The sequence below is a fragment of the Oncorhynchus keta genome, unplaced genomic scaffold (genome assembly GCF_023373465.1).
Source record: "Oncorhynchus keta strain PuntledgeMale-10-30-2019 unplaced genomic scaffold, Oket_V2 Un_contig_13078_pilon_pilon, whole genome shotgun sequence".
Classification (NCBI taxonomy): domain Eukaryota; kingdom Metazoa; phylum Chordata; class Actinopteri; order Salmoniformes; family Salmonidae; genus Oncorhynchus; species Oncorhynchus keta.
In genome coordinates, this window is record NW_026278113.1 from 28305 (window position 1) to 100393 (window position 72089).

A 72089-nucleotide genomic window follows, 5' to 3' on the forward strand; every position below is an offset into this window, starting at 1 on the left:
TGGAGTGGCCCAGTCAGAGTCCTGACCTTCTGGAGTGGCCCACTCAGAGTCCTGACCTTCTGGAGTGGCCCAGTCAGAGTCCTGACCTTCTGGAGTGGCCCAGTCAGAGTCCTGACCTTCTGGAGTGGCCCAGTCAGAGTCCTGACCTTCTGGAGTGGCCCAGTCAGAGTCCTGACCTTCTGGAGTGGCCCAGTCAGAGTCCTGACCTTCTGGAGTGGCCCAGTCAGAGTCCTGACCTTCTGGAGTGGCCCAGTCAGAGTCCTGACCTTCTGGAGTGGCCCAGTCAGAGTCCTGACCTTCTGGAGTGGCCCAGTCAGAGTCCTGACCTTCTGGAGTGGCCCAGTCAGAGTCCTGACCTTCTGGAGTGGCCCAGTCAGAGTCCTGACCTTCTGGAGTGGCCCAGTCAGAGTCCTGACCTTCTGGAGTGGCCCAGTCAGAGTCCTGACCTTCTGGAGTGGCCCAGTCAGAGTCCTGACCTTCTGGAGTGGCCCAGTCAGAGTCCTGACCTTCTGGAGTGGCCCAGTCAGAGTCCTGACCTTCTGGAGTGGCCCAGTCAGAGATTCCTGACCTTCTGGAGTGGCCCAGTCAGAGTCCTGACCTTCTGGAGTGGCCCAGTCAGAGTCCTGACCTTCTGGAGTGGCCCAGTCAGAGTCCTGACCTTCTGGAGTGGCCCAGTCAGAGTCCTGACCTTCTGGAGTGGCCCAGTCAGAGTCCTGACCTTCTTCTCAGAGTCCTGACCTTCTGGCCCACTCAGAGTCCTGACCTTCTGGAGTGGCCCAGTCAGAGTCCTGACCTTCTGGAGTGGCCCAGTCAGAGTCCTGACCTTCTGGAGTGGCCCCTGACCTGACCTTCTGGAGTGGCCCAGTCAGAGTCCTGACCTTCTGGAGTCCTGACCTTCTGGCCCAGTCAGAGTCCTGACCTTCTGGAGTGGCCCAGTCAGAGTCCTGACCTTCTGGAGTGGCCCAGTCAGAGTCCTGACCTTCTGGAGTGGCCCAGTCAGAGTCCTGACCTTCTGGAGTGGCCCAGTCAGAGTCCTGACCTTCTGGAGTGGCCCAGTCAGAGTCCTGACCTTCTGGAGTGGCCCAGTCAGAGTCCTGACCTTCTGGAGTGGCCCAGTCAGAGTCCTGACCTTCTGGAGTGGCCCAGTCAGAGTCCTGACCTTCTGGAGTGGCCCTGTCAGAGTCCTGACCTTCTGGAGTGGCCCAGTCAGAGTCCTGACCTTCTGGAGTGGCCCTGTCAGAGTCCTGACCTTCTGGAGTGGCCCAGTCAGAGTCCTGACCTTCTGGAGTGGCCCAGTCAGAGTCCTGACCTTCACTACTACCACCTACTACCACCTACTACTACTGGTAGTAGGTGGTAGTAGGTAGTAGTAGGTGGTAGTAGGTGGTAGTAGGTGGTAGTAGGTGGTAGTAGGTGGTAGTAGGTGGTAGTAGGTGGCAGTAGGTGGTAGTAGGTGGTAGTAGGTGGTAGTAGGTACCTGGCGCACCAGTTTGAGTGTCCCAAGAACTGCAAAGCTGCTGGGTTTTTCCACGATCAACAGTTTTTGGTGTGTATCAAGAATGGTCCACACCCCAAAGGGCATCCAGCCAACTTGACACATCTGTGGGAAGCATTGGAGTCAACATGGGCCAGCATCCCTGTGGAACGCTTTCAACACCTTGTAGAGTTCATGCCCCAACGAATTGAGGCTGTTCTAAGGGCAAAGGGGGGTGCAACTCAGTATAAGACATGTGTTGCTAATGTTTTGTACACTCAGTGTATGTTTCCCATGCCAATAAAGCCCTTCAAATTGAATTGAGAGAGACAGAGGGAGAGGTGTGAAACAGGGAAGGGACTCAGGGGCTATGCTAATTTGGTATAGAGCAGACCTAACTCACTCCATTAAATTAATCAATATAGAAACATTTTACATTTGGCTAGAAATTCTAAAGGAAATGATCTTAACATAAACCAATGTCCTCCTGTGTGCCACCTATATCCCTCCACTAGAATCCCCATACTTTAATGAAGACAGCTTCTCCATCCTAGAGGGGGAAATCAATCATTTCCAGGCCCAGGGACATGTACTAGTCTGTGGTGACCTAAATGCCAGAACCGGACAAAAACCTGACACCCTCAGCACACAGGGGGACAAACACCTACCTGGAGGTGACAGCATTCCTTCCCCCATATGCCCCTCTAGGCACAACTACAACAACATAACTAACAAAAACGAGTCACAACTCCTGCAGCTCTGTCGCACGCTGGGTATGTACATAGTCAACGGTAGGCTTCGAGGGGACTCCTATGGTAGGTACACCTATAGCTCATCTCTTGGCAGTAGTACTGTAGACTACTTTATCACTGACCTCAACCCAGAGTCTCTCAGAGAGTTCACAGTCAGCCCACGGACACCCCTATCAGACCACAGCAAAATCACAGTGTACTTGAACAATGCAATAATACTTCATCATGAGGCATCAAAGCCCAAGGAACTAAGTAATATTAAGAAATGCTATAGATGGAAGGAATGTAGTTTGGAAACCTACCAAAAAAACAATTAGGCAACAACAAATTCAATCCCTTTTAGACAACTTCCTGGACAAATCGTTCCACTGTCATTTCTATTTATTTATTTTATTTCACCTTTATTTAACCAGGTAGACCAGATCACCTTTATTTAACCAGGTAGACCAGATCACCTTTATTTAACCCAGGTAGACCAGATCACCTTTATTTAACCAGGTAGACCAGATCACCTTTATTTAACCAGGTAGACCAGATCACCTTTATTTAACCAGGTAGACCAGATCATCTTTATTTAACCAGGTAGGCCAGATCACCTTTATTTAACCAGGTAGACCAGATCACCTTTATTTAACCAGGTAGACCAGATCACCTTTATTTAACCAGGTAGGCCAGATCACCTTTATTTAACCAGGTAGACCAGATCACCTTTATTTAACCAGGTAGACCAGATCACCTTTATTTAACCAGGTAGACCAGATCACCTTTATTTAACCAGGTAGACCAGATCACCTTTATTTAACCAGGTAGGCCAGATCACCTTTATTTAACCAGGTAGACCAGATCACCTTTATTTAACCAGGTAGACCAGATCACCTTTATTTAACCAGGTAGACCAGATCACCTTTATTTAACCAGGTAGACCAGATCACCTTTATTTAACCAGATAGACCAGATCACCTTTATTTAACCAGGTAGACCAGATCACCTTTATTTAACCAGGTAGACCAGATCACCTTTATTTAACCAGGTAGACCAGATCACCTTTATTTAACCAGGTAGACCAGATCACCTTTATTTAACCAGGTAGACCAGATCACCTTTATTTAACCAGGTAGACCAGATCACCTTTATTTAACCAGGTAGACCAGATCACCTTTATTTAACCAGGTAGACCAGATCACCTTTATTTAACCAGGTAGACCAGATCACCTTTATTTAACCTTTATTTAACCAGGTAGACCAGATCACCTTTATTTAACCAGGTAGACCAGATCACCTTTATTTAACCAGGTAGACCAGATCACCTTTATTTAACCAGGTAGACCAGATCACCTTTATTTAACCAGGTAGACCAGATCACCTTTATTTAACCAGGTAGACCAGATCACCTTTATTTAACCAGGTAGACCAGATCACCTTTATTTAACCAGGTAGACCAGATCACCTTTATTTAACCAGGTAGACCAGATCACCTTTATTTAACCAGGTTAGGCCAGGTGAGAACAAGTTCTCATTTACAACTGTGACCTGGCCAAGATAAAGCAAAGCAGTGTGACACAAACAACAACAACAGAGTTACACATGGAAAAAACAAACGTACAGTCAATAATACAGTAGAAAAAGTATATATACAGTTTGTGCAAACGAGGTGAGATAAGGGAGGTAAGGCAATAAATAGGCCATAGTGGCGAAGTAAATACAATATAGCAATTAAACACTGGAGTGATAGAAGGTTATTATTATTATATTATTATATTATTATTATTATTATTATTATAAGGTGAATGTGCAAGTAGAAATACTGGGGTGCAAAGGAGCAAAATAAATAAATAACGGTATGGGGATGAGGTAGTTGGATGGGCTGTTTACAGATGGGCTATGTACAGGTGCAGTGGTCTGTGAGCTGCTCTGACAGCTGGAGCTTAAAGTTAGTGAGGGAGATATGATCCTCCGGCTTCAGTGATTTTTGTAGTTTGTTCCAGTCATTAGCAGCAGAGAACTGGAAGGAAAGACGACCAAAAAGGAATTTGCTTTGGGGGTGACCAGTGAAATATACCTGCTGGAGTGCGTGCTACGAGTGGGTGCTGCTATGGTGACCAGTGAGCTGAGATAAGGCAGGGCTTTACCTAGCAAAGACTTGTAGATGACCTGGAGCCAGTGGGTTTGGCGACAAGTATGAAGCGAGGACCAGCCAACAAGAGCGTACAGCGTAATAGCGAAGGTGTGAACTTGGCAGTAGAAAATCTTAACAGTATATTTGACCTCTCAGCTTCCCTATCAAATCTAAAAATCTCAAATAGAAAACCGAAGAAAATTAACAACAATGGACTAATGGTTTGATGAAGAATGCGAAAACCTAAGAAAGATATTGAGAAACCTGTCCAACCAAAAATATAGAGACCCGGAAACACTGAGTCAACGCCTTCACAATGGTGAATCACTAAAACAATACAGAAATACACTACGGAAAAAGAAGGAACAGCATGTCAGAAATTAGCTCAATGTAATTGAAGAATCGATAGACTCTAACCACTTCTGGGGAAAATTGGAAAACACTAAACAAACAACAACACAAAGAATTATCTATCCAAAATGGAGATGTCTGGGTAAACCACTTCTCCAATCTTTTTGGCTCTATAACAAAGAACAAACAGCAAAAACATATACATGATCAAATACAAAATTTAGAATCAACTATTAAAGACTCCCAGAACCCACTGGATTCCAGAACCCGCTGGATTCCAGAACCCGCTGGATTCCAGAACCCACTGGATTCTCCAATTACCTTGAATGAGCTACAGAACAAAATAATAACCCTCCAACCCAAAAAGGCCTGTGGTGTTGATGGTATCTTCAATGAAATGATCAAATATACAGACAACAAATTCCAATTGGCTATATTAAAACTCTTTAACATCATCCTTAGCTCTGGCATCTTCCCCAATATTTGGAACCAAGGACTGATCACCCCAATCCACAAAAGTGGTGACAAATTTGACCCCAATAACTACCGTGGGATTTGAGTCAACAGCAGCCTTGGGAAAATCCTCTGCATTATCATTAACAGCAGACCTGTACATTTCCTCAATGAAAGCAATGTACTGAGCAAATGTCAAATTGTTTTTTTAAACCAAATTACCGTACAACAGACCATGTATTCACCCTGCTCACCCTAATTGACAAACAAACCAAAACAAAGGCAAAGTCTTCTCATGCTTTGTTGATTTCAAAAATGCTTCGACTCAATTTGGCATGACGTTCTGTTATACAAACTGATGGAAAGTGGTGTTGGGGGAAAAACATACGACATTATAAAATCCATTTACACAAACAACAAGTGTGCGGTTAAAATAGGCAAAAAAAACAAATAAAATCCCACGGGGCCGTGGGGTGAGACAGGAATGCAGCTTAAGCCCCACCCTCTTCAACATATATATCAACGAATTGGCGAGGGCACTAGAACAGTCTGCAGCACCCGGCCTCACCCTACTAGAATCTGAAGTCAAATGTCTACTGTTTGTTGATGATCTGGTGCTTCTGTCCCCAACTAAGGAGGGCCTACAGCAGCACCTAGATCTTCTGTACAGATTCTATCAGACCTGGATAAGACCAAAATAACGGTGTTCCAAAAAAGGTCCAGTCGCCAGGACCACAAATATAAATTCCATCTAGACACCGTTGCCCTAAAGCACACAAAAAACGACAGGTAACTTCCACAAAGCTGTGAACGATCTGAGAGACAAGGCAAGAAGGGCATTCTATGCCATCAAAAGGAACATAAAATTCAACATACCAATTAGGATCTGGCTAAAAAAAGAGAGAGAGAGAGAGAGAGAGAGAGCACACGCTGCTCTTCCCTGTCCCTGTATCCCTGTCTCTTTAAGAGCCTGCAGGAGGAGGAGAGAGAGAGAGAACACACGCTGCTCTTCCCCTGTCCCTGTATCAGTGTCTCTTTAAGAGCCTGCAGGAGGAGGGAGGAGAGAGAGAGAACACACGCTGCTCTTCCCCTGTCCCTGTATCCCTGTGTCTTTAAGAGCCTGCAGGAGGAGGGAGGAGAGAGAGAGAGAGAGAACACACGCTGCTCTTCCCCTGTCCCTGTATCCCTGTCTCTTTAAGAGCCTGCAGGAGGAGGGAGAGAGAGAGAACACACGCTGCTCTTCCCCTGTCCCTGTATCCCTGTGTCTTTAAGAGCCTGCAGGAGGAGGGAGGGAGAGAGAGAGAACACACGCTGCTCTTCCCCTGTCCCTGTATCCCTGTCTCTTTAAGAGCCTGCAGGAGGAGAGAGAGAGAGAGAGAGAACACACGCTGCTCTTCCCCTGTCCCTGTATCAGTGTCTCTTTAAGAGCCTGCAGGAGGAGGGAGGAGGGAGAGAGAACACACGCTGCTCTTCCCCTGTCCCTGTATCACTGTCTCTTTAAGAGCCTGCAGGAGGAGGGAGGGAGAGAGAGAGAACACACGCTGCTCTTCCCTGTCCCTGTATCCCTGTCTCTTTAAGAGCCTGCAGGAGGAGGGGAGAGAGAGAGAGAACACACGCTGCTCTTCCCCTGTCCCTGTATCCCTGTCTCTTTAAGAGCCTGCAGGAGGAGGGAGAGGAGAGAGAGAGAGAACACACGCTGCTCTTCCCTGTCCCTGTATCCCTGTCTCTTTAAGAGCCTGCAGGAGGAGGGAGGAGAGAGAGAGAGAGAGAGAGAGAACACACGCTGCTCTTCCCTGTCCCTGTATCCCTGTCTCTTTAAGAGCCTGCAGGAGGAGGGAGGGAGAGAGAGAGAACACACGCTGCTCTTCCCCTGTCCCTGTATCAGTGTCTCTTTAAGAGCCTGCAGGAGGAGGAGGAGAGAGAGAGAGAGAGAGAGAACACACGCTGCTCTTCCCCTGTCCCTGTATCAGTGTCTCTTTAAGAGCCTGCAGGAGGAGGGAGGGAGAGAGAGAGAGAGAACACACGCTGCTCTTCCCCTGTCCCTGTATCCCTGTCTCTTTAAGAGCCTGCAGGAGGAGGGAGAGAGAGAGAGAGAGAACACACGCTGCTCTTCCCTGTCCCTGTATCCCTGTCTCTTTAAGAGCCTGCAGGAGGAGGGAGAGACAGAGAGAGAACACACGCTGCTCTTCCCCTGTCCCTGTATCCCTGTCTCTTTAAGAGCCTGCAGGAGGAGGGAGGGAGAGAGAGAGAACACGCTGCTCTTCCCTGTCCCTGTATCCCTGTCTCTTTAAGAGCCTGCAGGAGGAGGGAGGGAGAGAGAGAGAGAACACACGCTGCTCTTCCCCTGTCCCTGTATCCCTGTCTCTTTAAGAGCCTGCAGGAGGAGGGAGGGAGAGAGAGAGAGAGAGAACACACGCTGCTCTTCCCCTGTCCCTGTATCCCTGTCTCTTTAAGAGCCTGCAGGAGGAGGGAGGGAGAGAGAGAGAACACACGCTGCTCTTCCCCTGTCCCTGTATCCCTGTCTCTTTAAGAGCCTGCAGGAGGAGGGAGGGAGAGAGGGAGCATGTGGGGGAGGGGTATTGGATGGGGTGGACCAGTCCTTCAGTAATGAGCAGATTTTAGAGCGAGAGAGAGAGAGAGAAAGCAAGGGAGAGAAGAGATCGAGAGACCAACATCATATGACTTGTGGGAAACTGGATATATTAACGACCCAGACATAAGGGGGTTGAGCACCAAATACAGAAGATTAAGAGGAAAGGAAGACAATCATTATATATATATATTTTGTTGTTGCATCAACCCTCCTCCCATGTTGTTCAGGAGAGACTTCAGCTCCATCGCTACAGCGCTGCAGGAGCACAGTGAGGAGGAGGAGGAGGAGGAAGGAGAGAACAAGACAGAAGAAGAGGGGAGCAAAGGGGAAATACACAGTCGGTTAGGTCGTCTGAGGTGTGTGTGTGTTCAGTGTGTGTGTGTGTGTGTTTACGGATGTGTGTGTTCGGATGTTTCCAGCCCATTCTATAGCTATAGCCCATCTCTGTTTATTTCTGGGGCGTACTAGTGAGGTACGATCTCTCTCCCGTCACTATCCTCTCTCCCTCTCCCGTCTCTATCCTCTCTCCCTCTCCCGTCTCTATCCTCTCTCCCTCTCCCGTCTCTATCCTCTCTCCCTCTCCCCGTCTCTATCCTCTCTCCCTCTCCCCGTCTCTATCCTCTCTCTCTCTCCCGTCTCTATCCTCTCTCCCTCTCCCGTCTCTATCCTCTCTCCATTTCTGTGTGCCAGTACGGCACAGCTAGACGGGTGGTGGTAGTATGTCTGATTGAGCTCATCAGGCTGTGGCGCTGCTGCCGTCAGGGCCTCTGGGACTATTAGAAAAGCCTGGGCCTAGCCTGTCTGGAGTGCCCCAGCCAACGGAGAGGTGAGTGGGTTAGTGCCATCCCAGCCGGCGAGGAGGGTGGAGGAGGAGGAGGGTGGAGGAGGAGGAGGAGAGGAGGAGGAGGAGGAGAGGAGGAGGAGGAGCGCATACAGCCGTGGGAAGCAGAATGCTCGGCCGGCAGTAGCATCTAGCATCCTTAACACCGCGCCAGGCCCAGACCGAGATCCAGACCCTGCCACCTCCATTGACAGACAGATGAAACCTCTCTCTCCGTCCCAGGTGATGTTCTCTGGACCAAGCCCTGCTTTGTACAAGACGGGGAACCTGTTTTTGATTCCATTATCATAAAAAAAAACAACAACAAGGTAAAGGGAAATACTAGGAGATCTAAACCTCCATGATTCTATCTCCATCTTCGCCTCCCGGCCCTGATCTTTCTGTGTAAACCTGATTTACTCTTCTTGACGTTCTGAGGATTTTGCCTAAACCTGTTTCATGCATGTCCACTGGAGGCAGGTTTGACTTTGATGACGGGGGGTCGTACTGTGGAGGGTGGGAGCAGGGCAAGGCCCATGGCCGGGGGGTCTGCACAGGGCCACAGGGTCAGGGGGAGTACGCCGGGGCCTGGAGCCACGGCTTCGAGGTCCTGGGTGTCTACACCTGGCCCAGCGGGAATAGTTACCAGGGCACGTGGGCGCAGGGGAAACGCCACGGCGTCGGCGTGGAGAGCAAGGGCCGCTGGGACTACAGGGGGGAGTGGACGCAGGGCTTCAAGGGACGCTACGGCCAACTGGAGAGCACGGTTAGCGGGGCCCGTTACGAAGGGACCTGGAGCAACGGCCTGCAGGATGGATACGGGACTGAGACGTACTCTGATGGAGGTAAGGAAGGGACACACCAAGCCATCACGCTGAGGTTGCTCCTACTATGCAGCACACTTGTATTCATTCTATTTTGGTGTTAACCCACTATAAAACAGGTGCTATAAGGGTCACTCTACCCTCTCCTTATCCTGTACCTCTCATCCTCCTTTCAACCCTCATCCCATTACAGTATCTCTACCTGCCTCCCCTTGTATCTGAAATGGTTATCCCATATCTGAGAACTATTTCAGCTGGGATTGATAACAATATACAGGTCACCTCCCTAGTCGGCAGGAATAAAAAACATGCAGAGAATCAGAGAGGAGCCCCTGCAGACTGGCACTAGATCCTAGAGAACATTCAGGACTCTGTCTGGATCTGAGCTAGCTGAATCAGAGAGGAGTCCCTGTAGACTGGCACTAGATCCTAGAGAACATTCAGGACTCTGTCTGGATCTGGGCTAGCTGAATCAGAGTGGAATCCCTGCAGACTGGCACTAGATCCTAGAGAACATTCAGGACTCTGTCTGGATCTGAGCTAGCTGAATCTGAGAGCGAGCCCTGTAGACTGGCACTAGATCCTAGAGAACATTCAGGACTCTGTCTGGATCTGGGCTAGCTGAATCAGAGAGGAATCCCTGCAGACTGGCACTAGATCCTAGAGAACATTCAGGACTCTGTCTGGATCTGAGCTAGCTGAATCAGAGATGAACCCCTGTAGACTGGCACTAGATCCTAGAGAACATTCAGGACTCTGTCTGGATCTGAGCTAGCTGAATCTGAGAGGAACCCCTGTAGACTGGCACTAGATCCTAGAGAACATTCAGGACTCTGTCTGGATCTGAGCTAGCTGAATCAGAGAGGAACCCCTGTAGACTGGCACTAGATCCTAGAGAACATTCAGGACTCTGTCTGGATCTGAGCTAGCTGAATCAGAGAGGAACCCCTGTAGACTGGCACTAGATCCTAGAGAACATTCAGGACTCTGTCTGGATCTGAGCTAGCTGAATCAGAGAGGAACCCCTGTAGACTGGCACTAGATCCTAGAGAACATTCAGGACTCTGTCTGGATCTGGGATAGCTGAATCAGAGAGGAGTCCCTGCAGACTGGCACTAGATCCTAGAGAACATTCAGGACTCTATCTGGATCTGAGCTAGCTGAATCAGAGAGGAACCCCTGCAGACTGGCACTAGATCCTAGAGAACATTCAGGACTCTGTCTGGATCTGAGCTAGCTGAATCAGAGAGGAGTCCCTGTAGACTGGCACTAGATCCTAGAGAACATTCCGGACTAGGTCTGGATCTGAGCTAGCTGAATCAGAGAGGAACCCCTGTAGACTGGCACTAGATCCTAGAGAACATTCAGGACTCTGTCTGGATCTGGGCTAGCTGAATCAGAGAGGAGCCCCTGTAGACTGGCACTAGATCCTAGAGAACATTCAGGACTCTGTCTGGATCTGAGCTAGCTGAATCAGAGAGGAGTCCCTGTAGACTGGCACTAGATCCTAGAGAACATTCAGGACTCTGTCTGGATCTGGGCTAGCTGAATCAGAGTGGAATCCCTGCAGACTGGCACTAGATCCTAGAGAACATTCAGGACTCTGTCTGGATCTGAGCTAGCTGAATCTGAGAGCGAGCCCTGTAGACTGGCACTAGATCCTAGAGAACATTCAGGACTCTGTCTGGATCTGAGCTAGCTGAATCAGAGATGAACCCCTGTAGACTGGCACTAGATCCTAGAGAACATTCAGGACTCTGTCTGGATCTGAGCTAGCTGAATCAGAGAGGAACCCCTGTAGACTGGCACTAGATCCTAGAGAACATTCAGGACTCTGTCTGGATCTGGGCTAGCTGAATCAGAGAGGAATCCCTGCAGACTGGCACTAGATCCTAGAGAACATTCAGGACTCTGTCTGGATCTGAGCTAGCTGAATCAGAGAGGAACCCCTGTAGACTGGCACTAGATCCTAGAGAACATTCAGGACTCTGTCTGGATCTGAGCTAGCTGAATCAGAGAGGAACCCCTGTAGACTGGCACTAGATCCTAGAGAACATTCAGGACTCTGTCTGGATCTGGGCTAGCTGAATCAGAGAGGAATCCCTGTAGACTGGCACTAGATCCTAGAGAACATTCAGGACTCTGTCTGGATCTGGGCTAGCTGAATCAGAGAGGAGTCCCTGCAGACTGGCACTAGATCCTAGAGAACATTCCGGACTAGGTCTGGATCTGAGCTAGCTGAATCAGAGAGGAGCCCTTGTAGACTGGCACTAGATCCTGGAGAACATTCAGGACTCTGTCTGGATCTGAGCTAGCTGAATCAAAGAGGAGCCCTGTAGACTGGCACTAGATCCTAGAGAACATTCAGGACTCTGTCTGGATCTGAGCTAGCTGAATCAGAGAGGAACCCCTGTAGACTGGCACTAGATCCTAGAGAACATTCAGGACTCTGTCTGGATCTGGGCTAGCTGAATCAGAGAGGAGTCCCTGCAGACTGGCACTAGATCCTATAGAACATTCAGGACTCTGTCTGGATCTGAGCTAGCTGAATCAGAGAGGAGCCCTTGTAGACTGGCACTAGATCCTGGAGAACATTCAGGACTCTGTCTGGATCTGAGCTAGCTGAATCAGAGAGGAACCCCTGTAGACTGGCACTAGATCCTGGAGAACATTCAGGACTCTGTCTGGATCTGGGCTAGCTGAATCAGAGAGGAACCCCTGCAGACTGGCACTAGATCCTAGAGAACATTCTGGACTCTGTCTGGATCTGGGCTCGGCCCTATGTGTGTGTGCAAGCTTTACAAAGACAGAGTATGTAGGCTATATTGTTATTTCCAGTTCTGTAATAAAGTGGTGTGAGAGCAGAACACTTCATGTGGACTAGCAGTATAGTACATGTTACCACGCAAAGACAAACAATGATGCTGCCAGTAATGTCAGCTAACTGAAATGCATCAGTGTTTTTACATGTATATAGCATCTGACTGACTGCCACCATCTTATCTGAAACCTGTTGAATCATTATATCCTCTCAGCATCTCTATTCCCCAAACCTCTATTCCTCCTCCTCTATTACTCCTCCTCTATTCCTCCCTCCTCTATTCCTCCCTCCTCTATTCCCCCTCCTCTATTCCTCCTCCTCTATTCCTCCTCCTCTATTCCTCCTCCTCTATTCTCCCCCTCCTCTATTCCTCCCTCCTCTATTCCCCCTCCTCTATTCCTCCTCCTCTATTCCTCCTCCTCTATTCTCCCTCCTCTATTCCCCCTCCTCTATTCCTCCCTCCTCTATTTCTCCCTCCTCTATTTCCCCTCCTCTATTCCTCAACCCTCTATTCCCCCTCCTCTATTCCTCCTCCTCTATTCCCCCTCCTCTATTCCTCCTCTTCTATTCCTTCCTTCCCTATTCCCCCTCCTCTATTCCTCCCTCCTCTTTTCTTTCTCTTCTATTCCTCCCTCCTCTATTCCCCCTCCTCTATTCCTCCCTCCTCTTTTTCCCCTCCTCTATTCCTCCTCCTCTATTCCCCCTACTCTATTCCTCCTCCTCTATTTCCCCTCCTCTATTCCTTCTCCTCTATTCCCCCTCCTCTATTCCTCCTCTTCTATTCCTCCTCCCTATTCCTCCCTCCTCTATTCCTCCCTCCTCTTCCCTCCTCCTCTATTCCTCCCTCCTCTATTCTCCCTCCTCTATTCCCCCTCCTCTATTCCTCCCTCCTCTATTTCTCCCTCCTCTATTTCCCCTCCTCTATTCCTCAACCCTCTATTCCCCCTCCTCTATTCCTCCTCCTCTATTCCCCCTCCTCTATTCCTCCTCTTCTATTCCTTCCTTCCCTATTCCCCCTCCTCTATTCCTCCCTCCTCTTTTCTTTCTCTTCTATTCCTCCCTCCTCTATTCCCCCTCCTCTATTCCTCCCTCCTCTTTTTCCCCTCCTCTATTCCTCCTCCTCTATTCCCCCTACTATATTCCTCCTCCTCTATTCCCCCTCCTCTATTCCCCCTTCTCTATTCCTCCTCATCTGTTCCCCGTCCTCTATTCACCCTCCTCTATTCCCCCTCCTCTCTTCCCCCTCCTATATTCCCCCTCCTCTATTCCTCCTCCTCTATTCCTCCTCCTCTATTTGCCCTCCTCTATCCCCCCTCTATTCCTCCTCCGATACCCCCCTCTATTCCTCCTCCTCTATTTCTCCTCCTCTATTCCCCCTCCTCTACCCCCCTCTATTCCTCCTCGTCTATTCCCCCTCCTCTATTCCCCCTCCTCTTTGCCTTCTCCTCTATTCCCCCTCCTCTATTCCTCCTCCTCTATTCCCCCTCCTCTATTCCTCCTCCTCCATTCCCCCTCCTCTTTGCCTTCTCCTCTATTCCCCCTCCTCTATTCCCCTCCTCTATTCACCCTCCTCTATTCCTCCTCCTCTATCCCCCCTCTATTCCCCCTCCTCTATTCCCCCTCCTCTTTGCCTTCTCCTCTATTCCCCTCCTCTTTGCCTTCTCCTCTATTCCCCCTCCTTTATTCCTCCTCCTCTATTGCCCCCTCCTCTATTCCCCCTCCTCTATTCCTCCTCCTCTATTCCCCCTCCTCTTTGCCTTCTCCTCTATTCCCCCTCCTCTATTCCCCCTCCTCTTTGCCTTCTCCTCTATTCCCCCTCCTCTTTGCCTTCTCCTCTATTCCCCCTCCTCTATTCCCCCTCCTCTATTCCCCTCCTCTTTCCTTCTCCTCTTTGCCTCCTCCTCTATTCCCCCTCCTCTATTCCCCTCCTCTATTCCCTCTCCTCTTTGCCTTCTCCTCTATTCCCCCTCCTCTATTCCCCCTCGTTTTTGCCTTCTCCCTATTCCCCTCCTCTATTCTTCCTCCTCTATTCCCCTCTCCTCTCCCCTATTTCCCCTCCTCCCTCTATTCTTCCTCCTCTATTCCCCTCCTCTATTCTTCCTCCTCTATTCCCCTCCTCTATTCTTCCTCCTCTATTCCCCCTCCTCTATTCTTCCTCCTCTATTCCCCTCTCCTCTATTCCCCCTCCTCTATTCTTCCTCCTCTATTCCCCCTCCTCTATTCTTCCCTCTCTATTCCCCTCCTCTATTCCCTCTCCTCTATCCCCCTCTATTCCCCTCCTCTTTGCCTTCTCCTCTATTCCCCCTCCTCTATTCCTCCTCCTCTATTCCCTCTCCCCTATTCCCCACCTCTATTCTTCCCCCTCTATTCCCCCTCCTCTATTTCCCCTCCTCTATTCCCCCTCCTCTATTCCCTCTCCTCTATCCCCCTCTATTCCTCCTCCTCTATTCCCCCTCCTCTTTGCCTTCTCCTCTATTCCCCCTCTATTCCTCCTCCTCTATTCTTCCTCCTCTATTCCCCCTCCTCCATTCCCCTCCTCTATTCTTCCCTACTATATACACATCCATTCTCTTTCTCTCCCCATCCCTCTCTCGCTCTCTGCATTATACCAGATGCATCTGTACTGTAAATCGCCATGGTAACGCCGAGACAGCAGGTCAGCCTGTCACTGGAGACTCTGTGTTCTGCGCCCTGATTGGTGCTTTGGCATTGTCACTGGGGTTTTCTGACTTGGGCGCAAAGGGACAGTTTGAAATTGACTGAGGTGGGCCGGTCCAAAATAAGGGAGGTTTATCTAGCGTTTTGTTTTACTTTGGGGAGGGATGGGGGATTTGTATTTATTTTTATTATTAGGCACAGGGGAGGGTAGTGCATTTTCCCTTGGTTTACATTCCCCATTTTGCAGGTTTGACAAAATAATTTCTTCAATATAGCCACATTTCCTCATCTGCCTGCACGCTCCTCCCCTACCAAGGTGTTGTGGTATTTCCCTGATGCTCTACACTTTTCTACACGTTTAGTATACAGTCAACTCTATCCTGCCCTCTGTACATAGTGACAATAGTGGTAGGTGGATCGTTTGTCCAGATCTGCAATAGGTTAACTAGCAATCATGCCACACATAAAATCATTCAAATCTGCATCAATTTTCTATATAAATCCACAAGAACGTAGAGGAATAACTGATTGGCAGAGGAGAGGCCAGGTGCAGAGGAGAGGCCAGGTGCAGAGGAGAGGCCCAGGGTGTAGAGGAGAGACCAGGTGTAGAGGAGAGGCCAGGTGTAGAGGAGAGGCCAGGTACAGAGAGAGGCCAGGTATAGAGGAAAGGCCAGGTATAGAGGAGAGGCCAGGTGTAGAGGAGAGGCCAGGTACAGAGGAGAGGCCAGGTATAGAGGAGAGGCCAGGTATAGAGGAGAGGCCAGGTATAGAGGAGAGGCCAGGTATAGAGGAGAGGCCAGGTATAGAGGAGAGGCCAGGTATAGAGGAGAGGCCAGGTATAGAGGAGAGGCCAGGTATAGAGGAGAGGCCAGGTGTAGAGGAGAGGCCAGGTACAGAGGAGAGGCCAGGTACAGAGGAGAGGCCAGGTGTAGAGGAGAGGCCAGGTGTAGAGGAGAGGCCAGGTGTAGAGGAGAGGCCAGGTGTAGAGGAGAGGCCAGGTGTAGAGGAGAGGCCAGGTGTAGAGGAGAGGCCAGGTGTAGAGGAGAGGCCAGGTGTAGAGGAGAGGCCAGGTGCAGAGGAGAGGCCAGGTGGAGAGGAGAGGCCAGGTGTAGAGGAGAGGCCAGGTGTAGAGGAGAGGCCAGGTGTAGAGGAGAGGCCAGGTGCAGAGGAGAGGCCAGGTGCAGAGGAGAGGCCAGGTGCAGAGGAGAGGCCAGGTGCAGAGGAGAGGCCATCCTAGACTAGCTTTACACATAAAAGAAGAGTGAAGACACGCAGCTCAAACAAATGTAATTTACTATATATAAGGATTCCCTCATATAGAGAGTGGGTTCACCCTATTGGCACGATGCATTATGGGGGTTTTCCTTTCACGCCAATGACCCAGGTTCAGTCCCTTGTCCTGCCGTTCGGTGCGTTGGTGTCAGAAGTGGGAATACCAAAAGGCTCAAATATATCGGTGAGGTACTATAAACTGAAGTGAAAATGCCATTGAATAATGACGCAAAAGCCCCGATATTTGAATGTTTCATTCCGTCTGGATGAATTGTGGGTCTCCTCTTGATCTAGATGAGGCACCGTACAGGACAGTCTGGCTGTGTTTCTCCTTCTGCCCGTCCTCATTCTCCCAAGTCGTCCTACATTGTGTAGCCACACAGTCTCATGCGCCCAGCAGGCCCAGTTATTCAGGAAAGATTAACGCGCGTTCTGCCTCCTTAACAATCAGAGTAGCTATTCCTTGACCTCAAACGCTTCAATATTGTCTAAATATTGGTCACTTAACTTTACTTTTAAAATGTATTCATTTAACTAGACTACTTAAAAAGGTGTCCTGTAGGCTACCTGCACATGTTCATCCTCTCCACTGTAATATAAAGAAATAAAGAAATAACACACACACACACACACACACACACACACACACACACACACACACACACACACACACACACACAGTAAATGTCAAACTGTCCCTAATCTAGGCCGTTTGATAACCAAAGCAACTCCATTGCACTAAACCGGGATGAGCCGAGAGAGGCAGGGAGGGGTGCCGGGGGAGGAAGAGAGGGAGGTAGAGTGAGTGAGGGAGGAAGGAAGAGAGGTAGGTAGAGTGAGGGAGGAAGAGAGGTAGAGATAGGGAAAGATAGAGAGGGAGGTAGAGTGAGGGAGGAAAAGAGGAAGGTAGAGTGAGGGAGGAAGAGAGGTAGGTAGAGTGAGGGAGGAAGAGAGGGAGGTAAAGTGAGGGAGGAAGAGAGGGAGGTAGAGTGAGGGAGGAAGAGAGGGGGGTAGAGTGAGGGAGGAAGAGAGGGAGGTAGAGTGAGGGAGGAAGAGAGGTAGGTAGAGTGAGGGAGGAAGAGAGAGAGGTAGAGTGAGGGAGGAAGAGAGGTATAGATAGGGAAAGGTAGAGGTAGAGTGAGGAAGGAAGAGAGGGAGGTAGAGTGAGGGAGGAAGAGAGGGAGGTAGAGTCAGGGAGGAAGAGAGGTAGGTAGAGTGAGGGAGGAAGAGAGGGAGGTAGAGTGAGGGAGGAAGAGAGGGAGGTAGAGTGAGGGAGGAAGAGAGGGAGGTAGAGTGAGGGAGGAAGAGAGGTAGGTAGAGTGAGGGAGGAAGAGAGGGAGGTAAAGTGAGGGAGGAAGAGAGGGAGGTAGAGTGAGGGAGGAAGAGAGGAAGGTGGAGTGAGGGAGGAAGTGAGGTAGAGATAGGGAAAGGTAGAGAGATAAAGAGAGGGGGTAGAGTGAGGGAGGAAGAGAGGGAGGTAGAGTGAGGGAGGAAGAGAGGGAGGTAGAGTGAGGGAGGAAGAGAGGTATAGATAGGGAAAAGTAGAGAGAGAGGGGTCAATAAGTGATGCAGAGGGGACCATGGAAACCAGATCCGTGGCTGCTGTATCCGTGTAGTTAGAGGTTGTTTACCAGCGTAGCCTGTAGTCTAATATCAGATGTACCGCAATGGTTTACATACCAGCAGATAACCTTGGTGTTATTTGGTTTATGAAGTAGCGGAGGCGACCGTAATAACACTCCAGAATTAGATAAAAAATAAATCAAAATAAAGACTGCGTCACGAGAGAGAGCACCTCTCTCTCTTCGGTCTCTCACCTGGGAGATTAATATAGCACGCACGAGCTGACACATTTTCCACTACCCAATAAACGTGCTATTGTCGCTATACCAACAGCTACACATGTAATATTGTGTGTAGTGTAGGCTAATAACATGAATCGCTATTTACATGGGGTCGGCGCAGCATAGCTTTGTCTATTGCAATCTGCATTTCAGCACCATGGACAGGTCCCGATCTCTGACACTTTGACAGACAGACCACAGCGAAGGTTCACGAGACGTCATTCCTCTGTTTTTAGATGATTGAAATGGAGGTGAAATGCCGTTTATTAGGCCTCTATCCTCCCGGCCACTAAAACGTGTTTATGTTCGCGTTAAAAGCCTCACTACTGAAATGAGATGGAAACGCTCTTTAAATAATCTACTGTATAAAACATGAGATAAAACGGATCATTATTTGCGGTCGGGCTTCAGCCAAGTTGTGAAATAAAACCGAACATCTTAGTTTTAATAAATGGAAAATGAAAAAAGATGATTTTGCCTGAGGTAGAGAGCATTGCGGTCCGTGATATTTAACCTGTTGTCATGACGTGATGTGCGGTCCGTGATATTTAAACTGTTGTCATGACGTGATGTGCGGTCCGTGATATTTAAGCGGTTGTCATGACGTGATGTGCGGTCCATGATATTTAACCTGTTGTCATGACGTGATGTGCGGTCCGTGATATTTAAACTGTTGTCATGACGTGATGTGCGGTCCGTGATATTTAAGCGGTTGTCATGACGTGATGTGCGGTCCATGATATTTAACCTGTTGTCATGACGTGATGTGCGGTCCGTGATATTTAAACTGTTGTCATGACGTGATGTGCCGTGATATTTAAACTGTTGTCATGATGTGATGTGCGGTCAGTGATATTTAACCTGTTGTCATGACGTGATGTGCTGTCCATGATATTTAACCGGTTGTCATGACGTGATGTGCGGTCATGATATTTAACCTGTTGTCATGACGTGATGTGTTGTCCATGATATTTAAACGGTTGTCATGACGTGATGTGCGGTCCATGATATTTAACCTGTTGTCATGACGTGATGTGCGGTCCGTGATATTTAACCTGTTGTCATGCGTGATGTGCGGTCCGTGATATTTAACCTGTTGTCATGACGTGATGTGCGGTCCGTGATATTTAAACTGTTGTCATGACGTGATGTGCCGTGATATTTAAACTGTTGTCATGATGTGATGTGCGGTCAGTGATATTTAACCTGTTGTCATGACGTGATGTGCTGTCCATGATATTTAACCGGTTGTCATGGCGTGTTGTCATGACTTGATGTGCGGTCATGATATTTAAACGGTTGTCATGACGTGATGTGCGGTCCATGATATTTAAACGGTTGTCATGGCGTGATGTGCTGTCCATGATATTTAAACGGTTGTCATGGCGTGATGTGCGGTCCATGATATTTAAACGGTTGTCATGGCGTGTTGTCATGACGTGATGTGCGGTCATGATATTTAACCGGTTGTCATGACGTGATGTGCGGTCCGTGATATTTAAACTGTTGTCATGACGTGATGTGCGGTCCATGATATTTAACCTGTTGTCATGACGTGATGTGCTGTCCATGATATTTAACCTGTTGTCATGACGTGATGTGTGGTCATGATATTTAACCTGTTGTCATGACGTGATGTGCGGTCATGATATTTAACCTGTTGTCATGACGTGATGTGCTGTCCATGATATTTAACCTGTTGTCATGACGTGATGTGCGGTCCATGATATTTAACCTGTTGTCATGACGTGATGTGCGGTCCGTGATATTTAACCTGTTGTCATGACGTGATGTGCTGTCCATGATATTTAACCGGTTGTCATGACGTGACCTGTTGTGCGTGGTCCGTGATATTTAACCTGTTGTCATGACGTGATGTGCGGTCCGTGATATTTAACCTGTTGTCATGACGTGATGTGCGGTCCGTGATATTTAACCTGTTGTCATGACGTGATGTGCGGTCCGTGATATTTAACCTGTTGTCATGACGTGATGTGCCGTGATATTTAACCTGTTGTCATGTCAGTGATATTTAACCTGTTGATGACGTGATGTGCTGTCCATGATATTTAACCTGTTGTCATGACGTGATGTGCGGTCATGATATTTAAACGGTTGTCATGACGTGATGTGCGGTCCATGATATTTGTTGTCATGGCGTGATGTGCGGTCCATGATATTTAAACGGTTGTCATGGCGTGATGTGCGGTCCATGATATTTAAACGGTTGTCAACCTGTTGTCATGGCGTGATGTGCGGTCCATGATATTTAACCTGTTGTCATGACGTGATGTGCGGTCCGTGATATTTAAACTGTTGTCATGACGTGATGTGCGGTCCGTGATATTTAACCTGTTGTCATGACGTGATGTGCGGTCCATGATATTTAACCTGTTGTCATGACGTGATGTGCGGTCATGATATTTAACCTGTTGTCATGGCGTGATGTGCTGTCCATGATATTTAAACGGTTGTCATGACGTGATGTGCGGTCCATGATATTTAACCGGTTGTCATGGCGTGTTGTCATGATATTTAAACGGTTGTCATGGCGTGATGTGCGGTCCATGATATTTAACCTGTTGTCATGGCGTGTTGTAACCATGGCGTGATGTGTGGTCATGATATTTAACCTGTTGTCATGACGTGATGTGCGGTCCATGATATTTAACCTGTTGTCATGGCGTGATGTGCGGTCCATGATATTTAACCGGTTGTCATGGCGTGATGTGCGGTCATGATATTTAACCTGTTGTCATGACGTGATGTGCGGTCCATGATATTTAACCTGTTGTCATGGCGTGATGTGTCCGGTAACCCATGATATTTAACCTGTTGTCATGGCGTGATGTGTGGTCATGATATTTAACCTGTTGTCATGACGTGATGTGCTGTCCGTGATATTTAACCTGTTGTCGTGATATTTAACCTGTTGTCATGACGTGATGTGTCATGGCGTGATGTGCGGTCCATGATATTTAACCTGTTGGTCCATGATATTTAACCTGTTGTCATGACGTGATGTGCTGTCCATGATATTTAACCTGTTGTCATGACGTGATGTGCGGTCCATGATATTTAACCTGTTGTCATGACGTGATGTGCGGTCCATGATATTTAACCTGTTGTCATGACGTGATGTGCGGTCCATGATATTTAACCTGTTGTCATGACGTGATGTGCTGTCCATGATATTTAACCTGTTGTCATGACGTGATGTGCGGTCCATGATATTTAACCTGTTGTCATGACGTGATGTGCGGTCCATGATATTTAACCTGTTGTCATGGCGTGATGTGTGGTCATGATATTTAACCTGTTGTCATGACGTGATGTGCGGTCCATGATATTTAACCTGTTGTCACGTGATGGCGTCCATGATATTTAACCTGTTGTCATGACGTGATGATATTTATTTAACCTGTTGTCATGACGTGATGTGCGGTCCATGATATTTAACCTGTTGTCATGGCGTGATTGTCATGATATTTAACCTGTTGTCATGACGTGATGTGCGGTCCATGATATTTAACCTGTTGTCATGGCGTGATGTGCGGTCCATGATATTTAACCTGTTGTCATGGCGTGATGTGTGGTCATGATATTTAACCTGTTGTCATGACGTGATGTGCGGTCATGATATTTAACCTGTTGTCATGACGTGATGTGCGGTCCGTGATATTTAACCTGTTGTCATGACGTGATGTGTCGGTCCATGATATTTAACCTGTTGTCATGACGTGATGTGCGGTCCATGATATTTAACCTGTTGTCATGGCGTGATGTGTGGTCATGATATTTAACCTGTTGTCATGACGTGATGTGCGGTCCGTGATATTTAACCGGTTGTCATGGCGTGATGTGTGGTCATGATATTTAACCTGTTGTCATGACGTCCATGATATTTAAACGGTTGTCATGGCGTGATGTCGGTCCATGATATTTAAACGGTTGTCATGGCGTGATGTGTGGTCATGATATTTAACCTGTTGTCATGACGTGATGTGCGGTCAGTGATATTTAACCTGTTGTCATGGCGTGATGTGCGGTCCGTGATATTTAACCTGTTGTCATGGCGTGATGTGCGGTCCATGATATTTAACCTGTTGTCATGACGTGATGTGCGGTCCATGATATTTAACCTGTTGTCATGACGTGATGTGCGGTCCATGATATTTAACCGGTTGTCATGACGTGATGTGCGGTCCGTGATATTTAACCTGTTGTCATGACGTGATGTGCGGTCCATGATATTTAACCTGTTGTCCGTGATGTTGTCATGATATTTAACTGTTGTCATGGATGTGCGGTCCATGATATTTAAACTGTTGTCATGGCGTGATGTGCGGTCCATGATATTTAACCTGTTGTCATGACGTGATGTGCGGTCATGATATTTAACCTGTTGTCATGGCGTGATGTGCGGTCCATGATATTTAAACGGTTGTCATGGCGTGATGTGCTGTCCATGATATTTAACCAGTTGTCATGGCGTGTTGTCATGATATTTAAACGTGATGGCGGTCATGATATTTAAACGGTTGTCATGGCGTGATGTGCGGTCCATGATATTTAAACGGTTGTCATGGCGGTTGATATTTAAACGGTTGTCATGGCGTGTTGTCATGACGTGATCCATGCGGTCCATGATATTTAAACGGTTGTCATGGCGTGATGTGCGGTCCATGATATTTAATGGCGTGATGTGCGGTCCATGATATTTAAACGGTTGTCATAGGTTGTCATGGCGTGTTGTCATGATATTTAACCTGTTGGCGTGATGTGCGGTCCATGATATTTAACCTGTTGTCATGACGTGATGTGCGGTCCATGATATTTAAACTGTTGTCATGCGTGATGTGTGCGGTCCATGATATTTAACCTGTTGTCATGGCGTGATGTGCGGTCCATGATATTTAACCTGTTGTCATGACGTGATGTGCGGTCATGATATTTAACCTGTTGTCATGACGTGATGTGTGGTCCATGATATTTAAACGGTTGTCATGGCGTGATGTGCTGTCCATGATATTTAACCTGTTGTCATGACGTGATGTGCGGTCATGATATTTAACCTGTTGTCATGGCGTGATGTGCTGTCCATGATATTTAACCTGTTGTCATGGCGTGATGTGTGGTCATGATATTTAACCTGTTGTCATGACGTGATGATATTTGCGGTCCATGATATTTAAACGGTTGTCATGGCGTGATGTGTGGTCCATGATATTTAACCTGTTGTCATAACGTGATGTGCGGTCCATGATATTTAACCTGTTGTCATGACGTGATGTGTGGTCATGATATTTAACCTGTTGTCATGACGTGATGTGTGGTCATGATATTTAACCTGTTGTCATGACGTGATGTGCGGTCCATGATATTTAACCACTGTGTGGCGTTCATTTTTTGTTATTCTCCCGATCTTCTCGGGTCTGATGGTCTGATGGACCCACAACATTATTGGGTTTTTAAATAAATTCAGCCATAACAATTTAAGTAAACATACTTAATACTAAATACTTAGATGTTGACTTATATCAATTACAAGCAGTATAGACAGCATACATGGCTAATATTTGCCATTTACCTCGATCACACTTATCAATAAAAGTGCTATTCTTTTTTTTTATAAAATGTAATTATAATCAAATTGGAAGGACAAATTTTACATATAGTATTTTATGGAAATGATAAATGAGCCCCATTGAACACAAATGAAGGCCAGTTGACACACCACATGAGAGACAGAGTTTCTGTGTTTTACAAATGTATTTATTTATTGTATTTATTTATTTAAGGACACAAGACGAGACCCCGATGCAGACACGCAAGAGAATGGTCGTGGACAGGCAAAAGGTCAAAACCAGAGTCCAGGAGGTACAGAGTGGCAGGCAGAATGGTCAGGCAGGCAGAATGGTCAGCGCAGGCAGAATGGTCAGCGCAGGCAGAATGGTCAGGGCAGGCAGAATGGTCAGCGCAGGCAGAATGGTCAGCGCAGGCAGAATGGTCAGGGCAGGCAGAATGGTCAGGCAGGCAAAATGGTCAGCACAGGCAGAATGGTCAGGGCAGGCAGAATGGTCAGGCAGGCAGAATGGTCAGGCAGGCAGAATGGTCAGGCAGGCAGAATGGGCAGGCAGGCAGAATGGGCAGGCAGGCAGAATGGTCAGCGCAGGCAGAATGGTCAGGGCAGGCAGAATGGTCAGGCAGGCAGAATGGCCAGGCAGAATGGTCAGGGCAGGCAGAATGGTCAGGGCAGGCAGAATGGTCAGGCAGGCAGAATGGTCAGGCAGGCAGAATGGTCAGGCAGGCAGAATGGTCAGGCAGGCAGAATGGTCAGGGCAGGCAGAATGGTCAGGCAGGCAGAATGGTCAGGCAGGCAGAATGGTCAGGGCAGGCAGAATGGTCAGGCAGGCAGAATGGTCAGGCAGGCAGAATGGTCAGGCAGGCGGGTACAGAGTGGCAGGCAGAATGGTCAGGGCAGGCAGAATGGTCAGGCAGGCAGAATGGTCAGGCAGGCAGAATAGTCAGGGCAGGCAGAATGGTCAGGCAGGCAGAATGGTCAGGCAGGCAGAATGGTCAGGGCAGGCAGAATGGTCAGGGCAGGCAGAATGGTCAGGCAGGCAGAATGGTCAGGGCAGGCAGAATGGTCAGGGCAGGCAGAATGGTCAGGCAGGCAGAATGGTCAGGTAGGCAGAATGGTCAGGCAGGCGGGTACAGAGTGGCAGGCAGAATGGTCAGGCAGGCAGAATGGTCAGGCAGGCAGGCAGAATGGTCAGGTAGGCAGAATGGTCAGGCAGGCGGGTACAGAGTGGTAGGCAGAATGGTCAGGCAGGCGGGTACAGAGTGGCAGGCAGAATGGTCAGGCAGGCAGAATGGTCAGGCAGGCAGGCAGAATGGTCAGGTAGGCAGAATGGTCAGGCAGGCGGGTACAGAGTGGTAGGCAGAATGGTCAGGCAGGCGGGTACAGAGTGGCAGGCAGAATGGTCAGGCAGGCAGGCAGAATGGTCAGGCAGGCAGAATGGTCAGGTAGGCAGAATGGTCAGGGCAGGCAGAATGGTCAGGCAGGCAGGATGGTCAGGTAGGCAGAATGGTCAGGCAGGCGGGTACAGAGTGGTAGGCAGAATGGTCAGGCAGGCGGGTACAGAGTGGCAGGCAGAATGGTCAGGCAGGCAGAATGGTCAGGCAGGCAGGCAGAATGGTCAGGTAGGCAGAATGGTCAGGCAGGCGGGTACAGAGTGGTAGGCAGAATGGTCAGGCAGGCGGGTACAGAGTGGCAGGCAGAATGGTCAGGCAGGCAGAATGGTCAGGCAGGCAGAATGGTCAGGTAGGCAGAATGGTCAGGCAGGCGGGTACAGAGTGGCAGGCAGAATGGTCAGGCAGGCAGAATGGTCAGGCAGGAGGGTACAGAGTGGCAGGCAGAATGGTCAGGCAGGCAGAATGGTCAGGTAGGCAGAATGGTCAGGCAGGCAGAATGGTCAGGTAGGCAGAATGGTCAGGCAGGCAGAATGGTCAGGCAGGCAGAATGGTCAGGCAGGCAGAATGGTCAGGCAGGCAGAATGGTCAGGCAGGCAGAATGGTCAGGTAGGCAGAATGGTCAGGCAGGCGGGTACAGAGTGGCAGGCAGAATGGTCAGGCAGGCAGAATGGTCAGGCAGGCGGGTACAGAGTGGCAGGCAGAATGGTCAGGCAGGCAGAATGGTCAGGCAGGCAGAATGGTCAGGTAGGCAGAATTGTCAGGCAGGCGAGTACAAGAGTGGCAGGCAGAATGGTCAGGCAAGCAGAATGGTCAGGGCAGGCAGAATGGTCAGGTAGGCAGAATGGTCAGGCAGGCAGAATGGTCAGGGCAGGCAGAATGGTCAGGCAGGCAGAATGGTCAGGCAGGCGGAATGGTCAGGTAGGCAGAATGGTCAGGCAGGCGGGTACAGAGTGGCAGGCAGAATGGTCAGGCAGGCAGAATGGTCAGGCAGGCGGGTACAGAGTGGCAGGCAGAATGGTCAGGCAGGCAGAATGGTCAGGTAGGCAGAATGGTCAGGCAGGCAGAATGGTCAGGTAGGCAGAATGGTCAGGAAGGCAGAATGGTCAGGCAGGCAGAATGGTCAGGCAGGCAGAATGGTCAGGTAGGCAGAATGGTCAGGCAGGCAGAATGGTCAGGCAGGCAGAATGGTCAGGCAGGCAGAATGGTCAGGCAGGCAGAATGGTCAGGGCAGGCGGGTACAGAGTGGCAGGCAGAATGGTCAGGCAGGCAGAATGGTCAGGCAGGCGGGTACAGAGTGGCAGGCAGAATGGTCAGGCAGGCAGAATGGTCAGGTAGGCAGAATGGTCAGGCAGGCAGAATGGTCAGGTAGGCAGAATGGTCAGGAAGGCAGAATGGTCAGGCAGGCAGAATGGTCAGGCAGGCAGAATGGTCAGGTAGGCAGAATGGTCAGGCAGGCAGAATGGTCAGGCAGGCAGAATGGTCAGGCAGGCAGAATGGTCAGGTAGGCAGAATGGTCAGGTAGGCAGAATGGTCAGGCAGGCGGGTACAGAGTGGCAGGCAGAATGGTCAGGCAGGCAGAATGGTCAGGTAGGCAGAATGGTCAGGCAGGCGGGTACAGAGTGGCAGGCAGAATGGTCAGGCAGGCAGAATGGTCAGGCAGGAGGGTACAGAGTGGCAGGCAGAATGGTCAGGCAGGCAGAATGGTCAGGTAGGCAGAATGGTCAGGCAGGCAGAATGGTCAGGCAGGCAGAATGGTCAGGCAGGCAGAATGGTCAGGCAGGCAGAATGGTCAGGCAGGCAGAATGGTCAGGCAGGCAGAATGGTCAGGCAGGCAGAATGGTCAGGCAGGCAGAATGGTCAGGCAGGCAGAATGGTCAGGTAGGCAGAATGGTCAGGCAGGCAGAATGGTCAGGCAGGCGGGTACAGAGTGGCAGGCAGAATGGTCAGGCAGGCAGAATGGTCAGGCAGGCAGAATGGTCAGGTAGGCAGAATGGTCAGGCAGGCTAGTACAAGAGTGGCAGGCAGAATGGTCAGGCAAGCAGAATGGTCGGGCAGGCAGAATGGTCAGGTAGGCAGAATGGTCAGGCAGGCAGAATGGTCAGGGCAGGCAGAATGGTCAGGCAGGCGGAATGGTCAGGTAGGCAGAATGGTCAGGCAGGCGGGTACAGAGTGGCAGGCAGAATGGTCAGGCAGGCAGAATGGTCAGGCAGGCGGGTACAGAGTGGCAGGCAGAATGGTCAGGCAGGCAGAATGGTCAGGTAGGCAGAATGGTCAGGCAGGCAGAATGGTCAGGTAGGCAGAATGGTCAGGCAGGCGGGTACAGAGTGGCAGGCAGAATGGTCAGGCAGGCAGAATGGTCAGGCAGGCGGGTACAGAGTGGCAGGCAGAATGGTCAGGCAGGCAGAATGGTCAGGCAGGCAGAATGGTCAGGTAGGCAGAATGGTCAGGCAGGCGAGTACAAGAGTGGCAGGCAGAATGGTCAGGCAAGCAGAATGGTCGGGCAGGCAGAATGGTCAGGTAGGCAGAATGGTCAGGCAGGCAGAATGGTCAGGGCAGGCAGAATGGTCAGGCAGGCAGAATGGTCAGGCAGGCGGAATGGTCAGGTAGGCAGAATGGTCAGGCAGGCGGGTACAGAGTGGCAGGCAGAATGGTCAGGCAGGCAGAATGGTCAGGCAGGCGGGTACAGAGTGGCAGGCAGAATGGTCAGGCAGGCAGAATGGTCAGGTAGGCAGAATGGTCAGGCAGGCAGAATGGTCAGGTAGGCAGAATGGTCAGGAAGGCAGAATGGTCAGGCAGGCAGAATGGTCAGGCAGGCAGAATGGTCAGGTAGGCAGAATGGTCAGGCAGGCAGAATGGTCAGGCAGGCAGAATGGTCAGGCAGGCAGAATGGTCAGGCAGGCAGAAAGGTCAGGGCAGGCGGGTACAGAGTGGCAGGCAGAATGGTCAGGCAGGCAGAATGGTCAGGCAGGCGGGTACAGAGTGGCAGGCAGAATGGTCAGGCAGGCAGAATGGTCAGGTAGGCAGAATGGTCAGGCAGGCAGAATGGTCAGGCAGGCAGAATGGTCAGGCAGGCAGAATGGTCAGGCAGGCAGAATGGTCAGGCAGGCAGAATGGTCAGGTAGGCAGAATGGTCAGGCAGGCAGAATGGTCAGGCAGGCAGAATGGTCAGGCAGGCAGAATGGTCAGGCAGGCAGAATGGTCAGGTAGGCAGAATGGTCAGGTAGGCAGAATGGTCAGGCAGGCGGGTACAGAGTGGCAGGCAGAATGGTCAGGCAGGCAGAATGGTCAGGTAGGCAGAATGGTCAGGCAGGCGGGTACAGAGTGGCAGGCAGAATGGTCAGGCAGGCAGAATGGTCAGGCAGGCGGGTAGAGAGTGGCAGGCAGAATGGTCAGGCAGGCAGAATGGTCAGGCAGGCGGGTACAGAGTGGCAGGCGGAATGGTCAGGCAGGCAGAATGGTCAGGCAGGCAGAATGGTCAGGCAGGCAGAATGGTCAGGCAGGCAGAATGGTCAAGGCAGGCAGAATGGTCAGGGCAGGCAGAATGGTCAGGCAGGCAGAATGGTCAGGCAGGCAGAATGGTCAGGTAGGCAGAATGGTCAGGTAGGCAGAATGGTCAGGCAGGTGGGTACAGAGTGGCAGGCAGAATGGTCAGGCAGGCAGAATGGTCAGGCAGGCGGGTACAGAGTGGCAGGCAGAATGGTCAGGCAGGCAGAATGGTCAGGTAGGCAGAATGGTCAGACAGGCAGAATGGTCAGGTAGGCAGAATGGTCAGGCAGGCAGAATGGTCAGGTAGGCAGAATGTTCAGGCAGGCGAGTACAGAGTGGCAGGCAGAATGGTCAGGCAGGCAGAATGGTCAGGCAGGCAGAATGGTCAGGTAGGCAGAATGGTCAGGTAGGCAGAATGGTCAGGCAGGTGGGTACAGAGTGGCAGGCAGAATGGTCAGGCAGGCAGAATGGTCAGGCAGGCGGGTACAGAGTGGCAGGCAGAATGGTCAGGCAGGCAGAATGGTCAGGTAGGCAGAATGGTCAGACAGGCAGAATGGTCAGGTAGGCAGAATGGTCAGGCAGGCAGAATGGTCAGGTAGGCAGAATGTTCAGGCAGGCAGAGTACAGAGTGGCAGGCAGAATGGTCAGGCAGGCAGAATGGTCAGGTAGGCAGAATGGTCAGGCAGGCGAGTACAGAGTGGCAGGCAGAATGGTCAGGCAGGCAGAATGGTCAGGTAGGCAGAATGGTCAGGCAGGCAGAATGGTCAGGCAGGCAGAATGGTCAGGCAGGCAGAATGGTCAGGCAGGCAGAATGGTCAGGTAGGCAGAATGTTCAGGCAGGCGAGTACAGAGTGGCAGGCAGAATGGTCAGGCAGGCAGAATGGTCAGGCAGGCAGAATGGTCAGGCAGGCAGAATGGTCAGGTAGGCAGAATGGTCAGGCAGGCGGGTACAGAGTGGCAGGCAGAATGGTGGTGGGGAACCACTGTGTGTATATGAAAGCAGTATAGTGGTGGGGAACCACTGTGTGTATATGAAAGCAGTATGGTGGTGGGGAACCACTGTGTGTATATGAAAGCAGTATGGTGGTGGGGAACCACTGTGTGTATATGAAAGCAGTATGGTGGTGGGGAACCACTGTGTGTATATGAAAGCAATATAGTGCATATATACACAGTGGTTCCCCACCACCATACTGCTTTACACACACAGTGGTTCCCACCACCATACACACAGTGGTTCCCCCACCATTCATCCCATCATATAGTCCTTTAAAGGCCCCTTTCACCTGCAGTAAACCAGGTAGCAGAGCTGGAATGTTGACGTAAGATAATGTCTCACTCTCTTCTAGGCCCTAGTTGATTCAAATGGAATAAACAAGCCATGTGTGTGATATCACTTCCTGCTACCCAACGTGATAATTTTCTCCCAATGAAATATGATGTCACAACGCATGCAGCTATAATGCTTTATAACTTGTTATAAGCACTAACAGCCTTTTATAGTGTCTCATAATAAGACTTATGTTACACCTCTTTCCATCCATGCACCTTTCTGGGGGGGGACCTAATTGGTTATGCCTCTTTCCATCCATGCACCTTTCTGGGGGGGGTGACCTAATTGGTTTTGTGGTGCAATGCATGACCTCAGATCGCCCTGTAATTTGACCCCTGTGACTCTCTCCTATAGGTACGTTCCAGGGCCAGTGGTTGGGGGGGATGCGGCACGGCTATGGGGTCCGGCAGAGCGTGCCATACGGCATGGCGGCCGTCATCCTCTACCCGCTCCGCACGTCCATAAACTCCCTCCGCTCCGAGCACAGCCACGGCCCCTCCACCCCGCTGGAGGACGGCGCTGGGACCGCCGTCTCGCCTGCCGACGGGGTGGTGGGAGGCGGGCTGGTCGGGAGTCCCGTGGGGAGGGGGGGCTTCGCTCTGACTGCGCCCAGCGAGGCGGACCGTCGGGGGAAGAGGAAAGGTGAGACTCTGCTGTTTGTGGGCAGCTGGTCGGGTTCTATGAGCTGCCCCTTCTCTAGTCCAAATCTATTGGTACTTTGACATGGACTTCTTGTTATTATGTCACACTTGTGTTTGTATGTCAGTTGTCCATTTCTGTAAAGTTGCATCGTATCGTATTTTGTAGGATAAATAACGTGGTGTCGTTTCATATCCCAGGCCGTTTCCGCCAGTCGATCCTGAGTGGTCTGAAGCTGCGTCGCTCCGAGTCCAAGAGTTCCCTGGCCAGCCAGCTGAGTAAACAGAGCTCGTTCTGCAGCGAGGCCGGCATGAGCACCGTCTCCTCTGCCGCCTCCGACATACACTCCAACGCTAGCCAGGACGGCGAGCAGGGCGCTCCTGTGGATGCCACGGTCACCGAGGCCTACGCCGGCGAGTGGCGCAGTGACCAGCGGGCGGGTTGGGGCGTGAGCCGGCGCTCCGACGGTCTACGCTACGAGGGGAGTGGGTGGCCAACAAGCGCCATGGTTACGGCTGTACAACGTTCCCCGACAGCACCAAAGAGGAAGGGAAGTACAAGCAGAACGCGCTGGTCAGCGGGAAGCGGAAGAACCTGATTCCTCTGAGAGCCAGTAAGATCAGGGAGAAGGTGGAGCGGGCTGTGGAAGCAGCTGAGAAGGCTGCAGACATCGCCAAGCAGAAGGCAGAGATCGCCCTGTCCAGGTGAGACACAGACCCATGGTGTTGATCTCTGTTGCTGTGGTAACAGTAGTCGGGGTTAGAGCTAGCTGCAGACATCGCCAAGCAGACGGCAGAGATCGCCCTGTCCAGGTGAGAAACAGACCCATGGTGTTGATCTCTGTTGCTGTGGTAACAGTAGTCGGGGTTAGTGCTAGCTGCAGACATCGCCAAGCAGACGGCAGAGATCGCCCTGTCCAGGTGAGACACAGACCCATGGTGTTGATCTCTGTTGCTGTGGTAACAGTAGTCGGATTAGAGCTAGGGGTAAGGTTAGGCTTAGGTTAGGGAACCGGAGATCTCTGTTGCTGTGGTAACAGTAGTGGGGTTAGAGCTAGGGGTAAGGTTAGGCTTAGGTTAGGGAGCCGGAGATCTCTGTTGCTGTGGTAACAGTAGTCGGGTTAGAGCTAGGGGTAAGGTTAGGCTTAGGTTAGGGAGCCGGAGATCTCTGCTGCTGTGGTAACAGTAGTTGGGTTAGAGCTGAGGCTAAGGTTAGGCTTAGGTTAGGGAACCGGAGAAGGTGGCCGACATCTTTGTCTTTGACAAGTGCACTTAAAGATTCTCTGTTATCTTGCGGCCCAAATGGGCGGTTTCCAGACTAAAGGGCCTAGTTGAGAATATCCATGAAAGGTTGTTTTTAAGTCCAAAAATAGGTTTCATCTGGGTCAGGTAAACTGTCCCTAGGGGTCCGATAGACCTGTAGTCTCAGCAACTCTTCAAGCAGTATGGTTGTACCGTACTGAGGTAACAGGTCAGGTAAACTGTCCCTAGGGGTCCGATAGACCTGTAGTCTCAGCAACTCTTCAAGCAGTATGGTTGTACCGTACTGAGGTAACAGGACAGGTAAACTGTCCCTAGGGGTCCGATAGACCTGTAGTCTCAGCAACTCTTCAAGCAGTATGGTTGTACCGTACTGAGGTAACAGGTCAGACAAATTCTGAAGTTGTTCACCAAGCAAGCAAACCATTTCCTTAGAAAAACAAACCCATACAGATTGATTATTTTGGATGACTGTATTATGTCAAGTAAAACTAATCAATAAAAAATGAAGACATCCCGTTGTGGTGAATTGATTACATTTGAGCCGATGCTACTGTCAGAAAGAGAACAGTAAGGGACCATGGTGATACAGTGGATGGCTGAGCTGTCCTGTTGGGGTCATGGTGATAGAGTGGATGGCTGTTCTGTCCTGTTGGGATCATGGTGATAGAGTGGATGGCTGAGCTGTCCTGTTAGGATCATGGTGATACAGTGGATGGCTGAGCTGTCCTGTTGGGGTCATGGTGATACAGTGGATGGCTGTTCTGTCCTGTTGGGATCATGGTGATACAATGGATGGCTAAGCTGTCCTGTTGGGATCATGGTGATACAGTGGATGGCTAAGCTGTCCTGTTGGGATCATGGTGATACAGTGGATGGCTGAGCTGTCCTGCTGGGATCATGGTGATACAGTGGATGGCTGTTCTGTCCTGCTGGGATCATGGTGATAGAGTGGATGGCTGTTCTGTCCTGTAGGGATCATGGTGATACAGTGGATGGCTATTCTGTCCTGCTGGGATCATGGTGATAGAGTGGATGGCTGAGCTGTCCTGTTAGGATCATGGTGATAGAGTGGATGGCTGAGCTGTCCTGTAGGGATCATGGTGATACAGTGGATGGCTGAGCTGTCCTGTTAGGATCATGGTGATAGAGTGTATGGCTGAGCTGTCCTGTAGGGATCATGGTGATACAGTGGATGGCTGTTCTGTCCTGTTAGGATCATGGTGATACAGTGGATGGCTGTTCTGTCCTGTTAGGATCATGGTGATAGAGTGGATGGCTGTTCTGTCCTGTTAGGATCATGGTGATACAGTGGATGGCTGAGCTGTCCTGTTAGGATCATGGTGATAGAGTGGATGGCTGAGCTGTCCTGTTAGGATCATGGTGATAGAGTGGATGGCTGTTCTGTCCTGTTGGGATCATGGTGATAGAGTGGATGGCTGAGCTGTCCTGTTAGGATCATGGTGATAGAGTGGATGGCTGTTCTGTCCTGTTAGGATCATGGTGATAGAGTGGATGGCTGTTCTGTCCTGTTAGGATCATGGTGATAGAGTGGATGGCTGTTCTGTCCTGCTGGGATCATGGTGATACAGTGGATGGCTGTTCTGGGATCTGTTTGATATCTGTTTGTGGAAACATTCCACTCCTTGCCAATCGTTGTCATGTCAAACACATTTGACACAAGGAGAGGAATGTTAGCAGAAAACAGGTTCTGGATGCCATTCTAGTATAAAATCCATCCATAAAATGGATGAAAACGGCTGAACAGAAAACCAGGCCATTTAGCGGAATGTTCTGGGGAAATATTATACTCACCGGAGGAACAGTCTGAGAAAGAGAACCATCCTGATAAAGAAAAAAACCCAGGCCAGACAGATACAGGGTGTAAACAACAGTCCTTAAAGCAACACAAAACCCAGGCCAGACAGATACAGGGTGTAAATAACAGTCCTTAAGGCAACACACAACACACAACCCAGGCCAGACAGATACAGTCCTTAAGGCAACACACAACCCCAGGCCAGACAGATACAGGGTGTAAATAACAGTCCTTAAAGCAACACACAACACAAAAACCCAGGCCAGACAGATACAGTCCTTAAGGCAACACAAAACCCACGTTAAAGAAAAAACCCAGGCCAGTTAGATACAGGGTGTAAACAACAGTCCTTATCTGTTTGGCCAGACAGATACAGGGTGTAAACAACAGTCCTTAAAGCAACACACAACACAAAAACCCAGGCCAGACAGATACAGTCCTTAAGGCAACACAAAACCCCAGGCCAGACAGATACAGGGTGTAAACAACAGTCCTTAAGGCAACACAAAACCCACGCCAGTTAGATACAGGGTGTAAACAACAGTCCTTATCTGTCTGGCCAGACAGATACAGGGTGTAAACAACAGTCCTTAAGGCAACACACAACACAAAACCCCAGGCCAGACAGATACAGTCCTTAAGGCAACACACAGCACCAAGACAATCTACACACAGATTTAAATCTACAACCAGCATCTACATCAAGCATTTTAATATCTCTGTCTCTATCTCTCTCTTTCTCTCTCTCTCTCTCTCTCTCTCGCTCTCTCTGTGTCTCTCTCTCTGTCAATCTCTGTCTCTGTCTTTGTCTCTCTCTCTGTCAATCTCTGTCTCTGTCGCTCTCTCTCTTTCTCTGTGTCTTTCTCTCTGTGTCTCTCTCTCTCTCTGTCTCTCTCTGTCAATCTCTGTCTCTGTCTCTCCCTCTCTCTTTCTCTGTTTCTCTCTGTCTCTCTCTCCTTTCTCTCTCTCTCTCTCTCTCTCTCTCTCTCTCTCTGTGTCTCTCTCTGTCTCTGTCTCTCTGTCTCTGTCTCTCTCTGTCTCTGTCTCTGTCTCTCTCTTTCTCTGTTTCTTTCTCTCTGTCTCTGTCTCTGTCTCTCTGTCTCTGTCTCTGTCTCTGTCTCTGTCTCTGTCTCTGTCTCTGTCTCTGTCTCTGTCTCTGTCTCTGCCTCTCTCTCTCTTTCTCTGTTTCTTTCTCTCTCTGTCTCTGTCTCTGTCTCTGTCTCTGTCTCTGTCTCTGCCTCTGCCTCTGCCTCTGCCTCTCTCTCTCTTCTCTGTTTCTTTCTCTCTCTGTCTCTCTGTCTCTCTCTGTCTCTCAGGATGAGCCACGCGAGGGGAAAGGCGGATGCAGCTGAAGGTGTGGCCCTGAAGGCGAGCGAGGAATGTCGGATGGCCAGGGTCGCTGCCAAGGACCTCTCGCCGTCATTCCATATCCATGGAAACGGTGAATCCAACGGTGAGTCAATCACAGAGAAATTGACTTAGCTACAGTAACTACTGTACACATGCCCAACCAGGCAGAGAAAAATCATTCAAATCAATTGTAGAATTTGAAGTAACTTTATTGAAACTTCCTTTACAGACAATCTGGGTTGGATTCAGTCAGTAGTGTACCCAAATCCTAATTCTCGTTATCTTGTCCTCTTACCTGAGTTAACACAGTACATGGTGTACTGTGCTGTGTAATATTACCTGTGTAATATTATTGACCTTTTACTTCCCTCTTACTTGAATTAACACAGTAATCTAGCTGTGTAATCCTGATGTACAGGACCAGTTTTACAACACCTACTCATTCTAGGATTTTTCTTTATTAAAAAAAAACTATTTTCTACTTTGTAGAATAATAGTGAAGACATCAACACAATGACATAACACATATGGATACATGTAGTAACCAAAAAAAAGTGTTAAACAAATGAAAATATATTTTAGATTTTAGATTCTTCAAAGTAGCCACCCTTTGCCTTGATGACAGTTTTGCAAACTCTTAGCATTCTCTCAACCAGCTTCACCTGGAATGCTTTTTCAACACTCTTGAAGGAGTTCCCACATATGCTGAGCACTTGTTGGCTGCTTTTCTTTCACTCTGTGGTCCAGATCATCCCAAGCCATCTCAATTGGGTTGAGGTTGAGTGATTGTGTAGGCCAGGTCATCGGATGCAGAACTCCATCACTCTCCTTCTTGGTCAAATAGCCCTTACACAGCCTGGAGGTGCGTGGAGTTCATTGTCATGTTGAAAAACAAATGAAAGTCCCACTAAGTGCAAACCAGATTGGATGGCGTTTTGCTGCAGAATGCTGTGGTGGCCATGCTGGTTAAGTGTGCCTTGAATACTAAATAAATCACTGACAGTGTCACCAGCAAAGCACCCCCACATCAACAAACCTCCTCCTCCTCCATGCTTCACGGTGGGAACCACACATGCGGATATCATCCGTTCACCTACTCTGCGTCTCACAAAGACACAGTGGTTGGAACCAAAAATCTCCAGTTTGAACTCATCAGACCAAAGGACAGATTTCCACCGGTCTAATGTCCATTGCTCATGTTTCTTTGGCCCAAGCAAGTCTCTTCTTATTGGTGTCCTTTAGTAGTGGTTTCTTTGCAGCAATTTGACCATGAAGACCTGATTCTCACAGTCTCCTCTGAACAGTTGATGTTGAGATGTGTCTGTTACTTGAACTCTGTGAAGCATTTATTCGGGTTGCAATCTGAGGCTGGTAACTCTAATGAACTCAGCCTCTGCAGCAGAGGTAACTCTGTATCTTCCTGTCCTGTGGTGGTCCTCATGAGAGCCAGTTTCATCATAGCGCTTGATGGTTTTTGCGACTGCACTTTCATGCCTTAAAGCAATGGTGGACTGTCATTTCTCTTTGCTTATTTGAGATGTTCTTGCCATAATATGGACTTGGTCTTTTACCAAATAGGGCTATCTTCACCCTATACCATGTCACAACACAACTGATTGGCTCAAACGCATTTAAAGGAAAGAAATACCACAAACTAACTTTTAACAAGGCAAACCGTTTAATTGAAATGAATTCCAGGTGACGACCTCATGAAGCTGGTTGAGAGAATGCCAAGAGTGTGCAAAGATGTTGTCAAGGCAAAGGGTGGCTACTTTGAAGAATCTGAAATATAAAATACATTTTGAATTGTTTAACCCTTTTTGGTTACTACATGATTCCATATGTGTTATTTCATAGTTCTGATGTCTTCACTATTATTCTACAATGTAGAAAATAGTACGAATATAGAAAAACCCTTGAATGAGTAGGTGTGTCCAAACTTTTGACTGGTACTGTATGTCTGGTGGATCTCTGCCAAATCCCCTCTTTCATTGTGTTTCGTCTCTTCCCGCCTGTCTGCCTTTCTGCCTGTCTGTCTGTCTGTCTGCCTGTCTGTGTGCCTGTCTGTGTGCCTGTCTGTGTGCCTGTCTGTGTGCCTGTCTGTCAGGTCTGGAGTGCCAGCGGCCCAATAAGCACCAGGACAACAAAGACCACGAGATCATTTCCACGGGAACTGACAGTCCTGAGCTGTGCACCCCGGACACCACGCCTCCCTTGATAACGCCTGACCTCAGCCCAGTCCTGAGCGTCCCCCCCTCACCCCCCTGCAGCCCGCCGACCTCTAAACAAGGCCACTCTCACCGTCCCAGAAACGCCTGCTTCATGCGGCAGAGCGCTGTGGACGACCAGGGAGGAGGAGCAGAGATACAGGTGCTAGTAGAGGGGCGAGGCATGGATCTCCAGAGGGGAGGGGCTAACAACTGGACAGAGGACGTGTATCCGGACCGGGGGGGTCACAGCAGCCAATCCACCACCCCGTCTCTACTGGAGGAGCAGGAGGGACAAGTCAACGGCCACCAGCAGGTCCCGTCCAACCACAAACCGAGGGACAAGGCCTCGACCAACCACAAGTCCCGGGAGCACACTTCCTCTTCCTATAGGTCGTGGGAGCACTCCTCCTCGTACAACCAGAAGCCCTCAAAGCACACCTCATCCAATCACAAGTCGAGGGAGTACATGCAGTCCAATCACAAAACATGGGATCATTCCTCCTCCTCCACCAATCACAGGGCCTGTGAGAATGCCTCTTCCAATTACAAGCAGCAGGTGCACATTTCATCCAATCACAAAGCCTTGGAGCATAACCTGTCCAATCACAAGACTTCTGAGCATGCTTCTTCCAATCACAAGTCGTGCCAAGATTATACCTGCTCCAATCACATCCCAAAGGACAATGTCTCCTCAGCCAATCACAACGACCCCCGAGAGCATGTGTACTCCAACCACCACTCCAAGCAGCAGCACATCTCATCCAATCACAAGCTTAGCAAGCATGCCTTGCCCGACCCCGGGCTCGACAGCCCCGCAGAGGGCTGGACTGCCGAAGGCGCCCTGCAGTGGAGCCCTGCCCACTCGCGCCTCATGGACAGAGAGGAAGAGGAGGACAGGCTGGGAGACTACACAGTAGACATGAGGTTCCAGCCCCTGGACTCCACTACCCAGATGTCCCCTGGCCATTGCCCCAAAAGCAGGATGCGCCCGCGGGGCCTGCGGCCGGTCAAGGAGGGCTCCATGGACTCTGTACAGATGCTGGACACTCTGAATGTGGGGGCGGAGCAGGAGGAGTGGCCCCTGCACAGGGACCTCACTCTCTCCCCGCCTCTCAAGTCTCAGCCAATCACCTTGGAGCAGGATGGGGAGCACCACACCCTCAAATCAAACTCAGTGAGTGATTTATTGGTATCAGATAGATCTGTAAACTGGACCTCAGGTTTTAAATACTAATACTATACTCTTAACTGTAGAATGAAGTCTGAGAATTAACACTTTCTCTCTCTTCTCTCTCCTCCCGTCTCTCTCCTCTCTCCTCCCGTCTCTCTCTCTCCTCTCTCCTCCTGTCTCTCTCTCCCCTCTCCACTCATCTGCTTTCTCTCTCTCGCTCTCTCCTCTTGTCTATCTCTCTCCTCTCTTCTCCGTTCTCTCTCTCTCTCTCCTGTCTCTTCTCTCTCCTCCTGTCTCTCCCTCTCTCCTCTCTCATACTGTCTCTCTCTCTCCTCCTGTCTCTTCTGTCTCCTCCCGTCTCTCTCTCCCTCCTCTCTCCTCCTCTCTCCCAGGGCTCCAGCTCTGTCCTGGTTGTCATGGTTATTTTACTCAACATTGGAGTAGCCCTCCTCTTCATCCATTTCTTTATTTAACCTTCCTTCTATGATCTACTAAGTCGTGTTATTATGATGATGATGACTTATATTACATAAGTTATTATTGATCCAGACGTGACTCTGCCATGTGGAGCAGCGTGGGAGGAGCGTGGGAGCAGCGTGAGAGGAGCGGAGGAGCAGCGTGGGAGCAGCGTGGGAGCAGCGTGGGAGGAGCGGAGGAGCAGCGTGGGAGCAGCGTGGGAGCAGCGTGGGAGCAGCGTGGGAGGAGCAGAGGAGTCGACAGCATGGTGTTTCTATTGTCGTTAACCTCTTGCCTTCCCCAGCCCTTTGATGTTTAGCTCATCTCATGTCACAGACTCAGTTAAGGTATATAATCCAACGGATTTATCCATCTGCCTCGAGTTTATAAAACAATACACTTTTTTTTTAAATTTAATTTAATTTTTTTAATGAATTACCTTTTTTGTTGTGCTTGCAACCACGTGGAAAGGTATTTTGACATTACGACTGATGGTGATGATGCGATGTGGTGGCGTAGTCGGCCACAAACGGGTTCTGTTAGTAGGGCACCAGGATAGGATACACAGGGCACAGACTGTGTCCACTGGGCCCGTCCATCCAAGACTAGTGTACAGCACCCTCTGTCCCACACTGTATCCCACTTAACAATATGACATGCTAGCCCATGGTGATCACACTCCTTCTTCTTCACCCACCTTAGCCCCTAACCCCTATACCCGATGGCCTCATCCACCAACCGCTGGGGTGCCTCTCAAATGGCACCCTATTCCCTATATAGTGTACTACTTTTGACCAGAGCTCTATGGGGGCTACGGTTAAACACAGTGCATGATAGAGGGCATATGGTGCCATTAGGGACGTAGTCCTGATCTATGCTACCAAACTATGCTGCAAGAGTAGATCCATGTCAAAGGGCTCCGCCATGTTTATTTTCCTGTTCACCATAACACACACACACACACACACATATACACACACATACACTAACTCACACACACACATACACAGAAACACACACACACACTCTCACACATACACACACACACACTCTCTCACATGCACACTCTCTCACACACACACACTCTCTTACATGCACACTCACACATACACACACAGATACACTCTCTCACACACATACAGTCACTCAGTCATACACACACACACAGTCATACACACACACACACGCAGTCATACACACACACACACGCAGTCATACACACACACACACACACACACACACACACACACACACACACACACACACACACACACACACACACAGTCACACACACACACACACACAGTCACACACACACACACACACACACACACACACACACACACACACACACACAGTCATACACACACACAGTCATACACACACACACACACACACAGTCACACACACACACACACACACACACACACACACACACACACACACACACACACACACACACACACACACACACACACACACAGTCATACACACACACACACACACACACACACACACACACACACACACACACACACACACACACACACACACGCAGTCACACACACACACACACACACACACACACACACACACACACACACACACACACACACACACACACACACACACACACACACACACACACAGTCATACACACACACAGTCACACACACACACAGTCACACACACACACAGTCATACACACACACACACACACACACACACACACACACACACACACAGTCACACACACAGTCATTGCATTAAAACAGCATCTTTCTATCCCTCTGTCTATTCCATCTGTTGTTCTTCATTTGTCCACAAACCCTCCTAGATGATCCATTCTTATGATTCACTGCAACTCCGAACCGAGAGTTGGGATCAATGCAGTTTCACATTCAGTCGAATCGGGACATGGACATTTTTAAGATTTACGATTCGAATCATGAATTGAATAAAAACCCACACTTTTCTATTATTTTTTTATTTTTTTTATTCATGAATCATTCATGAATGATCTCAACCCCTATCACTTACGCAACAAAACACACGTAGTGTCCACACTACACACACACACACACACACACACACACACACACACACACACACACACACACACACACACACACACACACACACACACACACACACACACACACACACACACACACACAGGACTATGGAGGTGGGAGAATTCAGGCCCCTGTGTACAGTGTTGAGACTGTTACATTATAACACTGATTCTAAATATATATATAGATATATATATGTATGTATCATTATTATTCAAATGTTTGTTACTTTTGAGCATTTTGCCAGACAGAGAGAATGCTGAGTGCCTCGTATTTATTTATTTTTTATTAATGTAATGATTCACTTGATGAAACCCCCCTCGTGGGAAATGCAGTCTGGGAGGGGGAGGGGGGGGGTGACCTTCAGAATGGTGAACGGTTGACCCCGCCTGAAGTGGCATGCACCGTTTAGTCTCTCTCCCTGTCGGCCTTCTTCCAGAACAGTCCACAGGGAGAACTGGGTCTCTTCCAGACTAGTCCAAAGTCCCAAATGGAGCCCCCTTCCCTATGTAGCTAGTGCACTGCTTTGGGAGAACAGGTATGCGTGGGCCCTGGTCCAGAATGGTGCATGGTATATAGTGAATAGGGTGCTATTTGGGAATACCAATGTGTTCTCCTTCAGTGTCACTTCCAGACATGCTGGGGGGCCCCATGTTTTTCAGCATGTTTGTTTAGCCTGCTCAATCTGGTGTCAGTCAGTTTGTGAGTCTCTCTCTCTCTCTCTCCGGCTCTCCTGGTGTTTTCATCCAGCTACAGGTGGCTGACGCTGAGGCAGAGACCATCATCGGTGTCAAATACATTTTAAAAAACGCTAGCTTTAAAAAAAATAAACTCTTGTGGATTTTCAAAATGTCGATCCAGAGTTTTATGAATGAGCTTAAAAAAAAAAATCTGTTTACGCCTTTTTATACTCGGCACCCGGTGACATCATGTTGTGACATCATGTTGTGACATCATGTTGTGACATCATTGCATGCCCAAGCATGCTCTTTTCTTACGCTTTTTGGTTTATGACATGTGGAGAAAAATAATGAAAATGTTTGAAATGACTGTGTGTGTGTTGCTCTCCTCCATATTATAGCCTCACACACACACACAACATATAGTGGACTGGATTTCAGATGTTAAAATCCTTTTCCTAGTGTCTGAATGTATAGTAACGACAGGCTGACTGTAGTGACTTGTCTTTCTGCAGTACGTTTCTGTGTAGAAAAGGTCAGCCAGCACTCAACAAAACAACCTTCAGAACCCCAGTCACTCTTCCCTCCTGTCATCATTGGCTGTTTAAAAAACTTTATTTATAAAACCAAAAATTCACATTCATAGTGCAGCACAGGAAGGACACTTAGCACAATGTCTTGGGTATTTCATATAAAAGAGTTTGAAAACATTCAGAGCAAACAGAGTATTTTTAAAAAAAAAACTAAAAAAAAAAAAAAACAATAACGAGACAAGGCACAGGAAGTGTGAAGAAATCTTCAGGAATATCTGTCGGTAGAATACAGACAGTAACAACCCGATGATAACATTAGATAACTAGTTCAATAGGTTCCTCCAGGTCTCTCTCTCTCTCTCTCCTCTCTCTCTCTCTCTCTCTCTCTCTCTCTCTCTCTCTCTCTCTCTCTCTCTCTCTCTCTCTCTCTCTCTCTCTCTCTCTCTCTCTCTCTCTCTCTCTCTCTCTCTCTGAATGGAGCCTGGGGACTCTAGAGCTCTGACTTCTCATTCTGAATTCTAGTCACTATTTTACCTTCCCGAGATGTGCACTTCCTAAAGAACGAACTTCTTCAGGACCAAATATCATGCCTTCATACAACCAGTTATGTAAGGGGGGGATACCTAGTCAGTTGTTTAACCCAACCCCTCTGAATCAGAGGTGCGGGGGGCTGCCTTAATCCACATCCACGTCTTCGGCGCCTGGGGAACAGTATCCGGGTTGGGGTCAATTCCCTTTCAATTCAGGAAGTACAATGAAGTTAATATTCTCTTCAATGCATTTCAATGAGGAAAATGGTTAACTTTCTGAATGGAATGGAGCCCAACCCTGCTTAGTACTCCTCTAGGACTTCCCCGTTTAACATTTAAAGACACTCTCAAAATAAGAAAAACACAACAGTCTACATAAGTGCTATTTAAAATATAGGAAGAAATATAAACAAAAGACCAAAATACTGAAAAGACAGTTTGAAAATGTAGAGAACAGACAGCAAGGTGGGTTCTGTGTAAACAACCAGATTGTTAGGCATCTACTTACTAGTTGGTCCCCCACCCCTTTCTTCTGGACACAATAACCCCCCACTGGTTAGGGGTCAAAGGTTAGGGATCAGAGGTCATAGAGTATTCAGAGTGATCAGCCTGAGATGAGCACACATTGACCGTCCAGCACTGCTTCAGTGGTGATACAGCGGCTTGGGTTGCAGTGGACAAAAGGATGAGTCCATGAGTCCTGAGGAACCACGTTCAGCAGCTTCTGACAGAACACGGTCAACAAGCCTGCAAGAACCCCATCTCTACCAGTACACCCTTTACACCCTTTCATCATCACCAGTAGCAGTACTAGTAGTAGTAGAACCCCATCTCTACTAGTACACCCTTTACACCCTTTCATCATCAGCAGTAGCAGTACTAGTAGTAGTAGAACCCCATCTCTACTAGTACACCCTTTACACCCTTTCATCATCACCAGTAGCAGTACTAGTAGTAGTAGAACCCCATCTCTACTAGTACACCCTTTACACCCTTTCAGTAGTAGCAGTACTAGTAGTAGTAGAACCCCATCTCTACTAGTACACCCTTTACACCCTTTCATCATCACCAGTAGCAGTACTAGTAGTAGTAGAACCCCATCTCTACTAGTACACCCTTTACACCCTTTCATCAACACCAGTAGCAGTACTAGTAGTAGTAGAACCCCATCTCTACTAGTACACCCTTTCATCATCACCAGTAGCAGTACTAGTAGTAGAACCCCATCTCTACTAGTACACCCTTTACACCCTTTCATCATCACCAGTAGCAGTACTAGTAGTAGAACCCCATCTCTACTAGTACACCCTTTACACCCTTTCATCAACACCAGTAGCAGTACTAGTAGTAGTAGTACCCCATCTCTACTAATACACCCTTTACACCCTTTCATCATCACCAGTAGCAGTACTAGTAGTAGTAGAACCCCATCTCTACTAGTACACCCTTTACACCCTTTCATCATCACCAGTAGCAGTACTACTAGTAGTAGAAACCCATCTCTACTAGTACACCCTTTCATCATCACCAGTAGCAGTACTAGTAGTAGTAGAACCCCATCTCTACTAGTACACCCTTTACACCCTTTCATCATCACCAGTAGCAGTACTAGTAGTAGTAGAACCCCATCTCTACCAGTACACCCTTTACACCCTTTCATCATCACCAGTAGCAGTACTAGTAGTAGTAGAACCCCATCTCTACCAGTACACCCTTTACACCCTTTCATCATCACCAGTAGCAGTACTAGTAGTAGTAGAACCCCATCTCTACTAGTACACCCTTTACACCCTTTCATCATCACCAGTAGCAGTACTAGTAGTAGTAGAACCCCATCTCTACTAGTACACCCTTTACACCCTTTCATCATCAGCAGTAGCAGTACTAGTAGTAGTAGAACCCCATCTCTACTAGTACACCCTTTACACCCTTTCATCATCACCAGTAGCAGTACTAGTAGTAGTAGAACCCCATCTCTACTAGTACACCCTTTACACCCTTTCATCATCAGCAGTAGCAGTACTAGTAGTAGTAGAACCCCATCTCTACCAGTACACCCTTTACACCCTTTCATCATCACCAGTAGCAGTACTAGTAGTAGTAGAACTAGTAGCAGTACTAGTAGTAGTAGAACCCCATCTCTACTAGTACACCCTTTCACCCTTTCATCATCAGCAGTAGCAGTACTAGTAGTAGTAGAACCCCATCTCTACTAGTACACCCTTTACACCCTTTCATCATCACCAGTAGCAGTACTAGTAGTAGTAGAACCCCATCTCTACTAGTACACCCTTTACACCCTTTCATCATCACCAGTAGCAGTACTAGTAGTAGTAGAACCCCATCTCTACTAGTACACCCTTTTACACCCTTTCATCATCACCAGTAGCAGTACTAGTAGTAGTAGAACCCCATCTCTACCAGTACACCCTTTACACCCTTTCATCATCACCAGTAGCAGTACTAGTAGTAGTAGAACCCCATCTCTACTAGTACACCTTTACACCCTTTCATCATCAGCAGTAGCAGTACTAGTAGTAGTAGAACCCCATCTCTACTAGTACACCCTTTACACCCTTTCATCATCACCAGTAGCAGTACTAGTAGTAGTAGAACCCCATCTCTACTAGTACACCCTTTACACCCTTTCATCATCAGCAGTAGCAGTACTAGTAGTAGTAGAACCCCATCTCTACCAGTACACCCTTTACACCCTTTCATCATCACCAGTAGCAGTACTAGTAGTAGTAGAACTAGTAGCAGTACTAGTAGTAGTAGAACCCCATCTCTACTAGTACACCCTTTACACCCTTTCATCATCAGCAGTAGCAGTACTAGTAGTAGTAGAACCCCATCTCTACCAGTACACCCTTTACACCCTTTCATCATCACCAGTAGCAGTACTAGTAGTAGTAGAACTAGTAGCAGTACTAGTAGTAGTAGAACCCCATCTCTACTAGTACACCCTTTACACCCTTTCATCATCAGCAGTAGCAGTACTAGTAGTAGTAGAACCCCATCTCTACCAGTACACCCTTTACACCCTTTCATCATCACCAGTAGCAGTACTAGTAGTAGTAGAACTAGTAGCAGTACTAGTAGTAGTAGAACCCCATCTCTACTAGTACACCCTTTACACCCTTTCATCATCAGCAGTAGCAGTACTAGTAGTAGTAGAACCCCATCTCTACTAGTACACCCTTTACACCCTTTCATCATCACCAGTAGCAGTACTAGTAGTAGTAGAACCCCATCTCTACTAGTACACCCTTTACACCCTTTCATCATCACCAGTAGCAGTACTAGTAGTAGTAGAACCCCATCTCTACTAGTACACCCTTTCACCCTTTCATCATCACCAGTAGCAGTACTAGTAGTAGTAGAACCCCATCTCTACTAGTACACCCTTTACACCCTTTCATCATCACCAGTAGCAGTACTAGTAGTAGTAGAACCCCATCTCTACTAGTACACCCTTTACACCCTTTCATCATCAGCAGTAGCAGTACTAGTAGTAGTAGAACCCCATCTCTACTAGTACACCCTTTACACCCTTTCATCATCAGCAGTAGCAGTACTAGTAGTAGTAGAACCCCATCTCTACTAGTACACCCTTTACACCCTTTCATCATCACCAGTAGCAGTACTAGTAGTAGTAGAACCCCATCTCTACTAGTACACCCTTTACACCCTTTCATCATCAGCAGTAGCAGTACTAGTAGTAGTAGAACCCCATCTCTACTAGTACACCCTTTACACCCTTTCATCATCAGCAGTAGCAGTACTAGTAGTAGTAGAACCCCATCTCTACTAGTACACCCTTTACACCCTTTCATCATCACCAGTAGCAGTACTAGTAGTAGTAGAACCCCATCTCTACCAGTACACCCTTTACACCCTTTCATCATCACCAGTAGCAGTACTAGTAGTAGTAGAACTAGTAGCAGTACTAGTAGTAGTAGAACCCCATCTCTACTAGTACACCCTTTACACCCTTTCATCATCAGCAGTAGCAGTACTAGTAGTAGTAGAACCCCATCTCTACCAGTACACCCTTTACACCCTTTCATCATCACCAGTAGCAGTACTAGTAGTAGTAGAACTAGTAGCAGTACTAGTAGTAGTAGAACCCCATCTCTACTAGTACACCCTTTACACCCTTTCATCATCAGCAGTAGCAGTACTAGTAGTAGTAGAACCCCATCTCTACTAGTACACCCTTTACACCCTTTCATCATCACCAGTAGCAGTACTAGTAGTAGTAGAACCCCATCTCTACTAGTACACCCTTTACACCCTTTCATCATCACCAGTAGCAGTACTAGTAGTAGTAGAACCCCATCTCTACTAGTACACCCTTTACACCCTTTCATCATCACCAGTAGCAGTACTAGTAGTAGTAGAACCCCATCTCTACTAGTACACCCTTTACCCTTTCATCATCACCAGTAGCAGTACTAGTAGTAGTAGAACCCCATCTCTACCAGTACACCCTTTACACCCTTTCATCATCACCAGTAGCAGTACTAGTAGTAGTAGAACCCCATCTCTACTAGTACACCCTTTACACCCTTTCATCATCAGCAGTAGCAGTACTAGTAGTAGTAGAACCCCATCTCTACTAGTACACCCTTTACACCCTTTCATCATCACCAGTAGCAGTACTAGTAGTAGTAGAACCCCATCTCTACTAGTACACCCTTTACACCCTTTCATCATCAGCAGTAGCAGTACTAGTAGTAGTAGAACCCCATCTCTACCAGTACACCCTTTACACCCTTTCATCATCACCAGTAGCAGTACTAGTAGTAGTAGAACTAGTAGCAGTACTAGTAGTAGTAGAACCCCATCTCTACTAGTACACCCTTTACACCCTTTCATCATCAGCAGTAGCAGTACTAGTAGTAGTAGAACCCCATCTCTACCAGTACACCCTTTACACCCTTTCATCATCACCAGTAGCAGTACTAGTAGTAGTAGAACTAGTAGCAGTACTAGTAGTAGTAGAACCCCATCTCTACTAGTACACCCTTTCATCATCACCAGTAGAAGTACTAGTAGTAGTAGCAGTACTACTAGTAGTAGTAGCAGTACTAGTAGTAGTAGAACTAGTAGCAGTACTAGTAGTACTAGAAACCCATCTCTACTAGTACACCCTTTCATCATCAGCAGTAGCAGTACTAGTAGTAGTAGAACCCCATCTCTACTAGTACACCCTTTACACCCTTTCATCATCACCAGTAGCAGTACTAGTAGTAGTAGAACCCCATCTCTACTAGTACACCCTTTACACCCTTTCATCATCACCAGTAGCAGTACTAGTAGTAGTAGAACCCCATCTCTACTAGTACACCCTTTACACCCTTTCATCATCACCAGTAGCAGTACTAGTAGTAGTAGAACCCCATCTCTACTAGTACACCCTTTACACCCTTTCATCATCACCAGTAGCAGTACTAGTAGTAGTAGAACCCCATCTCTACTAGTACACCCTTTACACCCTTTCATCATCAGCAGTAGCAGTACTAGTAGTAGTAGAACCCCATCTCTACTAGTACACCCTTTACACCCTTTCATCATCAGCAGTAGCAGTACTAGTAGTAGTAGAACCCCATCTCTACTAGTACACCCTTTACACCCTTTCATCATCACCAGTAGCAGTACTAGTAGTAGTAGAACCCCATCTCTACTAGTACACCCTTTACACCCTTTCATCATCACCAGTAGCAGTACTAGTAGTAGTAGAACCCCATCTCTACTAGTACACCCTTTGCCACCCTTTCATCATCACCAGTAGCAGTACTAGTAGTAGTAGAACCCCATCTCTACTAGTACACCCTTTACACCCTTTCATCATCACCAGTAGCAGTACTAGTAGTAGTAGAACCCCATCTCTACTAGTACACCCTTTACACCCTTTCATCATCAGCAGTAGCAGTACTAGTAGTAGTAGAACCCCATCTCTACTAGTACACCCTTTACACCCTTTCATCATCACCAGTAGCAGTACTAGTAGTAGTAGAACCCCATCTCTACTAGTACACCCTTTACACCCTTTCATCATCACCAGTAGCAGTACTAGTAGTAGTAGAACCCCATCTCTACTAGTACACCCTTTACACCCTTTCATCATCAGCAGTAGCAGTACTAGTAGTAGTAGAACCCCATCTCTACTAGTACACCCTTTACACCCTTTCATCATCACCAGTAGCAGTACTAGTAGTAGTGGAACCCCATCTCTACTAGTACACCCTTTACACCCTTTCATCATCACCAGTAGCAGTACTAGTAGTAGTAGAACCCATCTCTACTAGTACACCCTTTACACCCTTTCATCATCACCAGTAGCAGTACTAGTAGTAGTAGAACCCCATCTCTACTAGTACACCCTTTACACCCTTTCATCATCACCAGTAGCAGTACTAGTAGTAGTAGAACCCCATCTCTACTAGTACACCCTTTCATCATCACCAGTAGCAGTACTAGTAGTAGTAGAACCCCATCTCTACTAGTACACCCTTTACACCCTTTCATCATCACCAGTAGCAGTACTAGTAGTAGTAGAACCCCATCTCTACTAGTACACCCTTTACACCCTTTCATCATCACCAGTAGCAGTACTACTAGTAGTAGAAACCCATCTCTACTAGTACACCCTTTCATCATCACCAGTAGCAGTACTAGTAGTAGTAGAACCCCATCTCTACTAGTACACCCTTTACACCCTTTCATCATCACCAGTAGCAGTACTAGTAGTAGTAGAACCCCATCTCTACCAGTACACCCTTTACACCCTTTCATCATCACCAGTAGCAGTACTAGTAGTAGTAGAACCCCATCTCTACCAGTACACCCTTTACACCCTTTCATCATCACCAGTAGCAGTACTAGTAGTAGTAGAACCCCATCTCTACTAGTACACCCTTACACCCTTTCATCATCACCAGTAGCAGTACTAGTAGTAGTAGAACCCCATCTCTACTAGTACACCCTTTACACCCTTTCATCATCAGCAGTAGCAGTACTAGTAGTAGTAGAACCCCATCTCTACTAGTACACCCTTTACACCCTTTCATCATCACCAGTAGCAGTACTAGTAGTAGTAGAACCCCATCTCTACTAGTACACCCTTTACCCTTTCATCATCAGCAGTAGCAGTACTAGTAGTAGTAGAACCCCATCTCTACCAGTACACCCTTTACACCCTTTCATCATCACCAGTAGCAGTACTAGTAGTAGTAGAACTAGTAGCAGTACTAGTAGTAGTAGAACCCCATCTCTACTAGTACACCCTTTACACCCTTTCATCATCAGCAGTAGCAGTACTAGTAGTAGTAGAACCCCATCTCTACTAGTACACCCTTTACACCCTTTCATCATCACCAGTAGCAGTACTAGTAGTAGTAGAACCCCATCTCTACTAGTACACCCTTTACACCCTTTCATCATCACCAGTAGCAGTACTAGTAGTAGTAGAACCCCATCTCTACTAGTACACCCTTTACACCCTTTCATCATCACCAGTAGCAGTACTAGTAGTAGTAGAACCCCATCTCTACCAGTACACCCTTTACACCCTTTCATCATCACCAGTAGCAGTACTAGTAGTAGTAGAACCCCATCTCTACTAGTACACCCTTTACACCCTTTCATCATCAGCAGTAGCAGTACTAGTAGTAGTAGAACCCCATCTCTACTAGTACACCCTTTACACCCTTTCATCATCACCAGTAGCAGTACTAGTAGTAGTAGAACCCCATCTCTACTAGTACACCCTTTACACCCTTTCATCATCAGCAGTAGCAGTACTAGTAGTAGTAGAACCCCATCTCTACCAGTACACCCTTTACACCCTTTCATCATCACCAGTAGCAGTACTAGTAGTAGTAGAACTAGTAGCAGTACTAGTAGTAGTAGAACCCCATCTCTACTAGTACACCCTTTACACCCTTTCATCATCAGCAGTAGCAGTACTAGTAGTAGTAGAACCCCATCTCTACCAGTACACCCTTTACACCCTTTCATCATCACCAGTAGCAGTACTAGTAGTAGTAGAACTAGTAGCAGTACTAGTAGTAGTAGAACCCCATCTCTACTAGTACACCCTTTACACCCTTTCATCATCAGCAGTAGCAGTACTAGTAGTAGTAGAACCCCATCTCTACCAGTACACCCTTTACACCCTTTCATCATCACCAGTAGCAGTACTAGTAGTAGTGAACTAGTAGCAGTACTAGTAGTAGTAGAACCCCATCTCTACTAGTACACCCTTTACACCCTTTCATCATCAGCAGTAGCAGTACTAGTAGTAGTAGAACCCCATCTCTACTAGTACACCCTTTACACCCTTTCATCATCACCAGTAGCAGTACTAGTAGTAGTAGAACCCCATCTCTACTAGTACACCCTTTACACCCTTTCATCATCACCAGTAGCAGTACTAGTAGTAGTAGAACCCCATCTCTACTAGTACACCCTTTACACCCTTTCATCATCACCAGTAGCAGTACTAGTAGTAGTAGAACCCCATCTCTACTAGTACACCCTTTACACCCTTTCATCATCACCAGTAGCAGTACTAGTAGTAGTAGAACCCCATCTCTACCAGTACACCCTTTACACCCTTTCATCATCACCAGTAGCAGTACTAGTAGTAGTAGAACCCCATCTCTACTAGTACACCCTTTACACCCTTTCATCATCAGCAGTAGCAGTACTAGTAGTAGTAGAACCCCATCTCTACTAGTACACCCTTTACACCCTTTCATCATCACCAGTAGCAGTACTAGTAGTAGTAGAACCCCATCTCTACTAGTACACCCTTTACACCCTTTCATCATCAGCAGTAGCAGTACTAGTAGTAGTAGAACCCCATCTCTACCAGTACACCCTTTACACCCTTTCATCATCACCAGTAGCAGTACTAGTAGTAGTAGAACTAGTAGCAGTACTAGTAGTAGTAGAACCCCATCTCTACTAGTACACCCTTTACACCCTTTCATCATCAGCAGTAGCAGTACTAGTAGTAGTAGAACCCCATCTCTACCAGTACACCCTTTACACCCTTTCATCATCACCAGTAGCAGTACTAGTAGTAGTAGAACTAGTAGCAGTACTAGTAGTAGTAGAACCCCATCTCTACTAGTACACCCTTTACACCCTTTCATCATCAGCAGTAGCAGTACTAGTAGTAGTAGAACCCCATCTCTACCAGTACACCCTTTACACCCTTTCATCATCACCAGTAGCAGTACTAGTAGTAGTAGAACTAGTAGCAGTACTAGTAGTAGTAGAACCCCATCTCTACTAGTACACCCTTTACACCCTTTCATCATCAGCAGTAGCAGTACTAGTAGTAGTAGAACCCCATCTCTACTAGTACACCCTTTACACCCTTTCATCATCACCAGTAGCAGTACTAGTAGTAGTAGAACCCCATCTCTACTAGTACACCCTTTACACCCTTTCATCATCACCAGTAGCAGTACTAGTAGTAGTAGAACCCCATCTCTACTAGTACACCCTTTACACCCTTTCATCATCACCAGTAGCAGTACTAGTAGTAGTAGAACCCCATCTCTACTAGTACACCCTTTACACCCTTTCATCATCACCAGTAGCAGTACTAGTAGTAGTAGAACCCCATCTCTACTAGTACACCCTTTACACCCTTTCATCATCAGCAGTAGCAGTACTAGTAGTAGTAGAACCCCATCTCTACTAGTACACCCTTTACACCCTTTCATCATCAGCAGTAGCAGTACTAGTAGTAGTAGAACCCCATCTCTACTAGTACACCCTTTACACCCTTTCATCATCACCAGTAGCAGTACTAGTAGTAGTAGAACCCCATCTCTACTAGTACACCCTTTACACCCTTTCATCATCACCAGTAGCAGTACTAGTAGTAGTAGAACCCCATCTCTACTAGTACACCCTTTACACCCTTTCATCATCACCAGTAGCAGTACTAGTAGTAGTAGAACCCCATCTCTACTAGTACACCCTTTACACCCTTTCATCATCACCAGTAGCAGTACTAGTAGTAGTAGAACCCCATCTCTACTAGTACACCCTTTACACCCTTTCATCATCAGCAGTAGCAGTACTAGTAGTAGTAGAACCCCATCTCTACTAGTACACCCTTTACACCCTTTCATCATCACCAGTAGCAGTACTAGTAGTAGTAGAACCCCATCTCTACTAGTACACCCTTTACACCCTTTCATCATCACCAGTAGCAGTACTAGTAGTAGTAGAACCCCATCTCTACTAGTACACCCTTTACACCCTTTCATCATCAGCAGTAGCAGTACTAGTAGTAGTAGAACCCCATCTCTACTAGTACACCCTTTACACCCTTTCATCATCACCAGTAGCAGTACTAGTAGTAGTAGAACCCCATCTCTACTAGTACACCCTTTACACCCTTTCATCATCACCAGTAGCAGTACTAGTAGTAGTAGAACCCCATCTCTACTAGTACACCCTTTACACCCTTTCATCATCACCAGTAGCAGTACTAGTAGTAGTAGAACCCCATCTCTACTAGTACACCCTTTACACCCTTTCATCATCACCAGTAGCAGTACTAGTAGTAGTAGAACCCCATCTCTACTAGTACACCCCTTTCATCATCACCAGTAGCAGTACTAGTAGTAGTAGAACCCCATCTCTACTAGTACACCCTTTACACCCTTTCATCATCACCAGTAGCAGTACTAGTAGTAGTAGAAACCCATCTCTACTAGTACACCCTTTACACCCTTTCATCATCACCAGTAGCAGTACTAGTAGTAGTAGAACCCCATCTCTACTAGTACACCCTTTACACCCTTTCATCATCACCAGTAGCAGTACTAGTAGTAGTAGAACCCCATCTCTACTAGTACACCCTTTACACCCTTTCATCATCACCAGTAGCAGTACTACTAGTAGTAGAACCCCATCTCTACTAGTACACCCTTTCATCATCACCAGTAGCAGTACTAGTAGTAGTAGAACCCCATCTCTACTAGTACACCCTTTACACCCTTTCATCATCACCAGTAGCAGTACTAGTAGTAGTAGAACCCCATCTCTACTAGTACACCCTTTACACCCTTTCATCATCACCAGTAGCAGTACTAGTAGTAGTGAGACCCCATCTCTACTAGTACACCCTTTACACCCTTTCATCATCAGTAGCAGTACTAGTAGTAGTAGAACCCCATCTCTACTAGTACACCCTTTACACCCTTTCATCATCACCAGTAGCAGTACTAGTAGTAGTAGAACCCCATCTCTACTAGTACACCCTTTACACCCTTTCATCATCAGCAGTAGCAGTACTAGTAGTAGTAGAACCCCATCTCTACCAGTACACCCTTTACACCCTTTCATCATCACCAGTAGCAGTACTAGTAGTAGTAGAACTAGTAGCAGTCACTAGTAGTAGTAGAACCCCATCTCTACTAGTACACCCTTTACACCCTTTCATCATCAGCAGTAGCAGTACTAGTAGTAGTAGAACCCCATCTCTACTAGTACACCCTTTACACCCTTTCATCATCACCAGTAGCAGTACTAGTAGTAGTAGAACCCCATCTCTACTAGTACACCCTTTACCCTTTCATCATCACCAGTAGCAGTACTAGTAGTAGTAGAACCCCATCTCTACTAGTACACCCTTTACACCCTTTCATCATCACCAGTAGCAGTACTAGTAGTAGTAGAACCCCATCTCTACTAGTACACCCTTTACACCCTTTCATCATCACCAGTAGCAGTACTAGTAGTAGTAGAACCCCATCTCTACTAGTACACCCTTTACACCCTTTCATCATCACCAGTAGCAGTACTAGTAGTAGTAGAACCCCATCTCTACTAGTACACCCTTTACACCCTTTCATCATCTAGTAGCAGTACTAGTAGTAGTAGAACCCCATCTCTACTAGTACACCCTTTACACCCTTTCATCATCACCAGTAGCAGTACTAGTAGTAGTAGAACCCCATCTCTACTAGTACACCCTTTACACCCTTTCATCATCACCAGTAGCAGTACTAGTAGTAGTAGAACCCCATCTCTACTAGTACACCCACCCTTTCATCATCACCAGTAGCAGTACTAGTAGTAGTAGAACCCCATCTCTACTAGTACACCCTTTACACCCTTTCATCATCACCAGTAGCAGTACTAGTAGTAGTAGAACCCCATCTCTACTAGTACACCCTTTACACCCTTTCATCATCACCAGTAGCAGTACTAGTAGTAGTAGAACCCCATCTCTACTAGTACACCCTTTACACCCTTTCATCATCACCAGTAGCAGTACTAGTAGTAGTAGAACCCCATCTCTACTAGTACACCCTTTACACCCTTTCATCATCACCAGTAGCAGTACTAGTAGTAGTAGAACCCCATCTCTACTAGTACACCCTTTACACCCTTTCATCATCACCAGTAGCAGTACTAGTAGTAGTAGAACCCCATCTCTACTAGTACACCCTTTACACCCTTTCATCATCACCAGTAGCAGTACTAGTAGTAGTAGAACCCCATCTCTACTAGTACACCCTTTACACCCTTTCATCATCACCAGTAGCAGTACTAGTAGTAGTAGAACCCCATCTCTACTAGTACACCCTTTACACCCTTTCATCATCACCAGTAGCAGTACTAGTAGTAGTAGAACCCCATCTCTACTAGTACACCCTTTACACCCTTTCATCATCACCAGTAGCAGTACTAGTAGTAGTAGAACCCCATCTCTACTAGTACACCCTTTACACCCTTTCATCATCACCAGTAGCAGTACTAGTAGTAGTAGAACCCCATCTCTACTAGTACACCCTTTACACCCTTTCATCATCACCAGTAGCAGTACTAGTAGTAGTAGAACCCCATCTCTACTAGTACACCCTTTACACCCTTTCATCATCACCAGTAGCAGTACTAGTAGTAGTAGAACCCCATCTCTACTAGTACACCCTTTACACCCTTTCATCATCACCAGTAGCAGTACTAGTAGTAGTAGAACCCCATCTCTACTAGTACACCCACACCCTTTCATCATCAGCAGTAGCAGTACTAGTAGTAGTAGAACCCCATCTCTACTAGTACACCCTTTACACCCTTTCATCATCACCAGTAGCAGTACTAGTAGTAGTAGAACCCCATCTCTACTAGTACACCCTTTACACCCTTTCATCATCACCAGTAGCAGTACTAGTAGTAGTAGAACCCCATCTCTACTAGTACACCCTTTACACCCTTTCATCATCACCAGTAGCAGTACTAGTAGTAGTAGAACCCCATCTCTACTAGTACACCCTTTACACCCTTTCATCATCACCAGTAGCAGTACTAGTAGTAGTAGAACCCCATCTCTACTAGTACACCCTTTACACCCTTTCATCATCACTCAGTAGCAGTACTAGTAGTAGTAGAACCCCATCTCTACTAGTACACCCTTTACACCCTTTCATCATCACCAGTAGCAGTACTAGTAGTAGTAGAACCCCATCTCTACTAGTACACCCTTTACACCCTTTCATCATCACCAGTAGCAGTACTAGTAGTAGTAGAACCCCATCTCTACTAGTACACCCTTTACACCCTTTCATCATCACCAGTAGCAGTACTAGTAGTAGTAGAACCCCATCTCTACTAGTACACCCTTTACACCCTTTCATCATCACCAGTAGCAGTACTAGTAGTAGTAGAACCCCATCTCTACTAGTACACCCTTTACCCTTTCATCATCACCAGTAGCAGTACTAGTAGTAGTAGAACCCCATCTCTACTAGTACACCCTTTACACCCTTTCATCATCACCAGTAGCAGTACTAGTAGTAGTAGAACCCCATCTCTACTAGTACACCCTTTACACCCTTTCATCATCACCAGTAGCAGTACTAGTAGTAGTAGAACCCCATCTCTACTAGTACACCCTTTACACCCTTTCATCATCACCAGTAGCAGTACTAGTAGTAGTAGAACCCCATCTCTACTAGTACACCCTTTACACCCTTTCATCATCACCAGTAGCAGTACTAGTAGTAGTAGAACCCCATCTCTACTAGTACACCCTTTACACCCTTTCATCATCACCAGTAGCAGTACTAGTAGTAGTAGAACCCCATCTCTACTAGTACACCCTTTACACCCTTTCATCATCACCAGTAGCAGTACTAGTAGTAGTAGAACCCCATCTCTACTAGTACACCCTTTACACCCTTTCATCATCACCAGTAGCAGTACTAGTAGTAGTAGAACCCCATCTCTACTAGTACACCCTTTACACCCTTTCATCATCACCAGTAGCAGTACTAGTAGTAGTAGAACCCCATCTCTACTAGTCACCCTTTCACCCTTTCATCATCACCAGTAGCAGTACTAGTAGTAGTAGAACCCCATCTCTACTAGTACACCCTTTACACCCTTTCATCATCACCAGTAGCAGTACTAGTAGTAGTAGAACCCCATCTCTACTAGTACACCCTTTACACCCTTTCATCATCACCAGTAGCAGTACTAGTAGTAGTAGAACCCCATCTCTACTAGTACACCCTTTACACCCTTTCATCATCACCAGTAGCAGTACTAGTAGTAGTAGAACCCCATCTCTACTAGTACACCCTTTACACCCTTTCATCATCACAGTAGCAGTACTAGTAGTAGTAGAACCCCATCTCTACTAGTACACCCTTTACACCCTTTCATCATCAGCAGTAGCAGTACTAGTAGTAGTAGAACCCCATCTCTACTAGTACACCCTTTACACCCTTTCATCATCACCAGTAGCAGTACTAGTAGTAGTAGAACCCCATCTCTACTAGTACACCCTTTACACCCTTTCATCATCACCAGTAGCAGTACTAGTAGTAGTAGAACCCCATCTCTACTAGTACACCCTTTACACCCTTTCATCATCACCAGTAGCAGTACTAGTAGTAGTAGAACCCCATCTCTACTAGTACACCCTTTACACCCTTTCATCATCACCAGTAGCAGTACTAGTAGTAGTAGAACCCCATCTCTACTAGTACACCCTTTACACCCTTTCATCATCACCAGTAGCAGTACTAGTAGTAGTAGAACCCCATCTCTACAAGTACACCCTTTACACCCTTTCATCATCACCAGTAGCAGTACTAGTAGTAGTAGAACCCCATCTCTACTAGTACACCCTTTACACCCTTTCATCATCACCAGTAGCAGTACTAGTAGTAGTAGAACCCCATCTCTACTAGTACACCCTTTACACCCTTTCATCATCACCAGTAGCAGTACTAGTAGTAGTAGAACCCCATCTCTACTAGTACACCTTTACACCCTTTCATCATCACCAGTAGCAGTACTAGTAGTAGTAGAACCCCATCTCTACTAGTACACCCTTTACACCCTTTCATCATCACCAGTAGCAGTACTAGTAGTAGTAGAACCCCATCTCTACTAGTACACCCTTTCATCATCACCAGTAGCAGTACTAGTAGTAGTAGAACCCCATCTCTACTACCCTTTCATCATCACAGTAGCAGTACTAGTAGTAGAACCCCATCTCCCTTTCATCATCACCAGTAGCAGTACTAGTAGTAGTAGAACCCCATCTCTACTAGTACACCCTTTACACCCTTTCATCATCACCAGTAGCAGTACTAGTAGTAGTATAACTAGTATACTAGTAGTACTAGTAGTATCAGTACTACTAGTAGTACTAGTAGTATCAGGACTAGTAGTACTAGTAGTATCAGTACTAGTAGCAATAGTAGTATCAGTACTAGTAGTACTAGTAGTATTATCGGTACTAGTAGTATCACTACTAGTAGTACTAGTAGTAGCAGTACTAGTAGTAGTAGTAGTAGTAGCAGTACTAGTAGTAGTAGTAGTAGTAGTAGTAGTAGTACTAGTAGTAGTATCAGTACTAGTAGTAGTAGTATCAGTACTAGTAGTAGTAGTATCAGTACTAGTAGTAGTAGTAGCAGTAGTAGTAGTAGTAGCAGTACTAGTAGTACTAGTAGTACTAGAAACCCATCTCTACTAGTACACCCTTTCATCATCAGCAGCAGCAGTATCAGTACTAGTAGTAGTACTAGTAGTATCACTACTAATAGTACTAGTAGTATCAGTACTAGTAGAACTAGTAGTATCAGTACTACTAGTAGTACTAGTAGTATCAGTACTAGTAGTACTAGTAGTATCAGTACTAGTAGCAATAGTAGTATCAGTACTAGTAGTACTAGTAGTACTAGTAGTATCAGTACTAGTAGTATCAGTACCCCATCTCTAGTAGTACACCCTTTCATCATTAGTAGTAGCAGTACTAGTAGTAGTAGCAGTACTAGTAGTAGTAGAACTAGTAGTAGTAGTAGTAGTGTAGTAGTAGTAGTAGTAGTAGCAGTACTAGAAACCCATCTCTACTAGTACACCCTTTCATCATCAGCAGCAGCAGTATCAGTACTAGTAGTACTAGAGGTATCAGTACTAGTAGTACTAGTAGTATCAGTACTAGTAGTATCAGTACTAGAAGCAATAGTAGTATCAGTACTAGTAGTACTAGAAACCCATCTCTACTAGTACACCCTTTCATCATCAGCAGCAGCAGTATCAGTACTAGTAGTACTAGAGGTATCAGTACTAGTAGTACTAGTAGTATCAGTACTAGTAGTATCACTACTAATAGTACTAGTAGTATCAGTACTACTAGTACTAGTAGTACTAGTAGTATCAGTACTAGTAGTACTAGTAGTATCAGTACTAGTAGTATCGGTACTAGAAGCAATAGTAATATCAGTACTAGTAGTACTAGTAGTACTAGTAGTTTCACTAATAGTATTATCAGTACTAGTAGTACTAGTAGTATCAGTACTAGTAGTACAAGTAATAATAGTAGTACTAGTAGTATCAGTACTAGTAGTACTAGTAGTATCAGTACTAGTAGCACTAGTAGTATCAGTACTAGTAGCACTAGTAGTATCAGTACTAGTAGTACTAGTAGTACTATTAGTATCAGTACTAGTAGTATCAGTACTAGTAGTATCAGTACTAGTAGTACTAGTAGTACTAGTAGTATCAGTACTAGTAGTATCAGTACTAGTAGTACTAGTAGTACTACTAGTAGTACTAGTAGTATCAGTACTAGTAGTACTAGTAGTACTAGTAGTATCAGTACTAGTAGTACTAGTAGTATCAGTACTAGTAGTATCTGTACTAGTAGCAATAGTAGTATCAGTACTAGTAGTACTAGTAGTACTAGTAGTATCACTAATAGTATTATCAGTACTAGTAGTACTAGTAGTATCAGTACTAGTAGTATCTGTACTAGTAGCAATAGTAGTATCAGTACTAGTAGTACTAGTAGTATCACTAATAGTATTATCAGTACTAGTAGAACTAGTAGTATCAGTACTACTAGTAGTACTAGTAGTATCAGTACTAGTAGTACTAGTAGTATCAGTACTAGTAGCAATAGTAGTATCAGTACTAGTAGTACTAGTAGTACTAGTAGTATCAGTACTAGTAGTATCAGTACTAGTAGTACTAGTAGTAGCAATACTACTACTAGTAGTAGCAATACTACTACTGCTACTACTACTGCTACTACTACTAGTAGTACTAGTAGGACTAGTAGTATCAGTACTAGTAGGACTAGTAGTATCAGTACTAGTAGTACTAGTAGTATCAGTACTAGCAGTACTAGTAGTATCAGTACTAGCAGTACTAGTAGTATCAGTACTAGTAGTACTAGTAGTATCAGTACTAGTAGTACAAGTAAAAATAGTAGTACTAGTAGTATCAGTACTAGTAGTACTAGTAGTACTAGTAGGACTAGTAGTATCAGTACTAGTAGTACTAGTAGTATCAGTACTAGTAGCACTAGTAGTATCAGTACTAGTAGTACTAGTAGTATCAGTACTAGTAGTATCAGTACTAGCAGTATTAGTACTAGTAGTACTAGTAGTACTAGTAGTATCAGTACTAGTAGTACTAGTAGTATCAGTACTAGTAGTACTAGTAGTACTAGTAGTATCAGTACTAGTAGTACTACAAGTAGGACCAGTACTAGTAGGACTAGTAGTATCAGTACTAGTAGTACTAGTAGTATCAGTACTAGTAGCACTAGTAGTATCAGTACTAGTAGTACTAGTAGTATCAGTACTAGTAGTATCAGTAGTATCAGTACTAGTAGTACTAGCAGCAGTACTATTAGTAGTATTAGTACAAGCAGTAGCAGTAGCAGTACTAGTAGTAGTAGCAGTACCAGTAGTAGCAGTACGAGTAGTAGTAGCAGTAGTAGTAGTAGCAGTAGTAGTAGCAGCAGTACTAGTAGTAGCAGTAGTACTAGTAGCAGTAGTACTAGTAGTAGCAGTACTAGTAGTACAAGTAGTACTAGTAGCAGTGCCAGTAGTAGCAGTACAAGTAGTACTAGTAGCAGTACCAGTAGTAGCAGTACTAGTAGTAGCAGTAGCAGTAGTAGCAGCAGTAGCAGTAGTACTAGTAGTAGTAGCAGTACTAGTAGTAGTAGCTAGTAGTGGTGGTCCTTCTGTAGCTCAGTTGGTAGAGCATGGCGCTTGTAACGCCAGGGTAGTGGGTTCGATTCCCGGGACCACCCATATGTAGAATGTATGCACACATGACTGTAAGTCGCTTTGGATAAAAGCGTCTGCTAAATGGCATATATATATATATATAGTAGCAGTACTAGAAGTAGTAGTACTAGTAGTAGTACTAGTAGCAGTAGTAGCAGTAGTAGCAGTATGTTAGTAGTAGTAGTAGTACTAGTAGTAGTAGCAGTAGTAGTAGCAGTACTAGTACTAGTAGTAGTAGCAGCAGTAGTAGCAGTACTACTAGTAGTATCAGTACTAGCAGTAGCAGTAGTAGCAGTACTTGTACTACTAGTAGTAGCAGCAGTAGTAGCAGTACTAGTAGTAGTATCATTACTAGCAGTTGCAGTAGTAGCAGTACTAGTACTAGTAGTAGTACTAGTAGTAGTAGCAGTAGTAGTAGCAGTACTAGTACTAGTAGTAGTAGCAGCAGTAGTAGCAGTACTACTAGTAGTATCAGCAGTAGCAGTAGTAGCAGTACTTGTACTACTAGTAGTAGCAGCAGTAGTAGCAGTACTAGTAGTAGTATCATTACTAGCAGTTGCAGTAGTAGCAGTACTAGTACTAGCAGTAGTACTAGTAGTAGTGCAGTAGTAGCAGTACTAGTAGTAGTATCAGTACTAGCAGTAGCAGTAGTAGCAGTACCAGCAGCAGCAGTGGTATTAGTAGTAGTATATTTAATACATCTAGATGTCATCTTGATGTGTACTCTACATTAACCTTGTTAGTAGAAGTCATAGTTTAGTATATTGATGTGTACTCTACATTAACCTTGTTAGTAGAAGTCATAGTTTAGTATATTGATGTGTACTCTACATTAACCTTGTTCGTAGAAGTGATAGTTTAGTATATTGATGTGTACTCTACATTAACCTTGTTCGTTGAAGTGATAGTTTAGTATATTGATGTGTACTCTACATTATCCTTGTTAGTAGAAGTCATAGTTTAGTATATTGATGTGTACTCTACATTATCCTTGTTCGTAGAAGTGATAGTTTAGTATATTGATGTGTACTCTACATTAACCTTGTTCGTTGAAGTGATAGTTTAGTATATTGATGTGTACTCTACATTATCCTTGTTCGTAGAAGTGATAGTTTAGTATATTGATGTGTACTCTACATTATCCTTGTTAGTAGAAGTCATAGTTTAGTATATTGATGTGTGCTGTACATTATCCTTGTTCGTAGAAGTGATAGTTTAGTATATTGATGTGTACTCTACATTATCCTTGTTCGTAGAAGTGATAGTTTAGTATATTGATGTGTACTCTACATTATCCTTGTTAGTAGAAGTCATAGTTTAGTATATTGATGTGTACTCTACATTATCCTTGTTAGTAGAAGTCATAGTTTAGTATATTGATGTGTGCTGTACATTAACCTTGTTAGTAGAAGTGATCGTTTAGTGATTTTCTACAGGAAGTGACAGCAGTGTTAAATTACTCACTGATGCCATTGATGTACTGGTACCCCAGTGGCGATGATACCAAAGCCGATGCCACACTCCACGGACGTCTTCCGAAATGACACCGCAATGAGGAACACACACGCTACCACAAAACTCACTATAGGAGATTCACCTGGAACACACACACACACACACACACACACACACACTACGATGTAGGACCCACAGGAGAAACACACAGAAACACACACACACACACAGGCAGACTTACCTTGATGGGGCGCTCCAGTTCAGGTCTCTTGTGTCGCAGCCACATCATGCCGATGATGGTCATGGCGACGCAGAGACAGTTAAAGAAGCTGAAGAAGTTGATGATAGAAAAGATGTCGCTGGATAGTGTGTACAGCACCGTCACTATGCACTGAGAGAGAGACAACATACAGCACCGTCACTATGTACTGAGAGAGAGACAACATACAGCACCGTCACTATGCACTGAGAGAGAGACAACATACAGCACCGTCACTACATACTGAGAGAGACAACATACAGCACCGTCACTATGAACTGAGAGAGACAACATACAGCACCTTCACTATGTACTGAGAGAGAGAGACAACATACAGCACCGTCACTATGTACTGAGAGAGACAACATACAGCACCGTCACTATGCACTGAGAGAGAGACAACATACAGCACCGTCACTATGTACTGAGACAGAGAGACAACATACAGCACCGTCACTATGTACTGAGAGAGACAACATACAGCACCGTCACTATGCACTGAGAGAGAGAGACAACATACAGCACCGTCACTATGCACTGAGAGAGAGACAACATACAGCACCGTCACTATGCACTGAGAGAGACAACATACAGCACCGTCACTATGTACTGAGAGAGACAACATACAGCACCGTCACTATGTACTGAGAGAGAGACAACATACAGCACCATCACTATGTACTGAGAGAGACAACATACAGCACCGTCACTATGTACTGAGAGAGAGAGACAACATACAGCACCATCACTATGTACTGAGAGAGAGACAACATACAGCACCGTCACTATGCACTGAGAGAGACAACATACAGCACCGTCACTATGCACTGAGAGAGAGACAACATACAGCACCGTCACTATGCACTGAGAGAGAGACAACATACAGCACCGTCACTATGCACTGAGAGAGAGACAACATACAGCACCGTCACTATGCACTGAGAGAGAGACAACATACAGCACCGTCACTATGTACTGAGAGAGAGACAACATACAGCACCGTCACTATGCACTGAGAGAGAGACAACATACAGCACCGTCACTATGCACTGAGAGAGACAACATACAGCACCGTCACTATGTACTGAGAGAGAGAGACAACATACAGCACCGTCACTATGTACTGAGAGAGAGACAACATACAGCACCGTCACTATGCACTGAGAGAGACAACATACAGCACCGTCACTATGTACTGAGAGAGAGACAACATACAGCACCGTCACTATGCACTGAGAGAGAGAGAGACAACATACAGCACCGTCACTATGCTCTGAGAGAGACAACATACAGCACCGTCACTATGCACTGAGAGAGACAACATACAGCACCGTCACTATGCACTGAGAGAGAGACAACATACTGCACTGTCACTATGTACTGAGAGAGAGACAACATACAGCACCGTCACTATGTACTGAGAGAGAGAGACAACATACTGCACTGTCACTATGTACTGAGAGAGAGACAACATACAGCACCGTCACTATGTACTGAGAGAGAGAGACAACATACAGCACCGTCACTATGTACTGAGAGAGAGAGACAACATACTGCACCGTCACTATGTACTGAGAGAGAGACAACATACAGCACCGTCACTATGCACTGAGAGAGGCAACATACAGCACCGTCACTATGTACTGAGAGAGAGAGACAACATACTGCACCGTCACTATGTACTGAGAGAGAGAGACAACATACAGCACCGTCACTATGCACTGAGAGAGGCAACATACAGCACCGTCACTATGTACTGAGAGAGACAACATACAGCACCGTCACTATGTACTGAGAGAGAGAGACAACATACAGCACCGTCACTATGCACTGAGAGAGACAACATACAGCACCGTCACTATGCACTGAGAGAGACAACATACAGCACCGTCACTATGTACTGAGAGAGAGACAACATACAGCACCGTCACTATGCACTGAGAGAGAGACAACATACAGCACCGTCACTATGCACTGAGAGAGAGACAACATACTGCACTGTCACTATGTACTGAGAGAGAGAGACAACATACAGCACCGTCACTATGTACTGAGAGAGAGAGACAACAGACTGCACTGTCACTATGTACTGAGAGAGAGACAACATACAGCACCGTCACTATGCACTGAGAGAGAGACAACATACAGCACCGTCACTATGTACTGAGAGAGAGACAACATACAGCACTGTCACTATGTACTGAGAGAGAGACAACATACAGCACCGTCACTATGCTCTGAGAGAGAGAGACAACATACTGCACTGTCACTATGTACTGAGAGAGAGACAACATACAGCACCGTCACTATGCTCTGAGAGAGAGAGACAACATACAGCACCGTCACTATGCACTGAGAGAGAGAGACAACATACAGCACCGTCACTATGCACTGAGAGAGAGAGACAACATACAGCACCGTCACTATGCACTGAGAGAGAGAGACAACATACTGCACCGTCACTATGTACTGAGAGAGACAACATACAGCACCGTCACTATGCACTGAGAGAGAGACAACATACAGCACCGTCACTATGTACTGAGAGAGAGACAACATACAGCACCGTCACTATGTACTGAGAGAGAGACAACATACAGCACCGTCACTATGCACTGAGAGAGAGCAACATACAGCACCGTCACTATGTACTGAGAGAGAGACAACATACAGCACCGTCACTATGCACTGAGAGAGAGACAACATACTGCACCGTCACTATGTACTGAGAGAGAGACAACATACAGCACCGTCACTATGTACTGAGAGAGAGAGAGACAACATACAGCACCGTCACTATGTACTGAGAGAGAGAGAGACAACATACAGCACCGTCACTATGCACTGAGAGAGAGAGACAACATACAGCACCGTCACTATGCACTGAGAGAGAGAGACAACATACAGCACCGTCACTATGTACTGAGAGAGAGAGAGACAACATACAGCACCGTCACTATGCACTGAGAGAGAGACAACATACAGCACCGTCACTATGTACTGAGAGAGAGACAACATACAGCACCGTCACTATGTACTGAGAGAGAGAGACAACATACAGCACCGTCACTATGCACTGAGAGAGAGACAACATACAGCACCGTCACTATGCACTGAGAGAGAGAGACAACATACAGCACCGTCACTATGCACTGAGAGAGAGAGACAACATACAGCACCGTCACTATGTACTGAGAGAGACAACATACAGCACCGTCACTATGCACTGAGAGAGAGAGACAACATACAGCACCGTCACTATGTACTGAGAGAGAGAGACAACATACAGCACCGTCACTATGCACTGAGAGAGACAACATACAGCACCGTCACTATGCACTGAGAGAGACAACATACAGCACCGTCACTATGTACTGAGAGAGACAACATACAGCACCGTCACTATGCACTGAGAGAGACAACATACAGCACCGTCACTATGTACTGAGAGAGACAACATACAGCACCGTCACTATGTACTGAGAGAGAGACAACATACAGCACCGTCACTATGCACTGAGAGAGAGAGACAACATACAGCACCGTCACTATGTACTGAGAGAGACAACATACAGCACCGTCACTATGTACTGAGAGAGAGACAACATACAGCACCGTCACTATGTACTGAGAGAGAGAGACAACATACAGCACCGTCACTATGCACTGAGAGAGAGACAACATACAGCACCGTCACTATGTACTGAGAGAGACAACATACAGCACCGTCACTATGTACTGAGAGAGAGAGACAACATACAGCACCGTCACTATGCACTGAGAGAGAGACAACATACAGCACCGTCACTATGTACTGAGAGAGACAACATACAGCACCGTCACTATGCACTGAGAGAGAGACAACATACAGCACCGTCACTATGTACTGAGAGAGAGACAACATACAGCACCGTCACTATGCACTGAGAGAGAGAGACAACATACAGCACCGTCACTATGCACTGAGAGAGAGAGACAACATACAGCACCGTCACTATGTACTGAGAGAGAGAGACAACATACAGCACCGTCACTATGCACTGAGAGAGAGAGACAACATACAGCACCGTCACTATGCACTGAGAGAGAGAGACAACATACAGCACCGTCACTATGCACTGAGAGAGAGAGACAACATACAGCACCGTCACTATGTACTGAGAGAGACAACATACAGCACCGTCACTATGTACTGAGAGAGAGAGACAACATACAGCACCGTCACTATGTACTGAGAGAGAGAGACAACATACAGCACCGTCACTATGTACTGAGAGAGAGACAACATACAGCACCGTCACTATGTACTGAGAGAGACAACATACAGCACCGTCACTATGCACTGAGAGAGACAACATACAGCACCGTCACTATGTACTGAGAGAGAGAGACAACATACAGCACCGTCACTATGTACTGAGAGAGACAACATACAGCACCGTCACTATGTACTGAGAGAGAGAGACAACATACAGCACCGTCACTATGTACTGAGAGAGAGACAACATACAGCACCGTCACTATGTACTGAGAGAGAGAGACAACATACAGCACCGTCACTATGCACTGAGAGAGACAACATACAGCACCATCACTATGTACTGAGAGAGACAACATACAGCACCGTCACTATGTACTGAGAGAGAGAGACAACATACAGCACCGTCACTATGCACTGAGAGAGAGACAACATACAGCACCGTCACTATGTACTGAGAGAGACAACATACAGCACCGTCACTATGTACTGAGAGAGAGAGACAACATACAGCACCGTCACTATGCACTGAGAGAGAGACAACATACAGCACCGTCACTATGCACTGAGAGAGACAACATACAGCACCGTCACTATGCACTGAGAGAGAGACAACATACAGCACCGTCACTATGTACTGAGAGAGAGACAACATACAGCACCGTCACTATGTACTGAGAGAGAGACAACATACAGCACCGTCACTATGTACTGAGAGAGAGAGACAACATACAGCACCGTCACTATGCACTGAGAGAGAGACAACATACAGCACCGTCACTATGTACTGAGAGAGACAACATACAGCACCGTCACTATGCACTGAGAGAAAGACAACATACAGCACCGTCACTATGTACTGAGAGAGACAACATACAGCACCGTCACTATGTACTGAGAGAGAGACAACATACAGCACCGTCACTATACACTGAGAGAGAGAGACAACATACAGCACCGTCACTATGTACTGAGAGAGAGACAACATACAGCACCGTCACTATGTACTGAGAGAGACAACATACAGCACCGTCACTATGCACTGAGAGAGACAACATACAGCACCGTCACTATGTACTGAGAGAGAGAGACAACATACAGCACCGTCACTATGTACTGAGAGAGACAACATACAGCACCGTCACTATGTACTGAGAGAGAGACAACATACAGCACCGTCACTATGTACTGAGAGAGAGACAACATACAGCACCATCACTATGTACTGAGAGAGACAACATACAGCACCGTCACTATGTACTGAGAGAGAGAGACAACATACAGCACCGTCACTATGTACTGAGAGAGACAACATACAGCACCATCACTATGCACTGAGAGAGACAACATACAGCACCGTCACTATGTACTGAGAGAGAGAGACAACATACAGCACCGTCACTATGTACTGAGAGAGACAACATACAGCACCGTCACTATGTACTGAGAGAGACAACATACAGCACCGTCACTATGCACTGAGAGAGACAACATACAGCACCGTCACTATGTACTGAGAGAGAGAGACAACATACAGCACCGTCACTATGTGCTGAGAGAGACAACATACAGCACCGTCACTATGCACTGAGAGAGAGACAACATACAGCACCGTCACTATGTACTGAGAGAGAGACAACATACAGCACCGTCACTATGTACTGAGAGAGAGACAACATACAGCACCATCACTATGTACTGAGAGAGAGAGACAACATACAGCACCGTCACTATGCACTGAGAGAGAGAGACAACATACAGCACCGTCACTATGTACTGAGAGAGACAACATACAGCACCGTCACTATGCACTGAGAGAAAGACAACATACAGCACCGTCACTATGTACTGAGAGAGAGAGACAACATACAGCACCGTCACTATGTACTGAGAGAGAGACAACATACAGCACCGTCACTATGTACTGAGAGAGAGACAACATACAGCACCGTCACTATGTACTGAGAGAGACAACATACAGCACCGTCACTATGCACTGAGAGAGAGACAACATACAGCACCGTCACTATGCACTGAGAGAGAGACAACATACAGCACCGTCACTATGTACTGAGAGAGAGACAACATACAGCACCGTCACTATGTACTGAGAGAGAGACAACATACAGCACCGTCACTATGTACTGAGAGAGAGACAACATACAGCACCGTCACTATGCACTGAGAGAGAGACAACATACAGCACCGTCACTATGCACTGAGAGAGAGAGACAACATACAGCACCGTCACTATGCACTGAGAGAGAGACAACATACAGCACCGTCACTATGTACTGAGAGAGAGACAACATACAGCACCGTCACTATGTACTGAGAGAGAGACAACATACAGCACCGTCACTATGTACTGAGAGAGAGAGACAACATACAGCACCGTCACTATGCACTGAGAGAGACAACATACAGCACCGTCACTATGCACTGAGAGAGAGAGACAACATACAGCACCGTCACTATGCACTGAGAGAGAGACAACATACAGCACCGTCACTATGCACTGAGAGAGAGACAACATACAGCACCGTCACTATGTACTGAGAGAGACAACATACAGCACCGTCACTATGTACTGAGAGAGAGACAACATACAGCACCGTCACTATGCACTGAGAGAGAGAGACAACATACAGCACCGTCACTATGCACTGAGAGAGAGACAACATACAGCACCGTCACTATGTACTGAGAGAGAGAGACAACATACAGCACCGTCACTATGCACTGAGAGAGAGAGACAACATACAGCACCGTCACTATGTACTGAGAGAGAGAGACAACATACAGCACCGTCACTATGCACTGAGAGAGACAACATACAGCACCGTCACTATGCACTGAGAGAGAGAGACAACATACAGCACCGTCACTATGCACTGAGAGAGAGACAACATACAGCACCGTCACTATGCACTGAGAGAGAGACAACATACAGCACCGTCACTATGTACTGAGAGAGAGACAACATACAGCACCGTCACTATGTACTGAGAGAGAGAGACAACATACAGCACCGTCACTATGCACTGAGAGAGACAACATACAGCACCGTCACTATGTACTGAGAGAGAGACAACATACAGCACCGTCACTATGCACTGAGAGAGACAACATACAGCACCGTCACTATGTACTGAGAGAGAGACAACATACAGCACCGTCACTATGCACTGAGAGAGAGAGACAACATACAGCACCGTCACTATGTACTGAGAGAGAGACAACATACAGCACCGTCACTATGTACTGAGAGAGAGACAACATACAGCACCCTCACTATGTACTGAGAGAGACAACATACAGCACCGTCACTATGTACTGAGAGAGAGACAACATACAGCACCGTCACTATGCACTGAGAGAGAGAGACAACATACAGCACCGTCACTATGTACTGAGAGAGAGAGACAACATACAGCACCGTCACTATGCACTGAGAGAGAGACAACATACAGCACCGTCACTATGTACTGAGAGAGAGACAACATACAGCACCGTCACTATGTACTGAGAGAGACAACATACAGCACCGTCACTATGTACTGAGAGAGAGAGACAACATACAGCACCGTCACTATGCACTGAGAGAGACAACATACAGCACCGTCACTATGCACTGAGAGAGACAACATACAGCACCGTCACTATGTACTGAGAGAGACAACATACAGCACCGTCACTATGTACTGAGAGAGACAACATACAGCACCGTCACTATGTACTGAGAGAGAGACAACATACAGCACCGTCACTATGTACTGAGAGAGACAACATACAGCACCGTCACTATGTACTGAGAGAGAGACAACATACAGCACCGTCACTATGCACTGAGAGAGACAACATACAGCACCGTCACTATGCACTGAGAGAGAGACAACATACAGCACCGTCACTATGCACTGAGAGAGAGACAACATACAGCACCGTCACTATGCACTGAGAGAGAGACAACATACAGCACCGTCACTATGCACTGAGAGAGAGACAACATACAGCACCGTCACTATGTACTGAGAGAGAGAGACAACATACAGCACCGTCACTATGCACTGAGAGAGAGACAACATACAGCACCGTCACTATGCACTGAGAGAGACAACATACAGCACCGTCACTATGCACTGAGAGAGAGACAACATACAGCACCGTCACTATGTACTGAGAGAGAGACAACATACAGCACCGTCACTATGCACTGAGAGAGAGACAACATACAGCACCGTCACTATGTACTGAGAGAGAGACAACATACAGCACCGTCACTATGCACTGAGAGAGAGACAACATACAGCACCGTCACTATGCACTGAGAGAGAGACAACATACAGCACCGTCACTATGCACTGAGAGAGAGACAACATACAGCACCGTCACTATGCACTGAGAGAGAGACAACATACTGCACTGTCACTATGTACTGAGAGAGAGACAACATACAGCACCGTCACTATGTACTGAGAGAGAGAGACAACATACTGCACTGTCACTATGTACTGAGAGAGAGACAACATACAGCACCGTCACTATGTACTGAGAGAGAGACAACATACAGCACCGTCACTATGTACTGAGAGAGAGAGACAACATACTGCACCGTCACTATGTACTGAGAGAGAGACAACATACAGCACCGTCACTATGCACTGAGAGGCAACATACAGCACCGTCACTATGTACTGAGAGAGAGAGACAACATACTGCACCGTCACTATGTACTGAGAGAGAGACAACATACAGCACCGTCACTATGCACTGAGAGAGGCAACATACAGCACCGTCACTATGTACTGAGAGAGACAACATACAGCACCGTCACTATGTACTGAGAGAGAGAGACAACATACAGCACCGTCACTATGCACTGAGAGAGACAACATACAGCACCGTCACTATGCACTGAGAGAGACAACATACAGCACCGTCACTATGTACTGAGAGAGAGACAACATACAGCACCGTCACTATGCACTGAGAGAGAGACAACATACAGCACCGTCACTATGCACTGAGAGAGAGACAACATACTG

At 46.9% G+C, this 72089-nt stretch overlaps 1 long non-coding RNA gene and 1 pseudogene across 1 annotated transcript; one reads left to right on the top strand and one right to left on the bottom strand.

The window, feature by feature from the left end:
- The first annotated feature begins 7742 nt into the window (after positions 1 to 7742).
- LOC127918078 (junctophilin-3-like) lies at positions 7743 to 38742 on the top strand (annotated as a pseudogene).
- Positions 38743 to 40687: 1945 nt separating this feature from the next.
- On the bottom strand, positions 40688 to 42130 carry LOC127918079 (uncharacterized). Its single transcript, XR_008098753.1, has 2 exons — positions 40810 to 42130; positions 40688 to 40745 (listed from the first exon to the last, which is right to left on the bottom strand). It is a non-coding gene; the product is annotated as an uncharacterized LOC127918079 (long non-coding RNA).
- Positions 42131 to 72089: the final 29959 nt, after the last annotated feature.